Consider the following 59,527-nt stretch of genomic DNA (forward strand, 5'->3'; position numbering starts at 1 on the left):
AGTCCGGTTCGGACTAGAGCAAGAAAACCGAACTGGGGAGGCGCAACAACCCAACAGGGCACGACTAGCAGCGTAGGAACTGGCCTAGTCAGTTAGGTAGGATGGCTAGGCTGGTTTGGTAGAGAAGGGCGCCATCTCCTCTCCCTTTGCTCCTTGAAGCCCAACGTGATGATCCAAAATATTTTGGGTATTGCTAGCGCCCGGACGTTCGGACGCTAGCATCCGTCTGGACACCCGCACCCATCCGGACGCCCGCGCCTACCCTAGAACCTACGTAGGCTAAGGCGCCACCCCCGCCTACTATGCATACTCATGCCTACTGCGCCTGCCCACCCCACCTTGCCCCGCGCCTAATGTTGTGCCTACCCAACGTCCACACGCTCGTCGGCCTAACTTGAACTGCCATGGCGAGATGGAGGGAAGGGAAGGGAGGGGAGGGGAGGGGAGGGGAGGGAGAGGGAGAGGGAGAGGAGAGGAGAGGAGAGGGAGAGGCGCATCGCACAAGAAATGCACGAGGTAGGAGCTAAAGCCCTACGGCAGGCCGCTTTTCGCCGGCCACCAGCACCATTATTGCAGCATGTGCAACATTCGGTCTACTTTTGAAATATCCATATGAAACATTTGCAACATACGTCTAACACCGATGAAACACTTGAAACATACGATTGAAACATGTATATGTAGCCATTTGTAACATGTGCAACACCAAGATCTACTTTTGAAACATCAAGATGAAACGTTCTCAACATACGTCTAAAAATAGCTAAAGCACTTGAAACATAGGCTTGCATAGACCTGAGCAAATTGAGCCCAACCTAACCTAGTCCGTGGGCTAGCCTGAGCCCAATGGGTTTTAGCTCACCCACCAACCTTACTAGACAAGGCCTAGGCACAGATCCCGCTGCCCAGAAATTTTTTTCTTAGTCCAAGACCGACCCGAAACAGTATTTTTTTTTCTATTTTACACTATAAAATGCACGGACGGCCTGTCCAGGCTCGGGCTTGACCTGAGCCCGGCCCGAAAAATTAGGCACGACCTGCCCAGTGGGACAATCATGGGCAGGATTTTTTTGGCCCAAAATAACCGGGCTTTTTTATGCTCAGCCCGGCCCGCAAAATGCTAAGGTCTAGGCTTGCAACATGCACTTTTGTCATTGCAACATATGGAACATCCGGATCTACTTTTGCAACATCTAGATGAAATGCTTAAAACAAAGGTCTAAAATGCTTGAAACACTTGAAAACATGTGCAACATTCAGATATACTTTTGCAACATCCAGATGAAACATTTGAAATAAAAGTCAAAAACACCTAAAAATACAGAAACACATCTGCCACGTGGCCACGCCCTACCTGGTGGGGAATCACGGTATAGATCGGTGAGGAGGACAAGGAGTGAATGGAGCTGCCCTGCGTGAGGCGCTGGAGTGGCAATGACGAGGTCCAGCCGAGTAGGGAGGCTGAGGAGGACCGCCGCCTAGAGGGGCCTTGCAAGGAGCGCCATCTCCTAGCCTGCCCCTCACTATACTGTAGTACTAGCAGTAGGATTGCAGCCTATGGTGGAGAAGATGAACAGAAAGTGGTGGGCTAGCTAGGGGCACGGTGTTGGGGTAGGGAGGAGGAAGCAACAGGGATGAAGAGGTGACAACCCAGGCAACTGCATGGCAGCGTGGGTGGGGAGGAGGAAGCAAAAAGGATGGAGGAGGCGCCGGTAGGAGGTATGCTCCGGTTGCTGCCTGGTTTGCATAGATGAAGACAAAGGATGAAAAAGGACTGGTAATTCTTTTTTAATATAAGTACAATATATACTACTCTTACTCTCTAGCAGGAGTACTAGCCAAGTGATAGGAAGAGAGCGGCGTGGGCATGCACCGTGTTCGAAAAGGACGGACACCCAAGTCAGAGCATTTTCAAAATATCTTCCGGGATCCTTTTTGCTGTAAACATATTCGCAAAGCCCTTGTGACATTTTTTATCACCAACACATCCTACAAATGATATTTATCCAAATGCTATTATAAAACCGTGGCCACACACTATAATATAATATGCTTTTTATTTGTTTTCTTTTATATTAAAAAACATATTTTTCTCCCCTAAAAACATCTTTTTCTTAGAACTGGACCTGTTGTGACCATTATAGCCCTAGGCTCAATGGATACAGGCGAAGCCCATATTTGACAATGGCAATTTTTAGGCTTTTACATGTATGCCATTAAGAAAGTTTGTAATTATACAGAAGCCATTAAAAAAGGTGGCCACACACAGGTGCCACTGCTCTAAACTTCTTTGCCTTACATGCCATTCGGTCCTTGTTCTACGCTAACGTTGGGTAACGAAGGGGAAAAAAGACCAGCATGCCCTCAGGAAGAAAGATGCAATGTGATGGTGCTTTGGCACCAATCTATTGGGCCTTTGGTGCCAAAAAAATCTCCCTAGCTGGCTCCTATAAATGAGGTCCCTCCCCCACTCAGTTCTCTCTCCAATCAGTTCCCTCTCTTCTTCATGGTCTGTGCTGCCATGTTTGAAGCTTCAAGCGCCTTTGTGAGTAGAGGGGGGTAAGTCCTTTGCCCCAACTACGATGTGCTTGCCAATCGGTTCACATCAATGACCACCAGCAACATGCGCTGTGTCTTCCACAAGTGTCCCTACTTTTCAGTTTATGTTGCTAACTTGCTAGTTATTTGGCTCTAGAATGTTGGTTTCTGCTGTTTGGTTCATAATCTAGTGTTGCTTTGGTTTTTAGGCTAGAGGTTGTCAGTACTATCAGTGGGAGGATGAAATGGGGGAGACTAGTATACAGAAAGTGGCTCCTACAACAACTTTGTCTCCTGTTCCTCTTCAGGCAGTGTCAGCAGCTACTGCTATCCCTACTCCCACTCCAATGGCTCTCATCTAGGAAGGTGGTCAGGCTAGTGGAGTAGTAGTGCAAGATAGGGTTGTGCAGTAGCTTAGATGGATTGAGAAGCTGGTCTTTGTTGCCATCTTCCTTGCCTTGTATGCAATTACGAAGAAGTAGGGTCCTATGTATGTGTGTGTGTCACTGTGTTTGTATGCTTGAATCAATGAATGAATGAATGCAAGATAGGGTTCAAATTGTTCACCAACATGCAAACTATAAACCACAGTTTCATCTAACACTAGTAGCTTGTCCAGAGCAAGTATCATAAACTACATGTCCTAATCATGCAAAATATTACAGCTCCATTACATCAGCATTTCATAGCACAAAAGCCAAGGTGTTCTCTAGGAGTACAGCATGGGGGAGTCACCTTTGTTCATTCTAGTAGCAGTTGCTTTTTGCTTCTAGTATTTGCAGCTGGGCTAGAAGGGTCACCTAGAGCCTTGGTGCTTGTTCCCCTAGCTAGAGTGGCATACACATCTTTCCTTGGTGTAAGCTTCTTCTTCAATCCAATCTTCTTCCTTGGTGTATGAAATGTAGCAGTTGAAGCTTCCTGTGGCTCATGCTAAACTGTAGCATCTTCATTATAAGGGGCAAGGTGCACAATTTGAATAGGAATTGGTTCATTAGATCTAGTTCTAGATCTTGTGGTACATGAAACATGAAGTTTAGTTTGGGCTGTTGGCATTGCAAAAAATTAGAAAGAAATGGAGAAGTGGCATACCTGCTAGATAAAGGAGTAGTAGTAGAGACTGAAGTACTTGTTGCTGCTCCCTTAGATTTGTAGATAGATGTTGAAGAAGAGGAGTTTCTCTTTCTTTTCATGTGTACAACATTCTCCACTGCCTCATTGGGAGGGAACACCATCCCTGTGGCCACAACAATGCTTGTCTCTATGTTAGCTTTAGCTATTTTTTTCTACCACTTCTTTGGCAGACCCCTGCAGGTGAAATTTTAGTTATGTTAGATTATTTAATGCAGTTCACATCATATACGAATAAATTTTAGTTATGAGAAGTTCACCTGTCAGCCTCCATTGCAGCAATGTTTGCTGGACTCCTAGTCTTGCAGGTGTACAAGTGGTGCCCTAACTCATGGCATATTGGACACTCATGCCTCTTTGATTTCCTTTTGCTACCTCCTTCAACTGCCCCTTTGTACCTATTCTTTCTTCTACCAACTATGGACTTAAGCAAGGGAGGATGCATGAAGAATCCATGTGTGGCATCAGGCCACATAGACTTGTCAGGAATGGATGGAATGGCACCTTCATATGTAGCTTTGAATTTGGCCACATAATAGCATTCATCCACATGGACTTCTAGCTTTTCACCTGGTATAGATGTTATGTAGGCAATTGCATGCTTGCATGGTATTCCTGACCCTTGCCAAGCACTGCATGAACATGTCCTATTTCTTAAGTCCACAACAAATCTAAATCTAGTCCCCCCCTTAGCACAAACTTCAGCAACTCCATCATGTTCTGTGATGACCTCAATGTCTAGGTTGAAGCTGTCTTCCCCCAGTTGCTGCATAACATGAGGTAGAATCTTTCCTACAAACTTCTTGGCCACCTTTTTCCTAGTATTCCATTTAATCAACAACTTCTGCCTTATGGTATCCATCAAATCATCAATGTTCATGGCCTTCTCTTCCTTTATCCAGTTATTGAAGGACTTTGCCAAATTATTAGTTACATAATCCACCTTGGAATCTGTGCCAAACTGACTTCTAGTCCATAGCTTCTTGTGAGTCTGTTGCAGGTACTTCATTGCCTCAGGTTTGGCTGTAGCCATGGTCTGGTAGTGTTTCTCAAACATGTACTTGCTCCAAGAGTAGGCAGATGCCCACAGGTGATCATAAAAAAATTTACCAATAAACCTTTTCTTAAAATTTTGAACTAAATGCCACATGCACTCTCTATGTTTAGCATATGGAAAGACCTCACTAACACCAAGCATTATTGCCTACCCACAGTCTGTGTAGAATGTCAAACCAGGTGGGTGTAACACCTCAGGTGTTTAAATACTAAAACCTGCCATGTCATCATATGCATTGCAAAGCATTTGACATTTGGTGAAAACTTTGATATGCATACACTAAAACAAGTTTACCTTATGTGGTATGTGTTGAATTGTATTGTTTGAATCAAGTTCAAAATTTTGGTTGGATTTGAATTTTCAAGAAAACCCTGATTTTCAGTATTTAAATCCTACCCTAAAAACTCATTTCAAAATCTAAGCACATTTTGGGGTTGAGCCTAAAAGAAAAAGTGTAGAGCTTGTCTAGTTATACAAAGTTTGTTTTTGGAGTTTTCAAAGTTGTTATGAAAAATTTGAAGTAATTTGAAAAGGCGAGATTCTTTAAATGTCCCCTATTTGAATTCAAAATTTCATTTCAAAATGTAGACCGAATTAGGGGGTGGTTATAAAAGCAAAGTTGTAGAACTTTGGATTTTGAGCAACTTTTATTTTTGGAGATTTTTGAGTTGTTATGCAAATTTGGGAGTAATTTGGATTTTAAAACAGATGGCAATTCTGTAATTATTGTGAACAGCGTCACGACCACCGCCCCACCGCCGGCGTCCTTCTCCGGCCTTCTAGTCACGTCTGTGGCCGCCCTCGGCTTTGTGCTGGCATGAGCAGGTCACTGCATGTCGCCTCCTTGCTTCCTTGGCCGCTCTATAAGGCTCAGACGACATCGCCGTTCTTTTGGTGCATCACCAACCTTGTTTTTCCATATCTACCTTGATTACCTGTTTATATGTAAATGTCTAGCTATGCTTAGTCATGGTTAGCCGGGTGATTACCTGTCACCTAAGAATTTTAAATGGATCTTTAGTTACTTATGTTATCATGAGATATGAGCATGGAAGTAATAAATCTAGACCGGGTGGACTCGGTGTGTGAGAGCCACAAGATATGGAGGTCAAGTGAGATATGTCTAGCTATGCTTCTTTCCGCCTATGTCGATTAAGGTCCATCCGTTGTTGAATTGCATGAGATGAGACTTTATAGTACTAACCACATACTCCAGCAAGCCTTGACTCGGCTTTCTATTACGAGAATGGCTACTCGCGCACTGGGAGTGGAGAGATGGCGGGAATAGCGTGTACCCACATGGTAATGGGCTGGATTGGTGGAGTACTGTATTCTTGAGTGGCGCGGACCCGTTCTTATTTTAGAAGATCCGAGGGTAGGTTGATATATGCAAGTCGGGGACCTTCATATGTTGTGTGGTCTGGAATCCCCAGCTGGGTTAATAATTGGTTCGAATCATCATTGCTCCTCGGTTATGGAGACTCAACTCACTGTTCATCATCATAGTTAATAACTGAAACTTGAGCTAGTTTTGAGAAAGAGTTGATATGAAGTTCATGATCTCATTATGGATCATGGCAGATTCATATATTGTTCTTATGAAGTTTAATTGTTGAAATACTAAAATTTTGTAAAGAGCTTTTACGCAAAAGAACTTTGAGTATTGCTAAAGCCATTCCTTGAATCCCTGAGCCTGCATTCCAGAGTCTTCTTAGTTTTTATTTCGGTTAAGTCTTGTTGAGTACTTTTGTACTCAAGGTTCGTTGACCCTTATTGCAGGTGAGCCTCATGAGCAGGTTTGTTTTGGACCTTGCTGCATGACTATTGTTCCTGTCGATGACGATAAGTGAATGTGTGATCCTTGGGCAGGATGCTTATTTTATGTGTTATGTTTATGTTAATTATGCCACTCCACTACTACTATGGTTTGTAATAATTATCGAACTTAGTTTGTAAGGTTTGAAACAACTAGTTTGTAAACTATGTTATCATAAGACTTCCGCTATTTTAGTCTGATGTATATATTTGAATAAATATTGTAATACTGCAATGACTCTGTAATGTGATCCTGCTCGAAAATCATGGATGATTCGGGGTTCCCCAAGGACACCCGACAGACTTCTTAAGTTACCAGGAACATATGCATAGTTGTCAAAGGTCGTTGTCAGTGACATGTGCATGTGGGTCCTATAATTTAGGAGGTTCTACCACAGAATGGTATCAGAGCGATCGTTACAAAGTCTTTGTTGTATTATTTTACAAAAACTTCAAAATGATTTGGGACAAATAAATATAACTTGTTAATTTGGTCCAAATTGCTTCTAGCTTATCTTATTTCATTCTCACCATTCCTTAATTGATTAAAAAGGGTTTGTGTGGTGGAGTAGTAATCTTATTATGCCCTATATAAAAATAACTGTGGTTATGTACCTTATAAGCTTTGGTGTTTTTGTTTGTAAGAACGATTCATGCATCATGATTAATTCACTTGTTACTTCCTTCACCCTGAGTCTGGGTTGGGTAGTGAGTCTGGGTTGAATTATGTAATCCATCCTGGCTGCTCTTTAGATTTTGATCAGATTGTCTTAATTGGATTAATCTTGCTTCCTACAGTATGGCTCGCACCAAGGTAACACCCCATAAGTCCGTTGGACCTAAAGGAGTTCCTCGTCACCAACTTGCCCCTAGAAATGATGGTGCTAGCAGTAGCAGCTCTAGGCCTGATCCCCAGGCAGAGATATAGAGGCTTTCAACAGAGTTAGCACAGGCTACTAGGGATAGAGCCTTGGACACCATCTGGCTGGGCAAGTTAAAGGAGCAATTGAAGTGTAGCACCACTGCTCATAAGAACTACGAGCGTATGTTAGTTCGTATGGTGGAAGGGAGAAATGAGGCTTGGCATAGGGAAGATGTAGCTAGAGCTAGAGCGCATGAGCTAGAATTTTATGTAGAAGATTTAGAAGAACATAATACTACTTTGCATGAAGAAGTCCATAGGCTGAGCAATCTCCTGGATCCAAATCATGAACCTCGAGCTGATGCAATGGATCTTGGTGTCATCATTGCTGATGATGATGAACTTGAAGAGGAAGAAGAAGAAGAAGATCCAGAAGAAGTAGTGATGGTTGATGAAAGTGATAATGAAGGCGGAAATGTTTCTGGAATGGATACCGATCACGAGGTTTGATGGGGTCGAGGAGAAGAGTAGAGTTGTAAAATAGGAGATCTAGTTAAGTTAAGTAGTCTTATTTAGATGCGGGCTTGTACTTAAATAAGTAAACCAGTGTAATGTGCTTGTAGTGAGCTCTTTTATATCTCAATAAAAGCCTATGAGTAAAGTTTGGTTTGTTATGAATAGATGCCTCGTACTCGTGCTTTGGATATTCCTGGTTCTTCGCATGAAGAGGGTGGTGTTCCTGATCCACCACCAGTTCCACCGACTTTGGCTGATGCTATAGCAGCACTGGTCCATGTGACCGTAGAAAATGCTCGATTGCTTCGAGAGATAGCTCAAAGTAATCAATATGGTGCATAATCAGAATATGGTGCAAGGAAACCGTGGCCACAATCATAACAGGCAGGAGGCTACATATGTTGATTTTATAGGACCCCTAGTGTTCACTAAGGCAGATGAACCACTAGAGGCTGATGATTGGCTTCAGACCATGGAGCAGAAATTTGATCTTATTCCATGCATAGAGATGCAGAAACCTGTGTTTGCTGCCCAACAACTTAGAGGTGCAGTAGGTGCCTGGTGGGCAAATCTAGTGGCTATGCAACCAGCTGGCATTCCAATAACTTGGGCTGAGTTCCGCACTACCTTTAGAGCTCATTATATTCTAGAAGGGGTGATGGCCATGAAGCTGGATGAGCTCCTTACTTTGAAGCAAGGGGATCAAATGGTCATGCAATATGTGGGTAGATTCAATCACCTGTCATAGTATGCATCTAAACATGTCAATACAGATGCCAAGAAAAAGAAATGGTTCATGAGAGGATTGAATACCAAATTACAGACAATGATGACTACATGTGCCAATGTTACTTATCATGAGGCAGTGAATATTACAATTGCTTCTGAGGAAAAGTATTGGCAGCATAAGGAGATCAAGAAAAAGAAGAGTGTGTTGTCTGGATCTTTTGGTGGAAATCAAAAGAGGTAAAATATAATATATCATCCAGTCAACCATTATTGTCCTCCTTATCATCCGCCATAGTTCCAAGCCGGGCAACAGTCAAATGTCCATCCTGCTATAACCTACCCGAATTCACAACAGACTAATGCTCCTGGTGGCAATGCTCCAACGTCCTAGGGACACAATTATCCATGTTATAATTGTGGAAGGACCGGTTATTTCTCTAGGGAATGTCCGTATCCTAGACAGGCTAATCAAAATTATCAGAAGGCCCCTGCCAATCAACAACAGGGTCAAGCACAGAACAAGAACCACAATCAGAATGCTCAGAAGGGCAAAGATGAAAGACAGGACATGTGTTCTATATCCAAGCTAGAGAAATTCTGGAAGGGGAGCCAGTGATGATGGGTATGTTTCCTGTCGCTAATCACCCTGCTGTTATGCTTTTTGATTCTGGTGCATCTCATTCATTCATCAATAGAACCTTTGTCGTAAAGCATGCAATTCCAATTAGGGAAACAAAGGAAAATTTCTTTATATAGTCACCCGAGGGACGTCTGTGTACTAAGGAAATGGTATACCAGGTACCTATAAACCTAGGTGGGCATATTTTTCCCACTACCATGATTATTCTCAAGGATCAAGATATAGATGTGATCTTGGGAATGAATTTGATGTATCAGCATAAGGCTATTATAGATGCTTTGCATAGGACATTAAGGGTGAGTTTGCCTGATAGTAGTTCTCATCTTCTTATCCAACTTCCAACCTTAAGGAGATCAGTGGAAAGAGTTTGTGCAACTTTTGTCAAGGAGATTAGAGATATCCCGGTAGTTTGTGAATTCCCTAATGTTTTTCCTGAGGATTTACTCGGTCTATCACCAGATAGGGATGTTTAGTTTAACATAGAGTTAAAGCCTGGAACAGCTCCGATCTCTCGGAGAGCTTATAGGATGCCTCCTAAGGAATTAGCTGAGTTGAAGACTCAGTTGCAAGAGTTGATTGAGAAAGGATTTATTCAACCTAGTTCATCACCTTGGGGATGTCCTGCAATTTTTGTGAAAAAGAAAGATGAGACCCTGAGGTTATGTGTTGACTATCGTCCATTGAATGAAGTGACCATTAAGAATAAGTATCCCTTACCTCAGATAGACTTGCTTTTTGATCAACTGGCCGGAGCCAAAGTTTTCTCCAAGATTGACTTAAGGTCAGGCTATCACCAAATCAAGATTAAACCTAAAGATATTCCTAAAATGGCATTTACCATAAGATATGGATTATATGAATACTTAGTAATGTCTTTTGGTTTGACAAATGCCCCAGCTCATTTCATGTATCTGATAAATTCAGTATTCATGCCTGAGCTAGACAAGTTTGTAGTGGTGTTTATTGATGACATCTTAGTGTATTCCAAGAACAAGACAGAACATGCGGAACATCTCAAAATTGTTCTGACCCGCTTGAGAGAACATCAACTTTATGCTAAGTTCAGTAAGTGTGACTTCTGGCTTAAGGAAGTACAGTTTCTTGGACATGCCTTATCAGCTGAAGGAGTTGCTGTTGACTCGAGCAAAGTCAAGGATGTGCTTGATTGGAAACCACCAACCACTATTCATCAAGTTCGGAGTTTTCTAGGAATGGTGGGGTATTACCGTCGTTTTATTCTAGATTTCTCTAGAGTATCCAAGTCCATCACTAGGTTGTTGAAGAACCAAGCCAAGTTTGTCTAGTCATTTAAGTGTGAAGAAGCCTTCCAAACTTTGAAGAGACTATTAACCACTGCACCAGTATTAGCACAACCAGATATCGAGAAGTCATTTGATGTTTATTGTGATGCTTTGGGTATTGGTATTGGATGTGTATTGATGCAAGAAGGCCGAGTCATTGCCTATGCTTCCAAACAACTTAAGCCACATGAAGAGCACTATCCGACTCATGATCTAGAGTTAGCGGTAGTTGTCCATGCTCTGAAGATTTGGTGGCATTACTTGCTTGGTAATACGTGCCATATTTATACAGACCACAAGAGTTTAAAGTATATCTTTACTCAATTGGATTTGAACATGCAACAAAGAAGGTGGTTAGAATTGATTAAGGATTATGATTTGGAAGTACATTACCATCCTGGTAAAGCAAATGTAGTTGCAGATGCCCTCAGTCGAAAGAGTCATTGCAATTGTCTGACAGTAAGAACAATGGGTTTGACTTTATGCCAAGAGATGAAAAAGTTGAGTATAGGGGTAATTCAACAAGGTAGTTTGACCAATATAACTGTTGAAGCCACTATTTGAGATCAGATTATTGCTGCTCAGAAAGAAAATAAGGGTATAGCCCATATCAAAGAAAGAATCCATAATGGGAAAGCGGAATGCTTCAAAGTAGATGATGAAGGTGTGTTATGGTTCAAGAACCGCTTAGTGGTACCAAAGGTTCCTGAGTTGCGACAGTCAATTCTTGAAGAGGCACATGCTACTAGGTTATCAATTCATCCGGGAAGTAATAAGATGTACCATGACTTGAAACAAAGGTTTTGGTGGACCAAAATGAAGATAGAAATTGCCTGGTATATAGCCAAGTGTGATACTTGTCAAAAGGTGAAAGCTATACATTTGAGATCTGCTGGAGAGTTATAGCCAATACCTATTCCACTTGGAAGTGGGAGGATATTAGTATGGACTTTATTATTGGTCTACCCAAGACATCAAAAGGTTTTGATTCAATATGGGTCATTATAGATCGACTAACTAAGTCAGCACATTTTCTTCCAATCAAGAGTATATATCCTACAATCCAGTATGCCAAGATGTATCTAGCAAGAATCATGAGTCTACATGGAGTACCAAGGACCATAGTCTCAGATCGGGGTACACAGTTTGTCTCTAGCTTTTGGAAACACTTGCATACTTTGTTAGGTACCAAACTACTGTATAGTATAGCTTATCATCCACAAACCGATGATTAGACTAAAAGGGTCAATCAAGTACTCGAAGATATGTTAAGATGTTGTGTTCTTAACTATTCTAATAAGTGGGATGAATGTCTGCCTTTAGCTGAGTTCTCAAACGACAATAGTTATCAAGAGAGCATTAGAATGGCTCCATTTGAAGCACTCTATGGTCGTAGATACAGAACATCACTCAGTTGGTCTGAGCCCGGAGAGAGAAGATTCTTTGGAGTTGACCTTGTGAAAGAAACAGAAGACAAGGTTAGGCAAATACAAAGTAATTTGAAGATAGCTCAGTCCCGACAAAAGAGTTATGCAGATAAACGACATAGACCATTGGTGTTTAACAAGGGAGATTTTGTATATCTGAAGGTATCACCAATGAAGGGAGTTACCCGTTTTGGTGTTAAAGGCAAATTGGCACCTCGTTATATTGGACCATTTCAAATTTTAGAGAGGTATGGAAAAGTGGCGTATCGCTTAAAGTTACCCGAACATTTTTCTGCTGTGCATGATGTGTTCTATGTTTCTCAATTGAAGAAGTGTCTCCAAGTGCCTGAGCAGAATGTTGAGGTTGAAGGAGTGGAACTTGAACCTGATTTGACCTATTCCGAATATCCTATCCGAGTTCTAGATCAGAAAGATTGCGTCACATGAAGAAGGACAATCAAGTTTTACAAGATATAATGGAATCAACATTCCGAAGAAGAAGCTACTTGGGAATCCAAAGATTACTTGCTAGAAAAATTTCCAGAGTTTCTTGCGTCAATATAGAGTAATGTTAGTTGAGCTCGGTTGTTATAAGTTGTGTTTTGTAAAGGGACCTTAGCTGTTTTATGGACAAATTTTGTATGTGTTCTCGCGACACATTTCCTTTTCCATTACTTACCCTATGGCTTTGAATCTCGGGGCGAGATTTCTTTTAGGGGGAAGGATTGTAACACCTCGGGTGTTTAAATACTAAAACATGCCATGTCATCATATGCATTGCAAATCATTTGGCATTTGGTGAAAACTTTGATATGCATACACTAAAACAAGTTTACCTTATGTGGTATGTGTTGAATTGTATTGTTTGAATCAAGTTCAAAATTTTAGTTGGATTTGAATTTTCAAGAAAACCCTGATTTTCAGTATTTAAATCCTACCCTGAAAACTCATTTCAAAATCTAAGCACATTTTGGGGTTGAGCCTAAAAGCAAAAGTGTAGAGCTTATCAAGTTATACAAAGTTTGTTTTTGGAGTTTTCAAAGTTGTTATGAAAAATTTGAAGTAATTTGAAAAGGTGAGATTCTTTAAATGTCCCCTATTTGAATTCAAAATTTCATTTCAAAATGTAGACCGAATTAGGGGGTGGTTATAAAAGTAAAGTTGTAGAACTTTGGATTTTGAGCAACTTTTATTTTTGGAGATTTTTGAGTTGTTATGCAAATTTGGGAGTAATTTGGATTTTAAACGGATGGCAATTCTGTAATTATTGTGAACAGCGTCACGACCACCGCCCCACCACCAGCGTCCTTCTCCGGCCTTCCAGTCGCGTCTGTGGCCGCCCTCGGCTTCGCGCTGCCACGAGCTGGTCACTGCATGTTGCCTCCTTGCTTCTGATGAGGACATGGCACCTTTGGATACGAATAATGATTATAAGGTGCGCTCGTTCCTACATTTGCATAGTGGCTTTGGTTATAATTCACTTGGTTCCACATGTACATGTCACTATTTGATTGTAGGTTCAAATGTGTTTCATAATGGAAGTTCATCAAAGTTGAACTTTTGGTTCGTCGGCAGCCCGACAGTGCCTCATTGGGAAGGCAATAACTCATCCATCCGGAGTGCGATCGAGGTCAATGAGCACTTGATGGAAAGCTTGTTTGATAAGCTTTCAAATAGATCTGGTCCCATCTCAATATCACGTCAGCAAGGCCTCCAAATTACTAATATATTCTATCGCTATTTCTGGCGGGAGCTACACTGTCGTCATGGGCTTGTTAGACATTCTTGGGACCCCGGCCCAAGTTGGAGCATGCCCCAAGAAGATGGAGAACACCTAAGAGATGGCCTTGGACGTCCTCCTCCTTGGCCACCACCTTAGGAGGCCAGCAAGGACGTCCAAGCCAAGCCAGAGGCCCAGTCCAATCCGAGTTCGAGTCTGCCTCGGCCATCAGGACCAGTCTGCAATAAAATGGACGCCCAGGACGCATCCGAACTCCGTTTTCGATGATCCATATATGGATGGAAAGATAATTTGATAAGGAAGCCAATCCAAGTGGTTTCACATCAAAAGCTCTTCGGAATCAACAGGAATCGTCGAAACAATTCAGCATCCAGAATCTGTCAGGGTGCTGCGACACCTTCTTTTGGGCCGTTGGGCCTTGTAACGTGTTGGGACACCTTTAGGACATGAAGAGGGATCCTTGGACGTCCCTTAGGCTATATAATCAGTAGCCACCACCTACTTTAGGGTTTGGGTTTTGCTTAGATCAATCTGTCATTGAACAGTCGCCGTTATCGGTTTGCAAGACCCCAACTTCGAGTGCTTAATCATTCATCTGCAATTGTCACTTTAATTGAGTTGCTTTTATCTTGTTCTTGCTTGTGTTCTTCGTTGCGCAGGCAGGGATTAGCCTTCTTGGCGAGGTCAACCTGGTCTGAGACTCGGTTGATAACCAGAGGAGCTGTGGTGCTAAGATTGCAGGGTTCGATCTTTCGATCTGAAACCGGATCGGTGTGTCATTCTCCGCCACAACGATAGTTACCATCACCTGACGGAAGATCGGGACCCCCGTCTCCATCAAGTGGTATCAGAGCTAAGGTATACCGTCAGGTTCACATTTATTCCCTTGTTTGAGTATTTCGCATTTGTCCTATAGTCCAGTGCCATACTCATTTTTCCTGTCCTAGAACCTTCCGCGCCATAGCCTTTGCATATTTCAGTTTCAGAGTTCGCTTTGTTGAGTTTGTGTCCTAGGTCAAAGTCTTGTTGCTGGTTTAGATTGTGTTCTTTTCTAGTTTGTGTTGATCCCTTCACCCGCCGCTATTCCGTATCACCATCGGTTTGCATCTTGTGTCCACTAAATCCCTGATTCGAGCAGATTCCTTAAAACAGTCATAACTTTTGCATCCGAACTCAAAACAGAGAAAATTTTATATCTACGGAGAACGCCAGAAAATTTTAGATCTATTCCATCCCAGCATAGCTGGGTTCGCAAAAATTAGATTTGCGAAATTCGATTAGGAAAATTGAGTTTCTGGGCCCACAAGTTTTGGTATGCTTTTTAGAGCACAGTCCTAATTTTCTATAGGCCACATCTTTTATTCAATTGAGCTCAAATTTTTTGTGGTTTATTCTTGTGTGCTCCTTGCTGAGAAAAAATATCAAAAGATCAAAAGCAAGAAAAAAAAGATTGGACAAAAAAATAAAAGAAAAAAATAGTAAAAGAGAATAGAAGATATCGAAAAGGAGCACATAAGGAACAATCAATAGCTCTATTGTTTGTGGTACCTTTTGCCTTGTTCATATCCGTTGCTACCTTTAATACTTGTTTCCTTTCATCCTTGTTTCCTCTCTTGTTTATCACAACTGGTGATAGGAACACATATAGGCCAGCAACTAGGACAAGTGCTCTGGACATTTATTCAATATTGCTGTCTGTCACTGACTTGTGTGCCACATATACATATTTGTTCTTTTGCGTGCCTCCCAAGCTCCACATATACTTCAGATCGATACAGAAAAAGACCCTTGCAATCTTGGTGTCACACCCTCATAGGTATCACATACCAGCCACTGGTTGTACCGTCCACTGCTTTGCGTTGGTAAGAACCTTGTAAGAGCTTGATAAGGTGTTTCCTTTTGCTGTGATCTTGAGAGGCAGCACCACTCCACCTACGTAGTAGGATTATTAGGGATAACCTTCACTGTTTGTTCCTTGTTTTTGTGTTTACAATGACAGGTTATTCGTATCCACCGACTTATGATGGCATAGGTGCTGATGAGTACATGGAGTGGGAAATTGCCATCGATAACATATTTGCTACTCGCTTTATGTGTCCAAGGAGAAAGGTAAAAAATGTAGCTAGTGTTTTGCGACATTCTGCTTTATCTTGGTGGGAGTCTTTAGATCCTTCTGATAAGCCTCAAACTTGGAATGATATGAAACTTCTTATGCGAGAAACCTTTGTTAATCCACCTCCTGTTTTGACTTCATATGATGAGGTGCACCATTTAGAGAAAGAGTCGGTTGTTATTCCTCCTGCTATGCCTAACCTTTTGCAGGACAATGTAGAAAAGAGCAAGGATGACGTGACAGAAAATGAGAAGCTCACAGCCTCATGTAAAAATTCAGAACCATCAACTATTACCCCTGCTGAACATGAGAGCAAAGGTAATGCCCATGATGCTAAACTCACAGAAGGTGAGAGTTCTCTTGATGTGCTGAATTTTTCCACCAATCATGCTATGATAGAGCAAATTTTAGTGGAGCATTCGCTTGATTTACCTTTGTCACAAGATGATTTGCTTGATGTTTCTTGTGACGAAGATGACTTGCATGATGATATTTATGTTATACCCATGCAATCATTGAAGAATGATCACGCTATATGTGTGCTGAAAATGAGCACTTGTGCTGAAAATAAACTTGTTATTCATAATGCTAGTGAAGTTGATGAGCTAAAATTATTGTCTTCTTTAAATACTTTGGGTTACATTGAATTTGATGTTCCGTGTAATCTTAGTTCTTTAGAGGAGAAACTTTATGCCTATGCTGATTTGCCATCGTTCTCTAGACATACATATCATTTTATTGGAAAATATAATTATAAAGGAGAGTATATGGTGCATCGTGTCTATATTTGTTCAAATCTGAAATCTTCTTATATTGTGCAAAAGTATGATCAACCAAAGGATTGCAATTGCTATAATCTTGTCATGTCGAGTTTCCCTAGTTTTGTTATAAAGAAATATGTTAAATTTCAAGAAGGGGAGCAATGTTGGCTACCACCAACAATGTTTTCTTCATCTAATCCCAAACCGAGGACGGTTTGTTGTCAAGAAGGGGAGGATGATGAGGACATGGCACCTTCGGATACGAATAATGATTATAAGGTGCGCTCGTTCCTACATTTGCATAGTGGCTTTGGTTATAATTCACTTGGTTCCACATGTACATGTCACTATTTGATTGTAGGTTCAAATGTGTTTCATAATGGAAGTTCATCAAAGTTGAACTTTTGGTTCGTCGGCAGCCCGACAGTGCCTCATTGGGAAGGCAATAACTTATCCATCCGGAGTGCGATCGAGGTCAATGAGCACTTGATGGAAAGCTTGTTTGATAAGCTTTCAAATAGATCTGGTCCCATCTCAATATCACGTCAGCAAGGCCTCCAAATTACTAATATATTCTATCGCTATTTCTGGCGGGAGCTACACTGTCGTCATGGGCTTGTTAGACATTCTTGGGACCCCGGCCCAAGTTGGAGCATGCCCCAAGAAGATGGAGAACACCTAAGAGATGGCCTTGGACGTCCTCCTCCTTGGCCACCACCTTAGGAGGCCAGCAAGGACGTCCAAGCCAAGCCAGAGGCCCAGTCCAATCCGAGTTCGAGTCTGCCTCGGCCATCAGGACCAGTCTGCAATAAAATGGACGCCCAGGACGCATCCGAACTCCGTTTTCAATGATCCATATATGGATGGAAAGATAATTTGATAAGGAAGCCAATCCAAGTGGTTTCATATCAAAAGCTCTTCGGAATCAACGGGAATCGTCGAAACAATTCAGCATCCAGAATCTGTCAGGGTGCTGCGACACCTTCTTTTGGGCCGTTGGGCCTTGTAACGTGTTGGGACACCTTTAGGACGTGAAGAGGGATCCTTGGACGTCCCTTAGGCTATATAATCAGTAGCCACCACCTACTTTAGGGTTTGGGTTTTGCTTAGATCAATCTGTCATTGAACAGTCGCCGTTATCGGTTTGCAAGACCCCAACTTCGAGTGCTTAATCATTCATCTGCAATTGTCACTTTAATTGAGTTGCTTTTATCTTGTTCTTGCTTGTGTTCTTCGTTGCGCAGGCAGGGATTAGCCTTCTTGGCGAGGTCAACCTGGTCTGAGACTCGGTTGATAACCAGAGGAGCTGTGGTGCTAAGATTGCAGGGTTCGATCTTTCGATCTAAAACCGGATCGGTGTGTCATTCTCCGCCACAACGATAGTTACCATCACCTGACGGAAGATCGGGACCCCCGTCTCCATCAGCTTCCTTGGCCGCTCTATAAGGCTCAGACGTCGTTGTCGTTCTTCATTTCGCTGCTCTGTTTTCCCATCGCCCTTGCTCATCTTCGGCGAGCTCCCACCGTCGCTGTAGTGCTCCACCATCACAGCTAAGCCAGTTCTAGCTTCGCCTATTCCTTGCGCATCCATCCAGCTAGCTTGGGTCATCTGATTTCGCTGGGAACCCACTGTGAGCACCCTTCTTTCTCGTGGCCGACAACCTCACCAGAGATCTCGTTTCACCGCGGCCAGCGCCCTCCGGTGAGCCATTGCCCTTGATCAGTGTACCTACGGTTTCGTCTCGATGCTATGGTGCTTAATCCCTTGTTGCTTGGTCGTTTTGCCCACTGCAGTTGCCGGAACACTGTCACCGACGATCCTTGCTCCGCCGTGATCACCGTGGACGTCGACCCGCGTCGCCGTTGCTCCTCCGGTCTCGCTCTTTGCTTCAACGCGTTTGGGGTGAGCTACTGATGCTTCCTGAGCCATTTATTTAATTGCTACCAATCTCCTGTCACCGATGTAGTGTCGCTAAGCCACCGCATCCGCCATGGCCGGCGTCAGCCTTATTTCGTGTCGTAATTAATCTCCGTAGTGCCACAAATCGATGCGCCTAGTCATGGTGAGTGTTTTGGTACCTTGGCCGTCGCCGTTGGTCTCACCATCGGTGAGTTAGCGTCGGTCAGCATCGTCGCCATCGTGGTCAAAGCTAGAAGTTGAAGATGACATGTGGGGTCACCCTGTCAGCGACTGTGTAGTTCAAAATGAATTTTCTGTTTTCCAGATTTAAATAAATAGTGATGAAATTTGTTATTTTTGTGTAGACTTATTTAGAGCTCCAAAAATTATGAAAATTTTTGTGTGACCTCTCTGTGGTGAATACTATTTAGGAAAAATATGAAATGTTATTTTTCAGTAGTATTGGAATGTGATGAAAATTGCTCAATTAATTAATAAATGGATTTCCATGATTTTTCTAGGCTTATTTAGTTGTCCAAAAATTATGAAATTTGTTTTGCCACTTACTTATTATGTGATGAACATTTACAAAAATTTTGAGCTCAATTAGAATAAGTTGATTTATTTCATAATTTTGAATTAAATAATTAATTCATAAAAGTAAATAGTAACCTTTAATGATTTAGGTTTTGTTTGAAATTTTGGATTGAGTGATAACCTTGGGTCATTAGTTGATAATGATTCTTGGCAATTGATGTATGTGTTACGAAAAAGATTTAGTTCGTTTGACTTGCAACTGTACCGCGAAGGAAAGTTGTATTCGAATTGTTAATTTTTGCATCCATCATCGAGCATCATGTTTCGAATTCTGCATCATGTTAAACATGGCATTGTTACTACGTGTAGTGAACGAAGGTGAACACGTGGTAGTTAATCAAGTTGTGGAGGAGGTTAATCCGCCTGTTGAGGTTGGACCTGATGCTTGTGGAACGTCGCAGGAACCTAACTTTTCCGTCAATGAAGGCAAGCCCCGGATGCATTCAACCCTACCTTGTGTTTTACAAATTTTATCGCTTTTGCTTTTATATACTGCATTAAGTGATTAGGAGTCAAGTGGGAACCTAATTGGTACATCACCAACCTTGTTTTTCTATATCTACCTTGATTACCTGTTTATTTGTAAATGTCTAGCTATGCTTAGTCATGCTTAGCCGGGTGATTACCTATCACCTGAGAATTTTAAATGGATCTTTAGTTACTTATGTTATCATGAGATATGAGCATGGAAGTAATAAATCTAGACCGGGCGGACTCGGTGTGTGAGAGCCACAAGACATGGAGGTCTTGTGAGTGGCTTCTTTCCGCCTATGTCGATTAAGGTCCGTCCGTTGTTGAATTGCATGAGATGAGACTTTGTAGTACTAACCACATACTCCGGTAAGCCTTAACTAGGCTATTCTATTATGAGAATGGCTACTCGCGCACTGGGAGTGGAGAGATGGCGGGAATAGCGTGTACCCACGTGGCAATGGGCTGGATTGGTGGAGTACTGTATTCTCGGGTGGCATGGACCCATTCTTATTTTAGAAGATCCGAGGGTAGGTTGATATATGCAAGTCGGGGACCTGCATATGTCGTGTGGTCTAGAATCCCCAGCTGGGTTAATAATCGGTTCAAATCATCGTTGCTCCTTGGTTATGGAGACTCAACTCACTATTCATCATCGTAGTTAATAACTAAAACTTGAGCTGGTTTTGAGAAAGAGTTGATATGAGGTTCATGATCTCATTACGGATCATGGTAGATTCATATATTGTTCTTATGAAGTTTAATTGTTGAAATACTAAAATTTTATAAAGAGCTTTTACGCAAAAGAACTTTGAGTTTTGCTAAATCCATACCTTGAATCCCTAAGCCTACATTCCTGAGTCTTCTCAGTTTTTATTTTGGTTAAGTCTTGTTGAGTACTTTTATACTCAGGGTTCGTTGACCCTTGTTGCAGGTGAGCCTCATGAGCAGGTCTATTTTGGACCATGCTGCATGACTGTTGTTCTTATTGATGACGATAAGTGAATGTGTGATCCTTGGGTAGGATGCTTATTTTGTGTGTTATGTTTATGTTAATTATGCCACTCCACTACTACTATGGTTTGTAATAATTATCGAACTTAGTTTGTAAGGTTTGAAATAACTGGTTTGTAAACTATGTTATCGTAAGACTTCCACTATTTTACTCTGATGTATATATTTGAATAAATATTGTAATACTGCAATGACTCTGTAATGTGATCCTGCTCGGAAATCGTGGATGATTCAGGGTTCCCCGAGGACACCCGACAGACTTCTTAAGTTACCAGGAACATATGCATAGTTGTCAAAGGTCATTGGATAGTGACATGTGCATGTGGGTCCTATAATTTAGGAGGTTCTACCATAGTGGGGTGCCTATTGCTTCCTTCAACCTCTCCATAAACCAAACCTAGTTTTCATTTGTTTTAGAATCAATGACACCTATTGCTACTGGGTACATCCAGTTGTGTGCATCAACTACACACGCAATGCACAACTGGCCCCTGAACTTTCCACACAAGAAAGTGCTATCTACTGCCAAATATGGCCTACAACCTCTAAGGAAGCCATCAACACATGGTTTTAGGGCTAAAAACCCTATTAAACCTAATCTTCTTATTGATGGTGTGGTGATCAATCACAACAAATGAACCAGGACATGTTTCATCTAGTTGGGCCTTAAATCTATACATGTTATCAAAACTTTTATTCCAGGGCCCATATAGTTTATCCAATGCAAGATTCTTACCATGGTACACCCTCCTGTACGGTATCAAGATTTTGTACTCATCTTTCAGCCTCCTTTGGAGTTTAGTAGCACCAACAGTTGCATCTTCTTTCAACTAGTCAATCACTTGCTCACAGACCCAAAACTGTGTAACCCCTTTACATACGCCAGACCTCCTTTTGCTTTGACAGGTATGGGGATATGGGTTCCTCTTCACCTGCAAATGACATAAAAATGAAATGCTTATATCTGAAAACAACTGACAGATAAAAAAAGCATACAAATTCGACACTAACAGATTACCTTAATTGATTCATCATCCTTCATGGTTGAGGCATGAATTCTCCACCTGCAGCCCTCAGTACTCCGACAGCAGTAAACTCTGTACCTTCATGTGTCACTCTTTTCAATGTCATAATGAAACTCATGTTTGACAGCATGTGAAGCTAAAGCCAGCTTAAATGCATACATGTCTCTATACACACTGCCTACTGTCATAGGAGGATCCTTGTTGTCATACTCAGCATTAGGCATATGACCAGGCTCATTATCTTTAACAATGTCATCTACATCCTCCATTTCATCATCATCATCATCATCATCATCATCAGACACAGATTCATCATCACTATCTGTTTCACAGTATGTATCTGCATTAGATCCTTCACCATCCCTATGTTTGCTGCAACCTTGACTCTGAGGTTTTGGAGGTGGTGGATGTTGAGGACCAAGGTCTATGTACAACCCTTCCTCATCAACACCCCCATGCTCACTGGATGGGTTTGGGTTAGTCAGGTATTCATCATCTGTAGTTTCACTCTGGGTATGGCTTGGTTGTGCAATGCTAGGACAAGGCAGTGAAGGGGTGAATGGGTTCTCAACGGACTGCCAAGAATTGCTAAAATCCCAAGGAGGAATTTCAGGAGGCTCGGTACTGGGGCTGTGGTAAACAAAAGTCAGGAAGCAGCACTTGGAAGCACTATGTTCTGCAAACATATCAAGCAAATCTTGGTCGGTGCAAACTTGGATGTTCATCTGTCTCTCAATGCAGAAGTAAAATAATCTCACAACATCCCCATAATTAGAAGGATACTTATTCTCAATTTCAGCAAGTAGATCTACGAAGTTGGTAAGATCTACATCGACGACTTTGTTCAAGCTAAACCACCGAGCACGAGTATGGCGAGCAATTATCCGGATTTCTAGGTTGTAGCTACTAGCAGGGTCCATCCTACAGATGAACAACAGCGAGTTCACATACATCTATCTATCTAAAATCACACTACATCAAACACCTAATTGACCACAATCACAAGGATCAAGCAATCGAAGCGGAAAAAACCCGTAAATTTGGTACTCACCCGTCAGGAAGCCAGGGAGGTCGGTCGCCCGCGCCCGCCCCTTGTTCGCGGCCATGCGCCGTCAATCTGGAGGATTCATGGTTTCTTCCTTCAGGCCTCCTCTTCCTTGCTCCACTACCCCATTCCACGCTGCCAGCACAGGGGATTGGGGGGTTCTTCTCTCCGCACCGCAGCCGCAAGTAGGGCCGAATTGTTTTTTTCTCTCCCCGCCGACGCCGCAAAGACGGGGTATTGGCTTCTTCCCTCCCGCTGCCGCCGCCGTAGCCGCCGGTACAGTCGCCGCTAGGGTTTGGGGGAAGAGGGCTCGAGCGAGATGGGGAGAGCGAGGGACTGGTGGCAGTCAATCATATTCAACACGATCTCCACCGCCCAAGGGTAACATGGACAACTTATCTGACCGGTCCCACCTGTAAGCGCTACCAAACGGCGAAAATCAAACAGAACAAGGACGGAATGGCATGTAAGACAAAGAAGTTTAGAGCAGTAGAACCTGTGTGCAGTCACATTTTTTAATGGCTTCTATGTAATTACAAACTTTGTTAATGACAGCCTCCCATTTTTTTTTCTCTCTCGCTTTACAGCGTCTGGGCGGCTTCACTCCAGAAATCCCCACTTCCTCACTTGATCTCGCTTCCTCGGCACCGCCCAGCACCAGCGCCGGCGCCGGCGCCGGCGATCCCGGCGGCTGGTATACCCCCTCTCACCTCCCATTCCCTGCAGTTTTCTCTCTCTCGCCCGCGCCCGCGCCGTGCATTCCCTCACATCTCCATGTCGATCCCACACCTCGCAGATCGAGGCTCTCGGTGGCATGGACTGCTCCAAGGGAAGCGCGGGCATGGTGGCCGGCCTCCCTGAAGACCCCCTGGTGGGGATCCTGTCCCGCGTTCCTGCCAAGTCCGTCTGCCGTTTCAGGTGTGTGTCCAAGGCCTGGCGCGACCTCATCGACGACCCTCTCAACCGCAGGAAGCTCCCCCAAACCTTGGAAGGGATCTTCGTCGTAGACGAGCCAATGCGCAGCGTCGACGGTGGCGTCGGACGTTTAGATTTCATCAACTTTCTGGCGAGACCCGTGCCTCTCGACATCGATCGTTGCTTCTCCTTCCTGACGAAGCTACCTGAGATTGAGGCCCTCGTCTACGGAGATTCCTGCAATGGGCTCGTCCTCTTGGAACAACCTGTTGACACACTCGGCGGGTATATCGTCTGCAACCCAGCAACAAAGCATTGGGGGACCGTCCCCCCCCCCCCCTGTGGCTACTGTCAGCCTAATTCATCTAGGAACACCTTTTTGGCTTGGATCAACAGGGACTATTGGAAGGATGGCACCATCAGGGCGGACCAAATCAGGTGAGCCCTCAGCGAGCCTTTGTTAATGGCATCCTGCATTTGATAGTTTTGGATATGGGTCAACCTCAGATGGTTGCTGTGGATGTACAAGGGAAGACAAAAAAGACAATCACAATGCCCGCTGTAGCAGAGGGTAGTGGCGGACCCAGGATTTGAAACCAAGGTAGTCCTAGTAAAAAAAATTCATATGCAACACGACAAAATTCACAAAAAAAAAATCGGTAAAATGGCTATAAATTAACCAAATTGAGATAATACAATTGAAAGGTTCAAAACTTGCACAAATAGATTATACATAAGATAAGGTCTTACATAAATAAGAGATTATAATACAAGTTCTAGTTCAAGGCTTTTGCTTTGCACTTTCTCATTGCCATGAAAGCATGAACTATCCGTAATAAATGATAGATCTACAATTACCATTCAATTCTAGCCGCGGAGACGTTAAATCCGTATCTATATGTATCAGCAAGTTTGCAGCAGCAGAATTTGTGGAAACATGTACAGACAACACTAAGGATGGGTATAGGATGCACACAAACTACACTGGTGGTTCAATCATAGGCTAACTGATACGGTCTAGCATATGCTCAAAAAAAAGACACGGTCTAGCATCCTTATCAAAAAAAAAACACGGTCTAGCATTCATAAGAGCACACCAGGGACAGACTAACATCGATTCTTCTTCATCAGGCTCAACTCTTCTTCCTTTCATGGCCTTTTGGGGGGATTTGACTGATGGAGCAGCAGCAGCTGGGGGCCGACCCAAATCCAAGCTTTGCATCTCAGAACTTCAAAAGCACACTCACCGTCCAAATTTCATTCAATTCTAGACTCACAGACAATAGATCCACAATTCCTAAGCCTTTACAGTCAAATTTCCAATCTCCAATATCCAAACCCCAAGGCTTATAACTACATAAAAGAATGGGGATTTACTGAAACTCACCAAGCAGACAGGCAGTGCGTGTGCTTCCAGGACAGACAGAGGCCACCAGGGTCTAGGCCTCTAGGTCCAGGGGACGGGCGGACCGTGGACGGTCGCTGCACCGGCCGGCATAGCCAGCTGCGGAGCTGCCTGCTGTGCTGGCCGACGTTGGCATGCCACGGCCTGCATGCTGGACTGCCGGGACTGGGATGTGCCGATGTGGGATCTGGCAGAGCCGCGGAGGCGGAGCGGAGTGGCAGGCACGGGCTGACACGGTGGGGCTACCAGCTGTTGGCTAGGCGGAGCCGCGGGGGAGGGGAGCTGGGGACTGGGGAGGCCAGTGGGGTGGGGCAGCCAGCCATCGGGAAGGGCCGCTCGCTGCCTTGCTCGTGTAGAGTCGCAGACAGAGAGCTAAAGAGTGCGCAGTCACGCAGATGGGAGAGATGAGTAATGGGCCAAATTTTCATGGCCTGCGCTGCTGCGCAGAGTACTAAAACAAATTTGGGCCCAATTCTAGGGTAGTCCTGAGCCTACTTGGACTACCCGCTGAGCCCGTCACTGGCAGAGGGGAGGTGTTGGTACCCTATTCCTTATATTGGACAGTCCCAAGGACGCTTGCATTACATCAACCACGATTTTGATGCTCATGACTTTACACGGAAGCAGAGCTATGAACTGTCCATCTGGATCCTTCAGGATTATGGTTCCCAAGAATGGGTGTTGAAGGATACTGTGAGCTTTCTTAAGCTCTTTGGAATAATTATAGCAGTCAGGCGGGACTTTCGAATTGTTGCCATTCATCCCGATTGCAACGTGGTTTTCTTTCGTCAGCCCTTCAACAGATTGATAGCATATGACATGGACCGTAAGGAAGTGAGTGTTGTTGCATGTTTAGAAAATGAAAATTGGTATATGAATATTGCTCCTTATATCCCGTATTTCTCCGAGTCACCAGCGCTCACAGATAAGCACTGCGTATGCTCTAACCACGGAGCAGCTAGCATCCTGGTTAGATTGTATTGAACATAGGTGAACGTTCTGTTTCTGCTTGGATGTGTGCCTTTGTATGCTTTTGGTCTTACTTAACACTGCAAGCCTACTGAGACACTTATGTAATGTATTTTTATGCTAGTTGTATTAATGAATGGAGTATTCCATGTTGAACAAAGTTGTATTTTGGCAATAAGCTATATCTTCAGATGCTTCCTTTTCACGGCTGTAGTAGTGAGTAATTATTTAACGTGTATTTTGTTTTTTTATCTTGTGTATTATATTTATTTATGCTGAGTGAATACAATTATCTTCTATATGTTGCAATGGTGCTGGTGCATGTTATTGAACAGTTTGGGATTGAAGGTTTACAGTAACATCAAAAGCTTGAACCATTTTTTGTTATTTATGTTGCTGAACAATAACTTGAACCTTGTAATAGGCAGCTTGAACCAGAGCAAAGCTTACTTGTAGTTTTAGATACTGATTGAGTGCTGTGGAGATGACATTTTTTTTAATTGATAGGACATGAAATAGATGCCCAGGTTCCATTTTAAAATTAAACTGAGTCTTCGACAAAAGCCTGATATACTAGTATAATACAGACATTAACAATGCTCAACCCCTACTGCTCCAATCTTTTGACACAAAAAATTGACAAAATGCAGAAGGTGAAGCAATACTTTCAGCTGTGGTTGATGCTTACTCTGCAAGTTGCTTCTGTGTTACATGGTTAATGCGGTCTGCGGCCTAAAGTTTGGACATTATAGACTCAAAAAAAAAAGTTTGGACATTATAGTGGGACAGCCTTGTTTATTCACATGTCTACCGGAACGCTCTATACGTCAACCGCATGATTTACTTGCCACTGTCAACCGAATTTTCCAGCGTTGGATCTTGACTCCGGCCCAAAAGCTGCCGCTCGATCTGCCGGATGCCTGCAGCGTCACGCCGCCCCAGCCCTTCGAACGTTGGATCTGATCGATCAACTCATGTCGACGCAGCAGCAGCAGCAACAGATGTGGCAGTACCATGTCTCGGAGTACCAGCCAAGGCCGGACGCTACGCCTTCCTCGGTATCGGAGTTGGTGGCGACAGCGTGGCACGGAATTTCAAAATTTTGTGAAGATTTTGTTTTTTTTTTTGAAATTTGTGAATAATTTGACATATATTTCTCTGTGTCTGGAATCCATAGAAATAATTTGTATTTTTTTTTTTGAAAAATTTGGTATATATTTGTGCCATTCCGAACTTACATCACTCGGTCTAATAAATTACATTGAAAACATCATTGTAAATATAGTAATAAGATAGTATAAATATAGTTAGAAGACAGTGTAAGTCTATGAGAAAAATTCAGTTGACCAGTAAAGACCAAAATAACTGAATGTCATGTAGACAGATCCCATGTTTAACCATAATTATCATTTGTCACCAAGGCGTTTTGATAGACCCGGTTTCAGAATGTTTGATGATTGTGAGTTTGCCACCAGCAGTGCAATGGTTGTCAACATCGTATCCAACTATACTTTATATCTGAGATCACAGCATTTCTTGACCACTCAAGTAGTACGTGAGTGCCTGTGCCTGTGCCAGTGCCTGTGCGTCGATATCACGCAGGCAGTGCCATGATGTTTCAGCTGGTGACCACAAACGGGCTGCGGACCAAGTGCTTTCCATCTGACCATGTTATGGAGCCCGACAGGGCGCCCTTGGCCGCCGCGTCGTCGTCGCCATCGTCGTTCCCGCTGCGGGAGAAGGTCACCTGGAAGGCCAGCTTCTTCGCGCTCCTGGTGAACTCGAGCTTACTGGGCGTTACCTTCACGTTCAGGCCAGCCGGCGCGCTGATGGCGACCGTGTAGGTGGCCGCCTCCTGCGCGCCGACGTTTGTGACGGCGCGGGTCACCGTCACCGTCCGGCTCGTTGCTTTGCCGAGGAGCCCCGATACGGCGATGGACGGGTAGTTGAGGTCGGAGATGAGGTCCTTGCTGGCGTTGGCCGCGCAGCTGAACCCGCCGGGGAGCGCGGAGCCGGCGATGAGCCTGACCGTGGACGCGTTGTAGCCGTAGTTGCAGAGGAAGCGGAGGTAGTCGTCCTCCCCGGCGTCGTACACCAGCCCGGGGTCCAGCGCGCCCGTCGGGTGCACCTGCCCGGCGCCGAGGTCGTACGGCGTCGCGGCGGACCCGGAGTCGGTCGTCATCGGCGCGCGCTCGTTGTTCAGCGTCGTCGCCGTGGTCATGATGGCCGACCGGATCGCCGCGGGGCTCCACGTCGGGTTCCATGCCTTGACGGTCGCGGCGGCCCCCGCGACGTGCGGGCAGGCCATGGATGTCCCCGACACGAGGTTGAACTGCGAGGCCTGCTTCTGCCCCGGTGGAAGCGACGACGGCGGGATCCACGACGCAAGGATGTTCACCCCCGGAGCTGCGATGTCCGGCTTTAGGATGTTCCCGGTCTGTCCTGACGGCCCCCGAGACGAGAAGTAGGCCACCACGGGCGCCGGCTTGTACTCCGTCACGGTGGTCGCCGGCGTGATCGTCGCCACCGGCTGGCTGCTTACATTTCGTGACTGATTACGGTCATATGAGGCCTAGCTGTCGCTTTTGGTAGCAGAAGCGAGATGGCATTGGAGGGCGCTCTAGCTAGCATAGGAATAAGGACGACCGACCTACCTGGCGGAGGCGATGTACTTGTGGATGGCCGCGGCGGCGGCGGAGGTGACCTCGGTGACCGGGAGGTCGAGGTAGGCGGTAGCCACCGACCTCTCGGCGTCGTTCACCAGGATGCACCCCGCCGCCCCGGAGCTCTGGAGCTCGTCCGCCTTCTCCAGCTTGGACGTGTCGCTCTGCGAGTGGTGGCACAGCACGATCTTCCTTCGTATCTTGCTGCTGTCCAGCGTGCCGGGCTCACAGTGGCTACATCACGATCATGCATGGCGTCACAGCTATTCAGGATTTTGATCCGTGAGAGCTAGTAGTTTACCTTGCTGAGTCAGTGTCAGAAACTGAGCTAGACTTCGCGGCTGCACCAGTGATCAATGGATACTTGGGGGATCTGTCCAGGTTCGAGAAGTTTATAGCCACACCCTTGACGGCGCTGTTATTTCCACCCAGCACGACGTCGGACTCGAAGTCGCGGTCGATGGTGGTGGCTGCGACGGTGAGGATCCAGGGCGCCGCGTTGACAACGGTGGCGGCGTCCGGGCCGGAGTTGCCCGCGGAGCACACGACCATGACCCCCTTGGCGACGGCGTGGAAGGCGCCGATGGCGATGGGGTCGGCCGAGAAGTCCGGGCGGAAGAAGGGCGACGCGCCCAGGGAGACGGAGACGACGTCGACGCCGTCGGCGATGGCGTCGTCGAAGCCGGCGAGGATGGCGGACCCCGAGCAGCCCGGCTCGGCGCAGACCCGGTACATGGCGACTCTGGAGCCCGTGGAACCGCCCTTCGCGGTCCCGGGTGCCAGGCCGTAGTACGAGGCGCCGGTCACCGCGTTCCCGGCCGCCGTGGACGACGTGTGCGTGCCGTGGCCTACATCGTCCCGCGGCGAGCCACCGTCGCTCGGGGAAGGGCCTCCCACGCCGCTGAGGTCGTAGTATCTTGCGCCGATCAGCTTGCTGCATGCATGCGTCGATTGATCGGTCGGAACCATCATCAGAAACACGAAATGCATCGGCGGGGAAAAAAAGAGGAGGAAGAAGAAATGCATGGCGCTCGCTCACTTAACTTGTTGCAGTTGGATGAGTTGAAGTCGTCCCCAGTCATGCACACGCCCTTCCACCGGCTGGGCACGCGCCCAAAGCCGGCGTCGTTGAAGCTGGGTGACTCGGGCCAGATGCCAGGAGTCGAGCAGGCCGATGATGGTGTCCGTCGCCAGAGACGACGACGACGGGTCGTCGGCGGGTGCGGCGGCCTTGCTACCGTTATTCTTATTGCTGCTGCGTCTAGCACGGCCGGCGGAGTCGTCGATCTTGACTGCCGTAGTAGTCGTCTGCTGCAGGAAGTCCCAGGACCTGGTGGTGTGCAGCTGGTACACAGGGTCGGCGAACACGGAGACGACGCCGGGCTTCCGCCGGAGCGCGGCGACCTCGTCCTTGGACAGCCGCGCCGCGAACCCAGAGAAGCCGTGCTTGTACTGGTGCACCACCACGCTGTCTGCCCTCCGGCCCCTGGATACAGCAACAGCATGCATGCCTTATTAGCTCGTGTAGTCGACTAGTCGTGTGTTGCTGTGACGTGTGACGTGTACATATATGTGGGGAAGCTAAGGACACCAAAAGGTGTTCGATGTCAGTCCTGTCTACCAGAGCGGCCTGATCGGCGAAACAAATCAACAGGTGACAGCGGGGAACACGTGCATATATATAGAGAGAGAGAGAGAGAAGCTCTGTGACGACGACGACCTCTTGAGCACCGTGCCGAGGAGGCGCAGGTGGCTTTCCAGGAGGAGGTCGGGGGAGGTCCGGGGCGGCACGGCGCCCATGTACACGACGTACACCTGGGGCGACGATCTCCTCCCGTCGTCGCCGCGGCCTGCGCCGGCGGCGGCCAACGAAGCGAACACGGTGAGCAGCAACCACAGCATGGTTTTCGACGACGACCTTGCCATATGCCTACTACTACCTCGACCGAGACAGGAGGCCACTGCAGTGCAGTGTGCACAACTAACGACGCTCGCTCTGCTCGATCGCCACGAGTTACGCTGCGTCTCTATATATAAGCGCAAGCGTTCGCGGTGTCCCGGCCGGTCGGTGCGTTGCGTGGCTGTGGTTGCGCGGGCGCGGCCGAGGTGGTGGCGGACTGGCGGTGCGTGCGTGCGTGGGCTGTAGTAGTGGTGCGGGCACTGCCGGAGCGCACGTATGCCGCGCGCGGGGCGTGCAGCCAGTACGGAGTGGACGACGACTAGCGCACTAGTGAGCACCTTATCTCTCGACTCGAAGTGGCATAGGCAGTGCTAGCTATAGCTAGGCCAAACCTTATTCTGTGTTGAGCCCTCGTTTAGTTTCCCTAAACTCCTAACTTTGGCACTATGCAAAAAGAAGATTTACCGTCACATTAAACTTGTGGTACATGCATGGAGTACTAAATGTAGACAAAATCAAAAACTAATTGCACAGTTTGCTATAACTTTGCGAGACGAATCTTTTGAGCCTAATTAGTCAATGTTTGGATAATAATTCACAAATACAAACAAAATGCTACAGTGGGAAATCTTTTACTGTGCAAAGTTTGCACCTCCAAAGTTGGCCGAACTAAACGCGCCTTGCTCGCGTAGGGCGTCCGTCTCGTCTGTACAGTCGGTTGAGGTTTCATAAAAATAGAAAAAAATGCTAATGCTCCACGTAGGGCGTCCGTCTTGTCTGTACGCCTCGTTCCCCTCACTTCCGCTAGCGTCGCGTGCCCTCGCCCTCGCCCTGCCCACGCCGCGCACCATGACCGCCACGGGTCTCCATTTGTCGACGCCGTCTGCCCCAGCCCGCTTGGATTGGACACCTCCACCTCGCCGCGCGCCGCGGTAGCACTCCATCCGTCTACACCATGCACGTTGGGGCGCATGTATCCACCTACAGCGCCCATCTCCACCGCGTTGGGTGCCTCCGTCCGCTGTCACGGCCGCCTGCACCGCGTCAGTTTTGCCGTGCCGCCCGTGTCATGTTGTGCGAAAAACATGTGTTGCATGTATTTCAGATATTTTAGAGAGCATATGTTGCAATGGCTATATACATATGTTGCAAGAGTTTTTTCCAAAATGTTTCGTCTATTTGAGACCGTCGACATAGAATTTCGTCCTGTGCCGAGGACACACACAGCAAGCCGGAAGGGTCCGTTCGATGGAGCAGATCCGCCTAGCTTCAGCGCAGGGGTGGTCGATCCTGCGCAATCCTCCCGAGGCGTGCCAGTCAATTTGACCCTGCAATTGACAAGGAGAGAAAGTTCATCAGTAATTAAGGGTAGAACTTGCCGGTGTTGCTAGACAGTCCCGAATGTACGGCTGTGAGAGCCGATATGAAAAGAAATCGGCTAAATAGCCGATTCCAGTATATTCATGAGAATAAGTCAGTTAGAGCTCATAGGGTCGTGTGAAGAGAATCGGTTATCATTCAGGATAAACATCATTTAAACCAATGGCAATGAGATATCAATGATGATCGGTCCATACTGAGCCAATGATTACGAGTAACCGAACTACTTTTTATATAAATAAACAATTCAACATCACTTAATCATTTAATAAAGATAAATCTAATGAACATGTTAGATCTCATCTATCGCTATGATCAGTGGGACATGAGGTAGAATCATGCAGGCCGTAGAAACAACAATAGACTCGACGACCCTAACTCATTACTAATATCAGTGGGGCATGAGGCAGAATCATGCAGGCCATAATATAATAATAAGATCATGGGGCTAACACATCTTTCAACTTATCCCTACTTCAATGATCTCGTGATGTGAACTGTTCGTGAAAGCATTCGATATCGGCTAAACAGCCGGTTCAGACATAGCGCACAGTTAAGGTCACATCTTCTCAGGAACGGATCTGTCAACCAACGATCCCCACTCCACGGTGCCAATAGTGGGGTGAGAGGCAGAATCCTACAGGCCATGATGACGGGCCATAAAACGGTTCTCGCTAACCGATAGATCTACTCAAGATCGAACATGTCTTAACCGCACGCTATTCATGATTAAAATTGACGCAAAGCAGCCGATAAAAACATAGCTCATCGCTTAAGATGTAGATTAGATCAGTTTTAAATTAGCAAACGATGAGTTAAACAAGATATAAGGCCGATCCAGATCAATCTCAATCGGGCAGAGTGATATTGCTGTAATTAGATAAGCAATGAAAGAAATAAGCAATATTGATAACTTAATGAATCTACCAAAGACTGCCACTCTAAGATAGAGCCGATAACTTGACCTTGATCCAATTCAAGCAGTGGATTTGAGGCAGAATCACACATGCCATACTTGAATTAGGCAAGAGTCGATAACTAGCTTATATTAGAGCCGCAGTGGGGGTCGACCAGATCGATGCAGCCATACGAACAGAGGTATAAACCATGACGGTACTTACAACAAGTAGTGGAGGTCGACCGGATCAATGCAGCCGTACTTGCCAAAGAACTCGCCGAGATCTACTCTACTCCTGCTCCTAAGGGGTGGCCAGAGCTGAAAAAAGTAATTGACTTATATTTGATTGATTGATTGATTCCTCTACAATAGCCGGGGTTTGCTATTTATACCTGGAGCCTAAAACGAACCCTACTCGAGTACGACTTAATACAATCTTTGGCATAATGAAAACATTTCTAATTTAAGATAACTTAGACTCTAATCTTTCCCTTTTTGTGGAGTCCAACATGTTTTCATCCTGGCGTCGAGCGTAGCCTTCGTCGTTATCTGCTGGCGCTGTCCGAAAAAAGCCGATTCCTAGATTTTGCATCTGAATCAGCTGTTTCTGATCCGCTCGCAACTGATCCCTTGATGATACGATCTTGGGAGCTTCTAGGGTCCCTATGACTCTCCTTCCAAATTTTGGTGTAAACATATGCCCCCCCCCCAATTTTGGGACAAAAGAAATTTTCTTCCAAAATTACCATGTCCGTGCTCCCGATAAGCCCGTAGTCACGGGTAAGGAATCTTGATCTGGGGTCTACTATTCATCGCCGTCCATATCAACTCATGAGCCCATGCTTCAAAACTTTTTCAGAGCATTATTGCTTCACGGGCGTTTTGGATTCATGCTTCCAAGCCGGCTATAAAAATGGCTATCCAACCTTGGTGAGAGTAAACTCAATGATTCAGCCATGTTCTACTTCTATTTGCCTCCTCGGGTGTTTCCGATCCCGCTGGATCCTCCGTGATTTATCCTTTTGCTATGTAGATCTTGAGCGGTTAGGAGAATTCTTGTGCATAGGGTGATTGTGTCGCTCATTCTAGCATCCTGTCAAGCAAGAGGATCAGCTATTGCAGTTAGGAGAATTCTTGTGATGTCACCTGAGTCTTCTCTCCATGCTCGCAAAGCTATCCTAGTGTTTGCAAGGGCTAAAATGTGTGGACACCTTCCCCTTGTTTACTCCACTGAATGCCCACTGGGAAAGCCACAGGCTTCTTCCCCATAGTTTTCCGATTTATCGAAAAATCGGTTGAATTTATGTTTAGGCGGGCGATTTCCTCTCTCCTTGGGCATAATGTTAGCAATGGGCCAACGTCAACTCGCCTCGCGACGGACTTTGGCCTTGTTGGGGCTCGGACTCCCTTCAATCCAAAATAAACTAGATAGGCTGATCTCTGTTAAAATCTCTGAATCTTTTTTAGATCTTTTGTAATTTGAGGAAGCAATAAGTCTGAATCTGTTATTTCTTCGTTATCCATCTCCTAAACTTCTAGAGTGCCGTTCCGCTTCTGTTTCTGATTCCAACCTCACACCCCTGGCAAAATCTATCTCCTCGCCTTCCTGGGCTATATAAATGGGCCTCGGCAGTTGATCTAAGGATAACTCACTTTGCCTCAAACCTTCTGCACCCTTAGCATAGTTCTTATTTTTCTATAGGTCAGAGATCATGGAGAACAGCAAGAGGTTTCCTAAGAAGGTCTTCATCGGGTCTGCATCATCGCGTCAGCGCCTTTGTCATCAGGAGGGTATATCCCGTGATGCCTCCGCTGCCTCGGGGAACAGAGCCGACTCCGTTCGGCCTTCAAGGCCTTCCTCGTCGACAGCTTGCCGCTAGCCCCCTTGCCATCAGATGAGGCGGATTGATAATGATGATCTGCTTGCCACCATTGATCGACATGGCCAGAGTCTCACTGAGTGTTTATCCCTCGCAGAATCGGCCCTGGCCATGGTTTGATGCTGATCACCTCCTGCGGTCGATTCGATGGAGGATAGGTTGGCCAAGGCCGAGGCCAAAATTGTGGGTGAGATACTTGTCGTAACCTCTGTTTTCTTTTCAATTTTGTCTCCGAGACTCTGATCACCTCTCCTTTGAATCTTTTAGATCTATCTGCCCAACTGGAGAGCCTTCGATCAGCTGCGGATCATGCGGCAGGATTTGTCAATGCCAGGGGCGTCGTTCCGGTGGTTCATTTGCATGACATCCCAAATCATGTCAGGGAGGTTGCTCTCCATGGCGTTCGTCATGGCGCTGCCACGGCATTGGCTACCACCCAAGCTCATTCGGGCCAAAATCTTCAGCTTCTTCCCCATGGTTTTCTAGACGTAGCATACCCTGGGGAGCAGGAGCGCTTGGTTGAGGATTTCATGAGTGCCGCCAATTTTGTAGCTTTTAATACCTTGGCCGATGACATAGTAGGCAAGGTTTTCCTCGGCCCGTAGTTTGTAATAGGTGATATTTAGCAGATAATTTTCCTATCTTGGCACCATGCGCATTACTTTTGTTTATGCTTGCTTTTCCCCCACGGATGATACGCATTGTACCGGCTTTTACTCTTCTGAATCTATTTTCGCACCAGCAGCGATACCTTTCTAGTATCAGCCATTAGAGCTATCAGTCGAGCGAATTGGTCGTTGAGTATTAATCCAAACGTTAGGGTAATATTCCTTCAAATATTCCCTATTGATCTGCTGAATCCTTCTCCTCCTCCTAGCGTCTCCAAAATGTACCAGGCGCGCAATGCCTGAGCTGATAAGGTTTCCCCTGATTAGGCGACCATACCGGCTGTCTCGCTTTTTGGTCGTCATAAGTGTGTCTTTGAGAGCATTTCTAGATCAGCTGGAGAAGTCAATAGCCTGCGGGAGCTGATGTCATTTGACTAGAAATACCGAGAGCGACCCATGGTGCCCCAGACTCGAGATCTGCATGTCATCATAGATCTTGTGTAGAACCAATCATATTCTCTGTTGTTTACTCATGCTTCCTTCTTCAGCTAAAGAGCCGATTTGATATAGCCGATCCAGGCCCTTTGTTTAACCAAGTCTGAAAACACAGCTTTTATTAAGAGAACCCTTCGATTTCCTACCTTTTAGTTCCTCAGTGCTGTATTTCCATTGACATTAGTGAAGTGGCACTTCGCCTTCCATTAATTGATGTTGCCTTTTACACGTCCTGAGGCGCCCGTCCCTTTGCTTCAGGTCTTCAAATACCGGTTGGTGGTTTTGGCCTCAAATACATCCTTACTCGCAACTATTTCTCCGCTCTTCTCCACCTGTCGAAACCCTGTAGCGGTTCTCTTTCTCCCTTTCGTAGATCCAATCGTTCTTCCATGGCCGGCGAAGATAACCGAGGTAAGTGCACGGCGGAGGAAATCCTAGAGGAGAGTATGCTAATGAACCAACGTCTCTAATGCATGAGGTGAGATCAACATTTCTTGTTCATGATGATGAATAGTTCTAACTTGCCTGTAGGTTTGTTGTGAATGACAGCCTTCGTCCTCTCTCAAGGGCCGGTGGGCCTTCTAACACCGCATCTTCCATCTCGGCTTCGTCGTCGGATTCCTCCGACTCCTTTAATGGAGACGACGCCTGTCGCTACCTTCATGAGTGGAGGATGGCCCAGAATCGTTATTCTGAGATGACTTGGGAGAACGGCCAATTGGAGATTTGCCACGGGGTTTCTCAGGCTGCCCTTCATGCGGCCGAGGAGGAGGCCAGCGCCGTCCGAGCATGACTGGCCAAATCAGACACCATGGTGGCAGGTAATATGAATTCCATGAAGGCCTCATACTCTGATTTTTTTATTACTCTTATTTTGATATTTTTCTTGTTTTGTGATTGTCAGCCCTGACAGCACAGTTGGAATCTCTCCAACTGGCAGCGAACGCAACCATGGACGCTGTCAATGCCCGGGGTTCCTCCATTGACATTCGTCTCCAAGATATCCTGACCCGTATCCAGGAGGTTGCCCTTCATGGCATTCGCCACGGCGCATCAATGGCTCTAACTGCAGCGCAAGTCCAGACCAGGCATGATCTTCATACCATGGAGGTTGGTTTCCCGATTGGTGATGGCCCTGAGGAGCACGAAGACCTGCTCAAAGAATTCATCATGGCAGCAGAGGCCATAGTGGACATCACATCCGCGTGGGATGTGGTGAACAAGGTCTTTGATTAGCTTGTACTTAGGGTAACCCTGATGAACAAAGACTCCGGTTCTTTTCAGGGATGCACCTCGGTACAATGCTCTTGTGTATGACTGTTTCTATCTTTTGTTTTTTGCTCTATAGGCGATACATATTGTATCGGCTTTTACTGTTTTTGAATATTTCTATTTTTTGAACTAGAGGCGATACTCCTTTGTTACCGGCTATTAGAGCCAAGAATGAATCGGCTATCGAATGTTGCCCGGGTGTCAGGATAACGTGCCATAAAAACTTTCACATCAAAAGTCGAACGAGCAATCAACCCAGGTCGAACATCCTATCAAGTGAAACATGACTTCTTCAAATCCATTAACTCTGAATTCGCCACCTTATCTAGCATTCATACATCGGCCTAAACCTCATAACTAATACTTGTTTTCTTTTATTCCAATGGCCGATATGAAGCCATAACCTTTTTTGCTAAAATAAACTCTCAGAGCCGATCGCTTGCATCGGCTGTTGGCTTTCATTGTTGATCTTAATGAAGCCTCCTTCCCATGACTTGCCAAAAAAACACTCGAAATCTCTTAGTTCCCAAAAGACTGGATTGGCTGTTGCGATGCTTACGGACTCATCAGCACGAACTTGTTCGACATCATCTCCATGCCATTGAATCAAACACTGATGCATGGTCGATGGTATGCAGCAATTTGCATGAATTCAATCACGACCGAGGAGTAAACTGTATGATCCTTTCCCATCAATGACAAAGAACGTAGTGAGTAGAGTTTTACTCTCGATTGTCAGTTCGACGTTTATTGCCCCCCAGGTCTTGGATGTATTTCCTCTGAAGTCTCTAAGCATTATGTCAGTCTCAAGCAAATCCTTTGGTCCCTTGCTAAGCTTATGGAAAGTGGTGTATGGCATAAGATTGACAGAAGCACCTCCATCCACCAACATCTTGTTCATCGACTTCCCATCAACAAAACCTTTCATATATAAAGCCTTTAAGTGCCGATGCTTGACTGGCTTATCAAATATTGCTTGCTGCACAACTGTTAACTTGGCAACCATCTCTTCATACTCTGACTCATCGAAGTCTGAATAAACTTCCTGATCTGCTGGAACTCTAAATTCTGATGGTAATAGAAAAGCCATTTGGATATTAGCCGATGGTTGCCTCTTATCAGCTATCTACTTGGTACGCCATACTTGAGTTTTACCGGGTGCCTGAGCCTATTCCATCTCTCTGTTCCTTAGGCGCTGCACCCTCCTCTTTTGGCTTCTCGTCAAATCTTTTGGGCACCACTGGCTTTCCTGCCACGTGTATCTTCTTTCAGTGCCTTCCTCTTCATGATCAGCCCAGTCCTATCCAATGACTCTTTTTCCCAACTAATCATGAACACTTTCGTTTTTTAAGCGCCAATCCATGTTGTTATGATGATATGCATCTTGAGCATGGATAGACCAGCGGTTGGTTTGAGATTGCCTATACTCCCGATATTGATTGCTACATTCTAGACAGTCGTGTCTGGTAGACAACTTCAAACCTTCATTCCAGCAATGCCTAAAGAAGAGACAATTCTAATGTAATTCAGCTTGTTCCCTTTCATACCTCTCTTTTTCTAATTGATGCTGGTATGCTTGATCTTTTAACCAACGTTGATAATCCTTTTCCTTCTGCCGCTGCCATTTATTCAATAGAATCCGAGATGTGACCCATGGCTTTGACGTCTCTGCTTTCGACGTCTTCCTCTACTCGTATCGGCTCTTTTGTTCGACACGACGTCTTCTAATCTCTCTGTACTCATCAGTCGATATTTGCATTTTAGGATCGACTGTCCTAGCTTCTCTCGATTTGGTCGATGTTAGGACCTTGGTTTTTCCTTTGAATAGCCCAGCATCAACCATGTTCTGATCTCCTAGGAAAGGATTATCATTGACTTTTATCTTCCGAGGTGTATCGAATTTGAGCCTCCCTTACTGAATAGCTCTCTGTATATGCTGCCTGAAGATTCTGCATTCATTAGTGGAATGAGAAGTAGCGTTATGGAATTTGCAGAAATTCTTGTTCTTCAACTGATTAGGGGGCAACATGACATGACCATCGGGCAACTTGATCTGCCCCTTCTCAAGCAAGAAATCAAAGAGCTTGTCCGATTTGGTAACATCAAAGTCATAACTCTCCTCAACTCCTCTTCCTCAAGGATTTGGCACCATCACTATCTTCTTGCCCCAATTCCATTCATCTGTAGCAACCTCTTCTTCTTCATCTTCATAGCCGTCATCGACTGAATATGGATCGTAAGCTTCGGCCACCGTGGTGCTCTTCTGGAATCAGGTATCTCTGCGCATACTCTGGAATTGGCTATTGAGCGCTGCTACCCGTTGAGCCAATTGTCCCATGTTGTCAAACTCTTGTCCTAGCAGCTTTTTCTTCCATATTGGCAGCATTCCTTGGATGGCTAAAGCAGCTAGTTGATCATCGGCCAAGCTTAATGAGAAACACAGATTCTTAGTCTCTCAGAATCTCTGAAGAAATTCAGTGCCCAATTCATTAGTCCTCTATCTCATGGTTGTCAAATCGGTTATTTTCTTCTCTCTAGTCCTAGTGTAAAAATATGTATAAAACTTCTTCTCTAGGTCAACCCAATTGGCAATGGAGTTGACTGGTAGTGACAAGAACCAAGTGAAGGCTAGCCCTAACAGGGACAAGGAGAAGAAACGAACTCGATGGGCATCCTCAATTGACGCTTCGCCCAATTGTGTAAGATACCGACTGACATGTTCTATTGTGCTTGTACCGTCTTGAATAGTGAACTTGGCAAAATCTAGAAGCCTGTAATTTGTAGGAAGGGCGACCAAATCATACCATTATGGATATGGGCGTTTGTATGAAAAAGTCATTCCTTTTGGCTTCAGACCGAACTAATTCTTCATCATTTTGGTCACCTTCAGCAACAACTCGTCAGCTTGTGGATTTGGATTTCTCGGTACTTGCTGACCCATCTGTGGATTGAAATCCCATGTGCCTTGATATCCTAGATTTGGTATCATGTGGAGGGTGTTATAATCCATGCCATAGTGATAACCTTGTGGAATCTCAATCTGTTGGGTCCTTTGCTGGCTTGCTGCTTGAAGTCTCTGATTATGGACATAAGGATCTATATCTCTATGGATCCTCTGAACGGATGGTGCTATCTTCTGAGCCAATGACGATATGTGGCCTGATGTGCCAAAATTGATCATCTAGTTTTGACTTTGCCCCGTCGGCTGCTGCACATGCTGTATTGACGGTCCAGGATTGTACTGTATCTAATTTGTAGCAGTGCCCAGAGTTTGTTCAGATAAACCTTAAAGTGTCTAGACGCCACCATTACCAGTTGGTGCTGCTTCTTGATGACTAGTACCGACTTGATTAGTCCCTTGGGTCAATGGATCTAGAATATTATAACAAGTCGATCCAACCTGACCAACTGGAATTCCATGAATTGCCTCTTTCATGACGTCGTGAAATGCGTCAACAAAAGCTTTATTGCGGCTTGATAGAGCATCACGAACAGACTTGTCTACGGCTTCCATAAAGAAACGCCTTTCTTCAGCTTCGACTGTATCTGTCTGTCCGTGTAGTAGAACTCTTGGTAGTGGAAATTTCTGAATAATTGTGCTATCACGTGTTTTGGTGTAGGACAACAAACATTTCTTCTAAAATTTTTCTGTAGCTTTGTTGATGGTATCCTTATCTTCATTAGGTAGGTCTTCATAACATACCATAAGGATGTTGTCGTTGTTATGAACCGCCATGACGATTGTGGGGAACCAGGCATGCCAGAAATATGTGTCGACATAGAATTTCGTTCCGTGCCGAGGACACACGCAGCAAGCCGGAAGGGTCCGCTCGATGGAGCAGATCCGCCTAGCTTCAGCGCAGGGGTGGTCGATCCTGCACAATCCTCCCGAGGCATGCTAGTCAATTTGACCCTACAATTACAAGGAGAGAAAGTTTATCAGTAATTAAGGGTGGAACTTACCGGTGTTGCCAGACAGTCCCAAATGTACGACTATGAGAGCCGATATGAAAGGAAATCAGCTAAATAGCTAATTCCAGTATATTCATGAGAATAAGTCAGTTAGAGCTCATGGGGTCGTGTGAAGTGAATCGGTTATCATTCAGGATAAACATCATTTAAACGAATATTAATCAATGGTAATGAGATATCAATGATGATCGGTCCATACTGAGCCAATGATTATGAGTAATCGAACTCCTTTTTATATAAAGAAACAATTCAACATCACTTAATCATTTAATAAAGATAAATCTAATGAACATGTTAGATCTCATCTATCGCCATGACCGGTGGGACATGAGGCAGAATCATGCAGGCCGTAGAAACAACAATAGACTCGATGACCCTAACTCATTACTAATATCAGTGGGGCATGAGGCAGAATCATGCAGGTCATAATACAATAACAAGATCATGGGACTAACACATCTTTCAACTTATCTCTACTTCAATGATCTCGTGATGTGAAGTGTTCGTGAAAGCATTCGATATCGGCTAAACAGTCGATTCAAGCATAGCGCACAGTTAAGGTCACATCTTCTCAAGAACGAATCTATCAACCAACGATCCCCACTCCACGGTGCCAACAGTGGGGTGAGAGGCAGAATCCCACAGGATATGATGATGGGCCATAAAATGGTTCTCGCTAACCGATAGATCTACTCAAGATCAAACATGCCTTAACCTCACGCTATTCATGATTAAGATTGATGCAAAATAGCCGATAAAAACATAACTCATCGCTTAAGATGTAGATTAGATTAGTTTTAGATTAGCAAACGATGAGTTAAACAAGATATAAGGCCGATCTAGATCAATCTCAATCAGACAGAGTGATATTGCTGTAATTAGATAAGCAATGAAAGCAATAAGCAATATCGGTAACTTAATGAATCTACCAAAGACTGCCACTCTAAGATAGAGTCGATAACTTGACCTTGATCCAATTCAAGCAGTGGGGTGTGAGGCAGAATCACACAGGCCATACTTGAATTAGGCAAGAGTCGATAACTAGCTTATACCAGAGCTGCAGTGGGGGTCGACCGGATCAATGCAGCCATACGAACAGATGTATAAACCATGACAGTACTTACAACAAGTAGTGGAGGTCGACCAGATCAATGCAGCCATACTTGCCGAAGAACTCACCGAGATCTACTCTACTCCTACTCCTAAGGGGTGGCCGAAGCCGAAAAAAGTAATTGACTTGTATTTGATTGATTGATTGATTCCTCTACAATAGCCGGGGTTTGGTATTTATACATGGAGCCTAAAACGAACCCTACTCGAATATGACTTAATATAATCTTTGGCATAATGAAAACATTCTTAATTTAAGATAACTTGGACTCTAATCTTTCCCTTTTTGTAGAGTCCAATATGTTTTTGTCGTGGCGTCGAGCGTAGCCTTCGTCGTTATCTGCTGGCGCTGTCCGATGAAAGTCGATTCCTAGATTTTGCATCTAAATCAGTTATTTCTAATCCGCCCATAACTGATCCCTTGATGATACGATACTGGGAGCTTCTGGGTCCCTGTGACTCTCCTTCCAAATTTTGGTGTAAACACATGCCCCCCAATTTTGGAACAAAAGAATTTTTGTTCCAAAATTACCAGTCTGTGCTCCCGATAGGCCCGTAGTCATGGGTAAGGAATATTGATCTAGGGTCTACTATTCATCGTCGTCCATATCAACTCACGAGCCCATGCTTCAAAACTTTTTCAGAGCATTATTGCTTCATGGGCGTTTTGGATTCATCCTTCCAAGCCAGCTATAAAAATGGCTATCCAACCTTGGTGAGAGTAAACTCAACGATTCAGCCATGTTCTACTTCTATCTACCTCCTCGAGTGTTTCCGATCCCACTGGATCCTCTATGGTTTATCCTTTTGCTATGTAGATCTTGAGCAGTGAGGAGAATTCTTGTGCATAGGGTGATTGTGTCGCTCATTCTAGCATCTGTCGAGCAAGAGGATCAGCTATTGGAGTTAGGAGAATTCTTGTGATATCACCTGAGTCTTCTCTCTATGCTCGCAAAGCTGTCCTAGTGTTTGCAAGGGCTAAAATGTGTGGACACCTTCCCCTTGTTTACTCCACTAAATGCCCACTAGGAAAGCCATAGGCTTCTTCCCCACAGTTTTCCGATTTATCGAAAAATCGGTTGAATTTATGTTTAGGCGGGCGATTTCCTCTCTCCTTGGGCATAATGTTAGCAATGGGCCAACATCAACTCGCCTCGATGGACTTTGGCCTTGTTGGGGCCCAGACTCCCTTCAATCCAAAATAAACTAGATATGCTGATCTCTGGTAAAATCTCTAAATCTTTTTCAGATCTTTTGTAATTTGAGGAAGCAATAAGTCTGAATCTATTATTTCTTCGTTATCCGTCTCCTGACTTCTAGAGTGCCGTTCCACTTCCGTTTCTGATTCCAACCTCACACCCCTGGCGAAATCTATCTCCTCGCCTTCCTGGACTATATAAACGGGCCTCGATAGTTGATCTAAGGATAACTCACTTTGCCTCAAGTGAAGATAACAAGCATCTTGCTCCAACTTAGATGCTCAGCAAGGAATAGCTATGACAAGCACCTCAATTTGTTTCTCATATGAGATGTTCCCTCTATCCAGCATCAAGAACACTCAGACCTCATACCTATGTGTGCTAGACAGGTAGAGAGATGAGTGGCCACACTAATCAAACTAATGAGCTCTCACAACTAGCTACACTAAAGAGCTCGACAACTAGTTTGCGGTAATATAAAGAGAGAGAGCAAGATGGTTATACCATCAAGTCAAGGAATGAACCAATCAATCACAAGAATAAATACCAATCACCTTGGAATCAAATGATGAACACAATAATTTTTTACCGAGGTTCACTTGCTTGCCGGCAAGCTACTCCTCATTGTGGCGGTTCACTCACTTGGAGGTTCACGCGCTAATTGGCACCACACGCCAAACCCTAAATAGGGTGCCACACAACCAACACAAGATGAGGATCACACAAGCCACAAGCAATGTACTAGAGTACCTTTTGGCTCTCTGCCGGGAAAATGTCAAGAACCCCTCACAATCACCACGATCGGAGCCAAAGACAATCACCAACCTTCGCTCGATGATTCTCGCTGCTCCAAGCCATCTAGGTGGTGGCAACCACCAAGAGTAACAAGCGAATCCCATAGCGAAACACGAACGCTAAGTGCCTTTAGATGCAAACACTCAAGCAATGCACTTGGATTCTCTCCCAATCTCACAAAGATGATGAATCAATGATGAAGATGAGTGGGAGGGCTTTGGCTAAGCTCACAAGGTTGCTATGTTAATGCAAATGGCTAAGAGAGTGAGATAGAGCCGGCCAAACGATATTTATAGACACCCCCAAATAATAGAGCCGTTGGCTCAATTATAGGGCTGACTGCACGTCGACCAGACACGCAGGTTGTGTGCACCGGACGAACCGGTCGTGTATACCGGACACGTTCGGTGTGGCGACCGGACACGTCCGGTCGTTACCTGACCACCACATGTCTAATTCAAAATGAAGTAGCCATTACTACTACCACACTCACCTACGACTGGACGCGCTGTTAGAAATGACCGGATGCGGAGCCGTAGTGTCCGGTCGAGTCCAGATAGCTCCTAGGGCCGACCGGACGCGTTCGGTCACTTCGGACCGGACGTAGGAGACGTAGCGTCCAGTCGAGTCTAGAGAGCTCCTAGAGTCGGTCTGGGCCGACCAGATGTGTCTAGTCACTCCGAACCGGATGCTCCCAGCGTCCGATCAACTGTTACGCTGAACACCGACACTCATTGATTCACACTGGATGCGTCTGGACGCTCTCTGCAATTCAGTACCGAGTCGCATTACTTTGACCGGACGCATTCGGTCACTCTGTGACCAGCGTGACTAACTCTTTTTTAACTCTATCTTCTTCACCCTTGCTCAAATGTGCCAACCACCAAGTGTATCACCTTGTGCACATGTGTTCGCTTATTTTCACAAACATTTTCAAGGGTGTTAGTACTCCACTAGATCCTAAATGTAAATGCAATGAGTTAGAGCATCTAGTGGCACTTTGATAATCATATTTCGATACGAGTTTCACCCCTCTTAATAGTACGACTATCGAACCTAAATGTGATCACACTCGCTAAGTGTCTTGATCACTGAAACAAAAAGGCTCCTACTATTTATACCTTTGCCGTGAGCCTTTTGTTTTTCTTTCTTCTTTTCCAAGTCCAAGCACTTGATCATCACCATGGAATTACCATCATCATGTCTTGATCTTCATTTGCTTCACCACTTGGAGTAGTGCTACCTATCTCATAATCGCTTTGATAAACTAGGTTAGCACTTAGGGTTTTATCAATTCACCAAAACCAAACTAGAGCTTTCAAATGTATACATTGTAGTCCCTAAGCCTGACAGTAGGTGAAGAATACACTTGGTGTTAGGATCAAAGAATATCAACGATCACTTAGTTAGAATAACCAACTCCTAGCTTAGCCAAGCACACAACTAGTCTCCAACTTAGCTGAAACCAGTAAGGAGAAAAAATAGTATACTCACCGCAAGGTGAAGTGTACACATCCCCGAGCCTGCTGTAAGATAAAGAAACATCTTGTAGCAGGATCAAAGAACATTATTAATATTGAGATCAAATAATATATTCTTAGTTCAGCTGTGAAAATTACACTCACCGCTTGGTGAAGTATACACACTTAGTCCTCGAGCCTGCTGTAAGATAAAGTTGCATCTTGTAGCAGGATCAAAGAATTAAGTGTAGAGGACAAAGTCCCCATGCTTAGCACTGGGCATGTGGAGTAAAACTTGATAATATTGACTAGTAAAACATAGAGAAAACAGAGAGTGCTTAGCACTAGATTGCTGCAATAGATATATTTATCAAGGCCCCTGACGTGCCACCCAGGATCAGCACCCTAATCTGGACAGTATGGACCACCTTGATAGCACATATGACATGTAGCATCAGCAAAATGTAGTAAGCCATCAGATGAATCGACAGACGAGGCGTAGCAAAATCTGACCGCCAAGGGAGTCCCTAGCTTAGCTGGCGATGCTTGCACGAAGAATCCAAACACCAAGGAGTCCCCAGCGTAGCTGACAATGAAGCGATGAACAATCCAAATGCTGAGAAGTCCCTAGCTTAGCTGGCGAGCCCCCAGCATAGCTGACAATGAAGCGACGGACAATCCGACCAGTTGGTTGACAGAGAATCGAGCACCGAGTAGCCCAACCAATTGGTCGACGGCGAAGTGGGAGCCGAGTAGAAGTGAACGCCGAATAGTCCAACCAACTGGTCGGTGACAAAGTCATGAACCTAGCGGTCTGACCAGTTGATCGGCGGAGAAACCCGAAGTCTAGGTGGTGCGACCACCCAAACGATGATCCTGCAATACAAATATGTAGAACGGGTAGTACATGATTTAAAGATAAAATGTGTGAACTCGGTGATGAAGAAAATAGAACAGAGTTGATCAAGAACAATGTATCGATAAATTTTATATCTTGCAGAGTAGTTTATATTTATTTGGAGTTTGTTCATATTTGTAAAAAGGATGAAATCTCCGTGCTTAGCACTAGATATTGGAGTAAAATTTGGAGAAATTGGAGAGTGCTTAGCTCTTTACCATGGCGAAATTGGAGAGTGCTTAGCGCTATATCATGGAGAACATGGAGAGTGCTTAGCACTTTATCGTTGGAGAACATGGAGAGTGCTTAGCACTTTACCGTTGGAGAACATGGAGAGTGCTTAGCACTTAACCGTGGTGAAATTTGGAGAGTGCTTAGCAGTTAACCGTGGTGAAATTTGGAGAGTGCTTAGCACTTAACCATGGTGAAATTTGGAGAGTGCTTAGCACTTAACCGTGGCAAATTTTGGAGAGTGCTTAGCACTTAACCGTGGCAAAATTTGGAGAGAGCTTAGCACTTAACCATGGCAAATTTTGGAGAGTGCTTAGCACTATACCGTGGCAAAATTTGGAGAGTGCTTAGCACTTAACCGTGTCAAAATTTGGAGTGCTTAGCACTTAACCATGGTGAAATTTGGAGAGTGCTTAGCACTTAACCGTGCTGAAATTTGGAGAGTGCTTAGCTGTAGGGTCGAGATGGCGGACTAGAGGGGGGGTGAATAGTCATTTCTAAAAGTAATCGTGTCGGCTTACCGAAACAAATACGAAATTAAAACTATCGGTCTAGCCAAGACTATACCCCTCTATCTATGTTCTCTAGCACCTTGCAATTATCCTAATTAAGCAATTAAGGTGTCGGGCTAGCTAGAGCTCACCTAATCAATTCTAGAAGCAAGGTCACACAAACCTATGCCACTAGTACTTCAAGCAACGGTGGAGCTCCTACACATGCTAGTAAGGAAAAGCACAAAGCCACCTATGCTCACTAGCAATGCTCAATAACAAGGCTACACAAGCCAAATTATAGAGCGCAAGTTACTTAGTTACGCAAACTAAGCAATGTGACTAACAAGGTTACACAAACCAAATTAGCCACGCAAGGGACCTACTTCTATGCTACACAAGCAAGAAGGTAACTAGAGAGCTACACAAGCTAACTAATTGCAAGAGCAACTACACAAGCACAATGTATATAAAAGTAATCACAAGCTTGTGTAAAGGGATTGCAAACCAATGGGAAGAACAAGGTTGACACGGTGATTTTCTCCCGAGGTTCACGTGCTTGCCAACACGCTAGTCCCCATTGTGTCGACCTCTCACTTGGTGGTTCGGCGGCTAATTGGCATTGTAACCCCTTGGGTGTTAGCCTTGCATAACTTGACTTGCATAGCATGAGCATGATCATAAAGCATTCATATATAAACTTTGACACTTGAAACATTTGATTGAAACATATGCAACATTCTTATTATTTCATGTTCCCATGTGTATGTGCATATGATCATGAGTGTAAACATGTAGATGATTGTGTGACCTTGCAAATAGCTTAAACATGTTTAGAATATCATCATGAACAACTTTGGTATTTATGGCTAGGGCTAATTAGGTCATTAAGTCATAGTTTAAGTATGTATCATCATTTGAATGTAGCTTGTTTGAACTAGGTGTTAGAGACCTTGCATGGAGGAGATCACTAAAGCAAAGTTGTAGAATTTGCTATAAGGAACAACTTTTATTTTTAGGTCATTAACTGATTCAGCTCCTAACATGTGTGAAATTGGATCACAAAAATCAGAAAAATCAACATTTGCAACACTTAGCAAATTTTTGCTAAGTCATGAACCTTGACTGACTGACAGCCGATGTTTGGGATGATTTTACTCCATTTCTGTTGCGAATTAGAACAAGTTCTTTGAACAAGATTTGTAGCTGGTACTTCGGGCTTCAACTGTGGTTTAGGAAGTTTTGGCTAGAAGTCCATGGATTAGGAGTTTGATCGATGTGAAAACGCGCTGTCAGGCATCACGCTACGTGTCTAAACTAACTGAATCGGCCGATCGTTCAGTCGTTAGTGGCCGACCGCCGCATGGCGCGGGAACTGGCCGTGCGTCACCGGTGTTCTGCCCAGCGCGGCAGTGGCGAGCTAGAGCGTGGCTTTAACACCGCCAGCGACCACCCGACCCCTCCCACGCTCTGTTTTTCATTTCCTCGGCTCCTCCTTCCTTGCGCTCAGCCGCCGAGCTTCCGCAGCACCGAGCGCCTCTGCCGTCGCCATAGCCGCGCCAAGCCTCGCTGAGCCGCCCGTTCATCACCACAGCGGCACCCCCATCACCCCAGCAACTCCCTACATCTCCCCATTGCCGCTGTTCCAGCTTGGTAAGCCACCACAACGCGCGCGAGCTCGCCGAAGCTCCGTCGCTAGCCCCGTCTCCATGGCCACGTCGCCACTGTCCACCCCAGGCCACGATAGGGCGCTAGCTAGCTCCGCCGCAGCTCGGTGATGCTCGACGTAGCATTTGATCGAGCCACCGTAGCCCCCACCGGCGTGCCGCCGTTGTCCCGCCACGCCGATCCGCCATGGCCGCCGCTGTCATCACTAGCGTCGACCATAGGGCCGGCCAAGTGGTGCGATAGATGCGCTAGGTCGAGTAGGTCACTGGGTGATGATGTCACCACCGGCGAAGCTCACCGTCGACAAGCCATAGCCGCGTAGTGCAGAGCAGCACCGCTGCTCTGTTCGTGTCTCACTGGCGTGTGGGGTCCCCTGACTGACGGGTCCCACCGGTCAGCGACTCCATGTATTAAAGCTAGTTCATTTTGAATGTAGATTTCATATGTTTTGTGAATTTTAGATCTCCAGTTTGGTAGCTTCAAAAATTGTGAAATAAATTGTGTAGTGTTCCTTAGGAAGTGTAGTATTTAGAAAAAATATGTTCTTGATGTTTACAGTAGAAATTTTTGGAGATTTAAATAGAGATTTGAAATGTGCTTTTGAATGCATTCAAATTTGTTTATTTTATATCTAGAGTTCCTATGCTCCAAAAATTATGAAATTTTTGTGGTAAGCTAGTCTTAGCATATACGAGCTCTGGTAAAAATTTGAAGATGAGTGCATGTGTAGATTTGTAGTTATAGATTTTTATTTTATAATTAGGAGATCCTTGTGTAAATTTTTATAAATTATTTAGGAATCCAATACTCATGAAATTTGTTGGAGGTTATCCTAGTGGTATATGGATGCTAAGAAAAATAGGAAATCTATTGCTTGACACTTTTCAATAGGGTTTTCTAATTATGCTATTTCAAGCATTGCTGCCTTGTCATTTTTGTATAGGACGTTCTACTTGGCAAAATGGCATGAAACTTTTACAGTAGTCCTTTGAGAGTATTAGTAAGGCACTGTAAATTCTTGAGAATTTATGAAGTACATCTGGTATATGTTTATTATTTAACCTAAAAATCTAAGTAAAATAATAAAGGCATTTAAATAAATAGTTTAGGCTTCACCATTATATTATCTTAAATGTATTTGGTATGCTTAAACTATTGGTAGGTTTTATGTTGTCAAATTTTGACTGATTACATAAAGTAGAAGTATTGTTACTTTGTATTGCAAATTGAATAGTTTCCAGATAGATTCTGGGGTTTGATGAGTTGCATGTTAAAAATGATGGGTACTGTAAAAATGGGTAATAACAAAGTTGTAGAGAATTTGATAAGCTTTCCAGAAAGTCTAGGATCACTGTATTTGGATTAGTAGAACTCCAGTTATGAGTAAAGCAAGTAGCTACTGTTTTGTGGTATAATCGATGCATTGTGGAAATAGATAATTAAATAATCAAGAAGAGATATGCACCTACTCAATGAACATGATGCACTTGTTAACACATATGCATTCGTAATACTTATGCCATATTCATGCATCTAGGATCAGAGGAAGAGATAACGTTGCTGGAATTCGAAGAAGCAGAGGAAGGGGACCAGTAGGAGAATCCGCAAGCCGCAGCTCCCGAAGGCGTGGAGCAGAACCCTGAAGAGCTTCCGGAGTGCCCTGACCACTGCCCTACTTCTTTTCTGTGAGGCAAGCCCCAGAGCATTCTAAGTCTCCCAGTAATTTACAAATGTTTACTTAAGTACTTATGATTGATGCATTAGGTTATAAGAATTGAATGGAACCACTTGATGCATATAAATTCCTTGTCCAGATATTACACCTTTAACCGGTATAGGTCCAGGATCGAATATATGCTTAGCCATGCTTAGACCGGTAGAAGTCGGGTGATGTCCTGTCACCTGCGAGATATAGGTGGATACCGGAGCATGGTTGGCTATATTTGCTATCGTGGAACAGAACCATGGGGTAAAAGAAAATCGAGACCGGACGGGAAGTCGATAGAGAAGCAACAAGGCATGGAGGTCTTGGGTGTGGATCTATCCCCATCTGTGTTGATCAAGGACCGTACCGTTGTTGGAACTTCTAACAAGATTGAACGCATGCCTCTCACTTAGCTGGCCGGATAACTCATTTCGACCGCGAAGCCGAGTAATTCAACTCAGGCTAGGACCCGTTCTGTTGTGCGCTCCTTCCGGGGAACGATCAGACTGAGCCTAAGGGCAGGCTTGGCCTAAGCATCCTGGCATCTGGTGTTCCAGATTGTGCGGCGTGGTACGGACCCATGAAATGTGTACCTGACTTGTATCAAAGGTGACCTAAGGCTATCATGGCTGGTAGACCTGGGTTTGTGTTAGGAATAAATTCCTAGCTGGTTGAAATCGATTCGAATCGTCGTCTCTCCCAGATAGTGAGAAACTTGACTAGCTCCAACATCGTAGTAACTGTGTTATGAAACATGATGGTTCGGAGGAATATGGAATTACAATACCTGCTATGGTTAATATTGTATGCTTTTAAATGATATACCACATGTTTGGCATAGGATAGTTGCTAATCTAGAAATGGATAGTTATAATTAACTTGATAAAGGAATCATAATTGTACAATGAGTTAGTTGCTTTTATGCAAAAATGTTGTCGAGTTACGTCCACTTATATAGCCTTGCATAATCCTTGGAGTCATTTTATTTCTGGTTCATGACGGGTAAGTCTAGCTGAGTACCTTCTCGTACTCAGGGTTTTATTTTCCCATTGTTGCAGATGGCACTGTGTACCACGGTTATTGCAAGAGTTGCTTCTATCTCGCCGTGGATGAGGAGTAAGCCTTGGGCAGGCTTCTTTATTAATCCCGATCCTTGCTTTTGTGGACCGTGATCTTACTTGGCACTGTATCAAACTATGTTGGAAACTTTATTTCCGAACTTAATTGCTTCCGCTTTATCTATCAAACTCGGTTTGTAATAACTTTTATTCGTACTCTGATGATGAAATGTATCTATGAACTTTATGTAATATGTGGCATGTATGTTGAATCCTGTATGATCTTGGTTGTTGTAAATTGTTTATCGAGACCCGTTGTGGTACTCGACGGACTACCGGGTTTATATGGGTTCAAGTATGACAGTGCGACCGCTTGCGGGCTGCCATTGTACTTGTACTCTTATAAATTGGTCAGTTCTATGACAGGCATCACCCGCCAAGCCTGCACATCAGGCACCACAAGAACCTACCCCGAAAGTGAGGGTAGCTCAATGACACGCTCAACTAGAGTTGCTCTTCATGGCTCCCACGGGGCGAGCACAATGCCCCTCACAAAGCTCTTCTCCGGAGCACCGCACAAGCTTCTTACAGGCTTCGACGGAGACCACCACCAAGCCATCTAGGAGGTGGCAACCTCCAAGAGTAACAAGCACCACCGGCTTGCAACTTGATCACCTAGTGCCACTCGATGCAACCTCATGATGCAATCGCACTAGAATCGCTCTCTCACACAATCGGATGATCACTATCAAGCATATGTGAGATGGAGGGCTCCTAAGCACTGACAAGCATGGACATAAAGTCCCCCAAGGTGCTCAACACCAGCCATGGCCGAGATCACCTTCTATTTATAGCCCCATGGGCTAAACTAGCCGTTATCCCTTCACTGGGTAAAATTCAGGACGACCGGACGCTCCGGTCAGATCGACCGGACACAGGACCTCAGCGTCCGGTCGCTCAATGCTTGCCACATTTTATCAGCTTCAAATGTTGTTCACCCAATCTCAACAATCAAGTGATGACCGGACGTAGCTGCTCAAAGTGACCGGGCCGCAGGACCCCAGCGTCTGGTCATTTCTAGTAAGGTTCCGGTCGCGATCGGACGTGTCCTGTCAGTCATGATGGGACACAGCATTAGCATCCGATCCTTCTCCAACTTCTCTACATCACCTATGTCACCGTATGTCAGCCTGACCGGATGCACCGTGCCAGCGTCTGGTCAAAGACCAACGCCTACGCGCTCTCTGCTGCCACTGACCAGACACAGGACCCCAGCGTCTGATCACCACATGACCAGCGTCCAGTCCACTCTATGAGACCCTGTCTTTTCTGTATAGGTCATCGGTGGCACCATTGGACTGTCTACACTCTACGGGCAGACACTTTGCCGGTGGAGTTTTGAACCCTTCTCGCCTCCGTTCCATCGCCGAGTTGATCCACATCAACCCAACTTCATCTCCTTTATAAATGTGCCAACACTACCAAGTGTACACCACCATGTGTATATGTGTTAGCATTTTCACAATCATTTTTCAAAGGTTTAGCCACTCAACTTGCCATGCCTTTCAATCCTAGCGATAATGCAAAGTTAGATCACTCAAGTGGCAATAGATGACCGATATACAAACAAGTTTGCCCCTCTTGATAGTATGGCCATCTATCCTAAAGCCGGTCATAAACTTCTCTACACACCTATGACCGATGAGATGAAATGCCCCGGTTATACCTTTGCCTTGTGCATTCTATTCCATCTCCTCCAATATCGATGCAACACATGCACCAACACGATCAACAATGATATGATCCACTTCATATCATCACGTGATCATATTGGTTCATCGATCTTGACTTCACTTGCTTTTCACCGTTGCCTTCGTCCATCGGCGCCAAGTCTTGCTTAAGCCTCACCGCCACGTGGTCCATCGCTCCAAAGCCTCCAACTTGCCCTTCATGCTTGCAACCGGTCCATCAAGCTAAGTTATGTCTTGATCTTCTCCATCTTGATCACATGACTCAATGTCATGTCTCATTTGCAATGAGCTCCTTTATCATCACATGTGTGAGCTTTGCAACAACTCCAAGCCATTTTCACCTTCATGGCATATGTTGCTCACACACATGTACTTGTGGACTAATCACCTATGTATCTCACATAAATACCATTAGTCCACCTAGGTTGTCACTCAATTACCAAAACCACACAAGGACCTTTCATTAGCACTATACCGTGGCAAAATTTGGAGAGTGCTTAGCACTTAACCGTGGTGAAATTTGGAGAGCATGGAGAGTGCTTAGCACTATACCGTGGCGAAATTGGAGAACATGGAGAGTGCTTAGCACTATACCGTGGTGAAATTGGAGAATATGGAGAGTGCTTAGCACTATACCGTGGCAAAATTGGAGAACATGGAGAGTGCTTAGCACTATACCGTGGTTAAATTGGAGAACATGGAGAGTGCTTAGCACTATACTGTGCTGAAATCGGAGAACATGGAGAGTGCTTAGCACTATACCATGATGAAATTGGAGAACATGGAGAGTGCTTAGCACTATACCATGGCAAAATTGGAGAACATGGAGAGTGCTTAGCACTATACCATGATGAAATTAGAGAACATGGAGAGTGCTTAGCATTATACCATAGCAAAATTGGAGAACATGGAGAGTGCTTAGCACTATACCGATGAGACGTGTGGGGCATTCTATCCCAAGATTCTTGTGCATGGTTAGGAATATAGGCATCACCGAGGAGTCACTGTCGCCTGCTCATGATGCAGGGCGCTACTGCTCATGCATGTTTAGGTGCTAAGTCGAGGACAAGGCTGCTTTTGGATAACGCAAATGAAAACATGACTGGTCGGCGCGGCGCGACTTGCTTACGACTCAGGCAGCTCGCTTGGCGGCTCGAGTGGCTCCGTGGCTCCGTGGCTCGATGGCTTGGTGGCTCGGTGGCTCAGCGGGCTACGTGGAGTCATAGGCAAGCGGGCGTAAATAGAGCCTGATGGAGTCAATTCGTGTGGGGAGGCGAAGCCCTTGAGTGTGTCCGACTGAGGCGAGGACACAGTCTAATTTGAATGGCAATAGTATGTGTAATCTTAAAGATGTTTAGCATGGAGAAAATTCATTTGGAGAAAAAATATGGAAAGCAAATGGAGAAAACATCACGGATAAAATCATTATTGAAATGCATATATACATAAAAAGGTACATATCTTTTGTAGAACGTCTCAAGGATAAAAAGGTCCATATCATTATTGGAGATGTTGGCGCATAGGGTGAGAATGCCCTGCTCCATCAGGATCTTCAACACCATGTAGACATAATGGGGCACGGCCTTGAACTTGGCGAGAGCTGGTTGGCCAAGGATGGCGTGGTAAGCGGTGTCAAAGTCTGCCATGAAGAAGTTCACGTACTTAGTATGGAAGTGGTTGGCGGTGCCAAACTGGACTAGTAAGGTGATCTGCCCCAAAGATTGGGACGCTCTGCCAGGTATAATACCCCAGAATGGAGAATCAACAGGAACAAGATCATCCCTCATGAGTCCTAACTCAGTTAGGGCTTCAGCGAAGAGGATATTGAGGGCACTCCCATCGTCAATGAGGACCTTCTTGAACCGCATGTTGCTGATGATTGGATCCAACATGAGTGGGAAATGCCCTGGGTACGGGACATCTGCCCACTGGTCGGCCCTATGGAATGTGATAGGATGCTCCGACTAGTCTAGCTAATTGGGATCAGCGACCATATCGTACTTGGTGATCGACATGACCTGCCGAGCAGTGAGCTTCTACTGGCGTTTGCTCTCAGAGGCAATGGACCCTCTGAGGATTGTGGCGACGGTCTTGTTAGCATCTTGGGAAACAGGTCATGCATCCTTAGGACGCTCCTCCCCCTTGTCGTCATCTGACTTGTCGTCCTTGCGCGTCTGCCGTTTCTGTTCCTCTTCGCGGAAAGCTTTGGCCATGCCATAGCATTGCCGCATGGTGTGCTTGCTGTACTTGTGAATTGGGCATGGACCATCGAGGATCTTTTTGTAGGCAGCGTTGAAATTGCGCTTTGCGCGTGGCTGCTCTACATTGTTGATGAAATTTTCTAGTCGGCGACGACATGGTTATGCAGCCCTCGATCCATCTGGCCGATCATTATGATGGCGTTCACGATTGTCGTAGCGCCTGTCGCAATCTTCATAATGCCATTCTTCATGGCGATCATCATCACGACGTGGGTGGCGATCCAAGTGGGCAACATGAGCAACATCTTCCTTGAACTACCGATCAGCTTCTTCGGAGTCTGCGTACGAGTTTGCAACCTTGAGGAGTTCATCGATGGTCTAGGGCCTCTTGCAGTAAAGTTTGGAGTACAGCTCTGGATAGTGATAGAGTCCTTTGGTGAAAGAGGAGATGGCCTCGCTGTCCCCAATGTTGGGGATGGTGTTCCTTGTTTCGGAGAAACACCTGATGTTGCTTCGTAGAGCTTCCCTAGAGGTCTGATGGAGCTTCTCCAGATTATATTTCATGCCAGGCTGCTGGCACGTTGCCATATAATTCTCAACAAAGACTTTCTTGAGATCATCCCAAGATTCGATGGAGTCCTCCCCCAAGCCCATAAGCCAATTATTTGCAGATTGGGAGAGCATAACAGGCAGATAGTTTGCCATTACATCGCTGTTTCCCCCGACGGCACGTACGACAATCTCGTAGACCTACATCCACTGCTCGGGATTAGCCTTGCTGACGTAGGGATCGACCCCGAAGATCTTGAAGCCTGTGGACCACTGTACAACTCGCTGCCTTGCTATGAAGGGGCGAGGTCCCGTTGGCTCGACAGCGGGGAGTGGTCGGAGGCCGATGGGGTTGCCATGTTGGTCGTCATACTCCTGTCGGCGTTAGAGTTCTACCTGATGCCTCTGGGCATGACTGTTCTCGATGCGATTGCGGGCATCGAGATTGGCGTTGATATAGTCGCGGGCGTCACCGTGCAGGGGTTGATTAACCTCCTGGTTGGAGTCATGAGCTGGTCGACCACGCTGATTTTGCGGTCCTTGTGATCCAGGGTTGATGGCAACATTGCCCCTAGACTCCCCTTGGACGATCTGGCCGCTATGGTAGTGACTCCCCCCATCATGGCAAGAGCCACAGGGGTTACGACTACGTGCGGACACTGTCGAAAACGATGGAGCTGGGTTCCGGATGTCGTTGACCTGGACCTAAGCTGCTTTAAGCAGTGCTTGAATCTTGAGTACCTCCGACGTTGGTGGGAGTCTAGCCAACTCATGGGTGGCCATAGCCAGATTGGCACTCAGAGTCTGCTCCACTTGCTGGTTGTCCACCATGAGGAACTCTTATTAGAGATTATGAGCGAGAGGTGGCGGGTCACCTCTGGCAGCTTGGGCGGTGTTTTCTGTTTCTTCATTGCAACGTCGTTGGCGATCAGTGTTCCTAGCTTCGCGCTCACGGCGCTGGACACTTGTTTCTCCATCGATAGCAACGCTGTCATGGCTAACCATAAAAAACTCTCTCCCAAAGCCTGAAGGAAAAGGTGGGCAGTTGCAGGTAGAGCCCTCGAAGTATGGCTTAGGGCTTTCCTCTAGGATTGTATGGAGCGTGGATTTGCACCATGTTTACCATTGGCGTAGGCTGGTCGGCCTCAGGGAAGTCGATCTAATAGAGGTCGTTGACATGGCTACGCTTGGCGTGGTCAAGGAAAAGATGGTGCACGGCGTCCTGACAGATTGGACCCGCACCCACTAGCCCGAAAGAATAGGGCTTCGGCATGCCCTCCGTCGGGGCGGGGAGTGGTCGGCGTTGAACGGTACGCCCTTTCGGAGTTGCCGTGATCACCAAATCTTCAACTTGCCACCTCGGACGACGTGCACAAGCAGGGTGCTCGGCATTGTGGCCTGGTAACCTTAGAGTGCAGGAACTTCATCGCTCGCTCTAGATTGATCTAAGACCGAATCCACGAGGAGCTGGCATTCCGCTAAGCGGTCTATGACCCCATCGACGGATGCGATCAGATCATCATTGCTGATGGATCTCCTAACCCAGCGGCGAGGTGTCGAGATCGAAGATGTCATTGTAGATGTTAGCATGATTGGCACAGGGTGATTCTGCACCGCGTTCATGATTTCCTCGGCGCCGTTGGCGCTGATGACCCATGTCATAGATTCGACCGTGAAGGTCTGACCTGGCTCAGGAAGGATCATGGAGCTCGGGAAGCGGACCATCTGGCTCATCATGGAATCAGCACGCACACCCCCTACATGGCAAGCCACTGTCGATGAAATATGGTCGGCAGTCTACCAAGGGGTATGCCCACGGTAGTAGATGAATCGGTGGAGGTGCGCGTAATAGGAGTCGAATGGTGACACAGTCACAGAGACAAGCGATTTAGACAGGTTCAGGCTGTCTGATCAACTTAATACCATACGTCATGTATCTTTGGTGGATTGTATTGAATATGAGATGAGATCGAGGGGGTCCCTACCCACCATAAGATCTGTTCGGATATGATAGCTATATGGTAAGTATTTACAAGGAATACGATATCTATCATATCCGAACAGATCTTTCTTCATCGCTAAGATGTCTTCTGATTACCTTACGGTGCACCAGAGCCGAGCACCGTAGGCCTTGATCTTATGGGCTGGACCTCCCCTGATGGTGCGGCCCATGTCCATTGTCGTGGATACCTGGGGTTATACCCCCACAAACAGTTTTAGAGACTGCTTGAAATACAACCATCTCTATAAATCGATTCTAGAGACGGCTCGTGTTGATTTGCATAGACGAAAAATTAGATCAGCCGCATGTACTAGTGAGAACTCAAGATGATCGATGGAGTCATGGCCCTGAGGTGTTGGTACTTGGTAGGTAGCATGTGTTTGGTTGAGGGGTTGAAGTGGGTTGGGGATAGGTTCCATCTAGTTTTGGGAGTGTTTGGTTGGGGAACTAGTTGGTTGGGTTCGCTCCCTGGAGAGAATATTCTCATTAGATGTGGGTCGACCCCGTTCCTCCGAATCGAGCCTCGACTCACTTCATGCGAGCGCGGCGGCCGAGCGTGAGCGAGCAGGTGGCGGCAGGGGGTAGAGCGAGCGAGCAAAGCGCGACGTCGGCGCGGGGCGGAGCGAGCAGGCGACGGCATAGAGACTGATATGTGGGGCCCATGTTGCAAGGATCTCAACCCACAACCTATGTGTCTCAAACCAAACAAGAAACTGGGACCAATCCGACCCACACAACCAAACACTAAATGGGTTCACCCCATTCAAGTAAATCACAGATGGATCTAACCCAACCCAGCAAGTCTCCCAACCAAACACGTGCTAACGCCTAACAGCTACACCGGTAGCGTCGTCACTGGGTACCCCGGCCAGCACTACATACCCTGAAGCTAACGAAACGAACCCGCGCATCATCGGTATAACCTAGGCCCAGTTTAGTTCCCCAAAAATTTTGCAAAATTTTTCACATTCCCCGTCACATCGAATCTTTAGACGCATGCATGAAGTATTAAATATAAATAAAAAATAAAACTAATTACACAGTTTAGACGAAATCCTCGAGACGAATCTTTTAAGCCTAATTAGACTATGATTGGACACTATTTATCAAATAACAACGAAAATGCTACAGTGTCCATTTTACCAAAAAATTTTGGAACTAAACTGGCCCCTAGGCCACCGTAGTGGGAAGGCGCAGGCACAGGCGCACAAGCCCTCATCGGCGTTGCATTGTGCCGTGGCGGGTACGCACGCGCACTTGCCCAACGCGTCTAACTAATATTTTCTGCCCACCGCCGTCGCAGGCGCCATGCATGCGCAAGCGCTCGATCGTTGGCGTGTTGGGTCGTGGCGAATTAGCATGCTTATACTAT

The 59,527-nt window shown here is 45.4% G+C and overlaps 2 protein-coding genes across 2 annotated transcripts; both read right to left on the reverse strand.

Annotated features, from left to right (window-relative positions):
* Positions 1-3,922: 3,922 nt before the first annotated feature.
* On the reverse strand, positions 3,923-4,699 carry LOC136548387 (uncharacterized). The gene has a single exon (XM_066539939.1). The coding sequence runs from the start codon at positions 4,697-4,699 to the stop codon at positions 3,923-3,925; it is 777 nt and encodes a 258-aa protein (XP_066396036.1).
* Positions 4,700-27,331: 22,632 nt separating this feature from the next.
* LOC136551326 (CO(2)-response secreted protease-like) lies at positions 27,332-30,628 on the reverse strand. The gene is given in 6 exon segments (XM_066542896.1): positions 27,332-28,503; positions 28,624-28,866; positions 28,934-29,566; positions 29,677-29,789; positions 29,791-30,118; positions 30,353-30,628. Coding segments are annotated over 6 exon segments (2,439 nt in total). The 5' UTR covers positions 30,559-30,628; the 3' UTR covers positions 27,332-27,587.
* Positions 30,629-59,527: the final 28,899 nt, after the last annotated feature.

This window comes from Miscanthus floridulus, chromosome 4 (genome assembly GCF_019320115.1).
Source record: "Miscanthus floridulus cultivar M001 chromosome 4, ASM1932011v1, whole genome shotgun sequence".
In the NCBI taxonomy this organism is placed as follows: Eukaryota; Viridiplantae; Streptophyta; class Magnoliopsida; order Poales; family Poaceae; genus Miscanthus; species Miscanthus floridulus.

Excerpts from the sequence above, each read along its gene's own strand:
- LOC136548387 (XM_066539939.1), bottom strand. The coding sequence starts at position 4,699 with ATGGCTACAGCCAAACCTGAGGCAATGAAGTACCTGCAACAGACTCAC.